Below are 71,822 nucleotides of genomic sequence, written 5' to 3' on the forward strand. Positions count from 1 at the left end.
AAAACACTGAAAAAAAGAATGAAGGGAAGAAATGAGTGCAAAAGCACCATTAGGAACAGTTCTATGTCCGCAACTGTTCCTGTCCGAAGTTCCATCATAACTGAGATGTTCTTTGAAGGATAAACTCTGCTGCAAATGATCTCCTGTCTCTGTGCTTCTCAGCCCCACAATGTCTTTGGCACTGATGCCACACAGTGTGCCAGTCAGCTGGACATTGCTGCATCCTTTGTGGAAAGGTTCTACCAGACCAGCCCCTTTGACCATAAGCCCATTAAACAGCTGTCAGCACACAACATCCTGTAGGGCAAGGACTCGATGGATCATGTGCTGTGGTTCCCTAAGCAAACTGCCCCGTACGTCTGGTGAAATGTCCCCGGGATGGCTGCTGCAGAAAGGAGATGGTTGCTGTGTGTGGATTTGTGATGAGGGTCTGGAGAATGATGCAAGGGTCCCTTCTCATGGTTCATCCTGATCAGCTCCGTCACAGAGGATTCACTGATTTACGGACTGTTCCCGGGGACACATCCAGAGACGGACATCAAGTGATGCTGGAAGGTCATCAACTCGGTGAGAGACTCTTTGGTCGGCACGAAACTTGTTAACCGCCCGGCACAGCAAGATGTCCGTCAAGGAATGTTCCCGACCTGCCCGCTCCAGACTGTGCAGGACTACGTGCTGAAGGAGCGCACTGAAGCTCGGTGCAGCCAACGCCAAGGCTCGGTGGTGGAGGACTACAGTCCAGGGTCCTTCCACTGCTGGACATTGAGGGGCAGAGTCCAGTGGAGACACTCCTCAAACAAGGGAAGGGATATCAACCCAGGGGCCCACATGAGTGGGAAGAGTGTTTTGTTTGAAGATAGGTGTGAAGACTACTGAGTCTAACAGGAATGAATGTGTAGGAAGGAACTGCAGATGTTGATTTAAACCGAAGATTGAAGAAGGGTCTCGACCCGAAACGTCACCCATTCCTTCTCTCCAAAGATGCTGCCTGTCCCGCTGAGTTACTCCAGCATTCTGTGCCTCCACATGAATGTGTATTGGTTGAGAATGTCTGAAGAGTTTTTGCATAGTTTGTTTCCACTTTTATTCTGAATAAAGTGTATTTTGGGGGGGAAAGGAGTGTTGGTATTCATGTGTGTATACATTTATATTATGGTATATGGACACACTGATCTGTTTTGTAGTAAATGCCTACTATGTTCTGTGTGCTGAATTTCATTGTCCTATACAGGGACACATGACAATAAACTCACTTGAACTTGAACTTGAGCTTGTACGGCCTTGTTTTGAGTGGACAAGCATTTGGCCTGTACTATTTTATTCCCTACCGGCATTCTCTACATTTCATTTGAATTCAACTTCAATCAATGACCTTTCATTAAGTTACAACTTTGTATTGTGTTTCAACTTCCGGTAGGCGGCGCGACTCTGGTCAGCAGCGGCCTCTGCAGCCTGTCCGCGTTTTTATTATTTTTTGTCTATGTTTATATGTAGTTTTTGTTATTTTATGTTGGGGTGTGTGTGTGGGGGGGTGGGGTGGGAGGGAGGTGGAAACTTTTAAATCTCTCCCTGCACTGGAGACCCGACCTTTTCTCGTCGGGTCTCAGTTGTCGTTGGGGCTGCAACGAGGAGCGGCCTCCAACAGAAGAAGCCGGGGACTCTGGTGCCGACTCACCTCACCGTCGCGGAGCTGGCCGAGACCGGAGCGGGTGGAGCGGTGGAGGAGCGCTGCTGCTGCTGCTGCTGCTGCTGCTGCTGCTGATGCGGAGGCTGCTACTGCGGGTCTGCGGACGGCGGCACCGGGAGCCCGCGGATCCCTGGAGGGAGACCGCTTTTCAGGGCTCCTGCAACGGCGACTTCTCCCGCCCGAGTTGCGGGGTTGAAGAGCTCCTGGAGCGGGGCCTACATCACTGCCCCGTGCGGCTTGGAATGGCCGCGGGACTCTGCGAGCGCACGCCGGGGTCTCTAACACCAAGACCCGGTGTGCGACCTCGCACCACCCGGCGTGGCTTTAATGGCCGCGGGACAATCGCCATCGCCAGCCGGGGGCTTTGACTTTGACTCTGTCATCGGGGGGGGGGGGAGAGTGCAGTGGAGAGATAAGTTTTTTTTTGGCCTTCCATCACAGCTATGTGATGGATGTTTATGTAAAATGTAAATTATGTTGTGTCTGGGGTCTATTTGTGTGTAATGTATGGCTGCAGAAACGGCATTTCGTTTGGACCTCCAGGGGTCCAAATGACAATTAAATAGACTATTGACTATTGACTATTGACATGCAATACATTTTTTTTGGCCAATTTCCTTCCTTTGGATAGCAACAGTTTCATTTTGTTACTTGTTCTAATGTCATCAAATGTAGCGTCTTTCAGGAAATATCATTGTGTTGGTCAATTGATCATCTTGATGCCTGGAATGGAAAATGAAAGGATTATTAGTATTTTGATGTGTTGTTGAAATGCTTTAAATCCAGCAACAGTCTGTTTGAGCATTAAGTGCAGGAATGAACTGCAGACGCTGGTTTAAGTCGAAGGCAGACACAAAATGCTGGAGTAACTCAGCGGGACAGGCAGCATCTCTGGAATGGGTGATGTTTCGGGTCGAGACCCTTCTTCTGAAGGGTCTCGACCCGAAACGTCACCCATTCCTTCTCTCCAGAGATGCTGTCTGTCCCACTGAGTTGCTCCAGCATTTTGTGTCTACCTTGTTTGAGCATTAATATCCCCCAAAGGCTGTTTGGAATGTATCCACTCTTTAGACTTTAGACATTAGAGATACAGCGTGGGAACTGTCCCTTCAGCCCGCCGAGTCCGCGCCGACCAGCGATCACCCCGTACGCTAGCGCTATCCTGGACACACACACCAGGGACAATTTACAGAATCCAATCAGCTTACAAACCCGCAAGTCTTTGGAGTGTGGGAAGAAACTGGCGAACGTACAAACTCCGTACAGGCAGCACCCGTAGTCAGGATGGAACCCGGGTCTCTGGCCCCGTGAGGCAGCAAATATCGCTGCGCCACCGTGCCGCTCATCTTGGTCACGCTAAAGTTGCAAATTGCCCCACCTCCACCTCTCTTTTCCAACTTTCTCCCCTTTACTCCATCAGTCAGAGGAAGGGTCCCAACCAAAGGCCCGTCTGCCCATTCCCTCCACAGATGCTGCCTGACCGGCTGAGTCTAGAAGGCAGGGAGCCGGAAGTGATGAAGTCAGTGTTGGTGCTTGGGATTAAGGCCTGGTGCTCGTCTGTGGGGTCATGGTCTAAGGATAAGTAGCAGAGTTGTCGCCTGACCTCAGACCGGTGGAGGTCAGCGCGCAAGAGTACCAGCGCACCTCCCTTGTCGGTGACTCTGGGCGGGCGGAGGAACCAGACTGTCCCCAACTCTGCTGCAGTTGATGGAGATGTTGCCGGGTTTTCGTCCCCGTGTGTATGCGCTGCCGACCCGCAGCCCGTGACATTGCAGCTACACAGGGGGAGGGTGGGTGGAGGGTTGCCGTGGCCGGACAGCGCTGTCCTCGGGGGGGGGGGGGGAGAGTGGGGGCTGTCCTGAGGGATGCGTTCCTTTGGCCGCTTACACCTTGGCGCTCGGGTTCAGAGCAAAGATACTGGAGCATTTGGTTCAGAGTGCTCAGTCACCTTCCACAATTATATACAGCGCAAAAATGGACCATTAACAGGTAAGAATGTAGGCGTTTTGTGTGTTAACAGTGTATTCCAGAGGCTGCCATGTCCTCCAGAAGGATTGCGCTGCTCCGTGAATCACGCTCTTTGACCCGATGACCTTACGTGCAACCCCCCCCCCCCCTATAGTGTGGGTGGGGGAGTAGCTGGGGCTACCTGGCTTGATGGGGAATGGGGAGATCCAGTGGAACCCCCACTAAGGTGCCCTGTAGAGGGGGGAGGAGAGCATTCGGACCCAGCACAGTCAGGCCCCGTGGTGTCGGAGTCTTCAAAGTGGAGACTGTGGGCCCAGTGCTGATCCTGGGTCGCAGGTAAAGCGATGGGTGCATCCGGCTGGTGGGCGGTGGAGTGGCTCAGGCCGGCAGAGTCACTTGCGGAGGTCCGCGGGGAGTGGAGTCGTGGAGGTCAGCGGACGAAGCGTGGGAAGAGCCAGTCAGCGGATGGCCGGGGAGGCAGCGAGGGGCGGCGGTCCCGATGAGGCGGTGAAGGTCGGCGGCAATGGCCACGGGGAGGCGGTGAAGGTCGGCGGCAATGGCCAGGCGGTGAAGGTCGATGGCGGCGGGTTCGGTGGTCCGGGCCTGAGATCAGCCAGGAAGGCGGTGAGTGTTGGTGCTGTTCGTCGTGGCAGCAATGGCGTTGCGGGACTGGGCCTGGTGGTGTTCGTGCGGGCAGGCGGCGCGCGGGCCAGCGGGAGGTCGAGTCGAGAAGTAAGTGGTACTTTTATGTTATTTCCATTGAGCTGAATGGTTTTGTTTTCTCTTTTTAAACTGTGTCACATTGTCCAGAAAATTCTGAACAATCACCAGTAAAAGTGACCACAAATCACCACAAAAAATCACCACATAAAATAGTAAACACTGCCCAGTCTATCATCGGGTCTGACCATCCTACCATCGAGGGGATTTATCGCAGTCGCTGCACCAAAAAGGCTGGCAGTATCATCAAAGACCCACACCATCCTGGCCACACACTCATCTCCCTGCTACCTTCAGGTAGAAGGTACAGGAGCCTGAAGACTGCAACAACCAGGTTCAGGAATAGCTACTTCCCCACAGCCATCAGGCTATTAAACCTGGCTCGGACAAAACTCTGATTATTAATAATCCATTTTCTGTTATTTGCACTTTATCAGTTTATTTATTCATGTGTGTATATATTTATATTATGGTATATGGACACACTTATCTATTTTGTAGTCAATGCCTACTATGTTCTGTGTGCTGAAGCAAAGCAAGAATTTCATTGTCCTATACAGGGACACATGACAATAAACTCACTTGAGCTTGAGAGGAAGAATTTGGTGCTTTTGTTCTGTGGTAGATGTGATTGTTTAGCTAACCACGAGCTATGCCCTGTCATGCAATATTACGCTCTATCATGCAATGTGGTGCTGCTGCAAGTAAGAATTTCATTGTTCTATCTGGGACACATGACAATAAAACACTCTTCATTCTTGGTGTTTTATTGTCATAGAATCTTCGAGTCCATTGAATCAAATAGCACAGAAACAGGCCCTTTGGCCCAGCTTGCCCATGCCGACCATTGTGCCCCATCTACACCAGTCCTACCTGCCTGCGTTTGACCCATTTCCCTCCAAACCTTTCCTCTCCATGCACCTGTCCAAATTTCTTACTAAATGTTGTTACAGTTTCTGCTTTACAACCGATCCACGGTGAAATTCTTTTTTTGCATACAGTTCAGTGACAATCTAACTAAACATTAGGCACAATCATACTTAAGTGTGTAAGAAAAAGTAGATGACACTGGGGCAGTGTACACAAGTCGCCTTGTTTTCAGCGGCATCTTTTACCCTTCAAGTTCAGAATTGTTAAACTTGGCCATAAAGGCCGGTTGTCCTGTGGTGGCACTGGGTTGGAGTTGGAGCGGTTGTAGTGCCGGAGTGCCGGAGAGAACACGTGCAAACTCCACACAGACAGCATTGGAGGTTGGAATTGACCCTGTGCTGCCCAGCTGACCCTGTGCTGACCCTGGTGCTGACCGATCCACACCAGGACAGTGGCCAGATGTCATTTGGGGTGACGTTAATGGCCCGTGAGTCAAGCCTGTGGAATTGGGAGGGGTGATCTGTTGAATCTCAATGTACATCCAATGGGATGTACATTGGCAGTATGTCCTGTTCCCATTTCTCTTTCCTTCCACACTCACTGATTACGCCCAATTTTTCATTGGTGAAGTTAGATATTCAGAATTGTGAAAGTAGGCAAAATGGGAACATACCCAAAAACATTAGCTAATAGCTTGTGTGAGAAGGAACTGCAGATGATGGTTTACACCGTAGATACAAAATGCTGGAGTAACTCAGTGAATTTTTTTGTAACAGTAACAGGCAGCCTCTCTGAAGAAAAGGAATAAATCTGATGTAAGGTCTCGATGAAGGGAGAAGGGTCCTTTTCTCCAGAGATGCTGCCTGACCCGCTGAGTTACTCCAGCATTTTGTGCCGAGCTGATAGATTGTGTTTGGTTTCAATGAAATGAAGGAAGGAGCGTTGGGTCAGCCACATTCGGCAGTCCTTGCGTAAGAGTCAATTATACTCGTCCTGAGCCTGCTGCATAGAGTTTGTACCGGGAGATCCAGTGTGACATTAGTGTGGGCACTTGGTGCAGTAGTAGAGTTGCTGCCTTACAGCACCGGAGACCCGGGTTCGATCCTGGTCACTGGTGCTTTCTGTATTGAGCGTTGTACATCTGAAGAAGGGTCTCGACCAGAAAGTCGCCCATTCCTTCTCTCCAGAGATGCCGCCTGTCCCGCTGAGTTACTCCAGCGTTTTGTATCTTGTGACTGAGTTGTGTTCATTTCGGATTCAAACCGCGCTTAATGGAGAAAAAATGTTTAAGGTGCTGTACATTGTCAACTGTCAAGTCAAGTCAAGTCAAGTCAAGTCAAGTTTATTTGTCACATACACATACGAGATGTGCAGTGAAATGAAAGTGGCAATGCTCGCGGATTTTTGTGCAAAAGACAAACAACAAAACAACCAAACAAATTATAAACACAATCATAACACACAAATTCTTTTACATAATAAATAATAGAGGCACATACTGCAAGAACGAGGTGGTGTCAAGTGCAGGATTGTTGTCACTGTGACCTTGCCTTCAGGAAAAAGGTCTTTTATAGTTTTGTAAACATTTGCAGTCTTGGGCTGCCTCGGTAAAACAGCGCTCTGGTGTGTATTTACCCAATGGCCCATTGCCAATGGATCTTCTGCACCTGCAAATACACTGTGGTGTCATTGGAAGCCCTGCGCTAAAATGCTCGCAAAGTATCAGATGCCCATATTGCTCGACATCAGAACATTTCAGATGTCCTGACACTAATTATTCATAATTACACTAAAACACAGCTTTGCCCAACCAAACATTACCCTTTGGCCCAACTTGTCCATTCCCCTTTGGCCCAACTTGTCCATTCCCCATCCAGGCTAATTCCTTTTGTCTGCATTTGTCCATTCCCCTCTAAACCTTCCCTATCCATGTACCTGTCTAAATGTCTTCAAGAGAGAGCTAGATGGGGCTCTAAAAATAGCAGAGTCAGGGGATATGGGGAGAAGGCAGGAACGGGGTACTGATTGGGGATGATCTGCCATGATCACATTGAATGGTGGTGCTGGCTCGAAGGGCCAAATAGCCTACACCTGCACCTATTGTCTATTGTCTTTTAAATGTTGTTATTGTACCCATCTCAACTACTTCTGCGCGCAGCTCGTTCCCTTGCTCCAAAATGCTGGAGTAACTCAGCGGGTCAGGCAGCATACTCACACCCGCACTTTTAAGAAGTTCTCCCTCGGTTTCCTGTTAAATCTTGCCCCCTTACCTTCTCATCAGCTAGAGTGTAGTCCTGATCGCTCATCTTCCTCACTGGAGACCTTTGAATTGTCTTTAATTGGACTTTAGACTTGTGACAATTATAAACTAAACTGATCTAAACCAAGCTGAACTAAGCTAGTTGTCCGTAGACACAAAATGCTGGAGTAACTCCCCACAGCTCTCAATTCCCTGATGCTTACTATTGGAATATTCTGCTGCTTCATATATGAATATTCCAAATGACCATCACCCTGTTTGTGGTGCACACTCTTCCCTTGTTAATAGCTCCCAGTAGCTAGATAACTACAGCTTGAGTCACAGTGTGGTCCATCAAGAGCTGCTTCCTGAGATCCTGGCAAAGAGTGCTAGGTAGGAGAGGTGTAGAGGAATATGGGCCAAACCTGGGTAAACCTGGAGACTCCCTCTTCTCCCATCTCCCATCGGGTAAAAGGTATACCTCCAGATTCAGGGACAGTTTCTTCCCAGCCGCTATCAGACAACTGAACCATCCTCCTGCAACTAGAGAGCAGTCCTGAACTACTATTCACTGCATTTGGAGGCCCTTGGGCTATCGTTAATGACTTTATCTTGCACTAAACGTTATTCCCTTTTCATGTGTCTGTACACTGTGAATGGCTTGGTTGTAATCATGTATTGCCTTTCCACTGACTGGTTAGCACGCAACAAAAGCAAATGCTTTTCACTGTACCTGTGACAATAAACTAAACTAAATTAAACTAAGCTTAGATGGGCAGCTTTGTTGGCATGGAGGTGTCGGGCCAAAGGACCTGTTTCCATGCTGTACCTCTCAACTAAACTAAGACAGACACAAAGAGCTGGAGTAACTTAAGGGGTCTGGCAGCATCTCTGGAGGACATGAGTAGGTAATGATTCAGATCAGGACCGTTCTTCAAACAAAGTGAAAACTGTGTGCTGAAATTGGAAAATATTCCCGATTCAGACTCACTTAAGAGGCCACGTGCCGACAATAAGCAATATCATTGACAAAGTTGTAGACTTTCAAAAGTTCAATTTTTTTATTATTAAAGAATTCAACAATTATTTATACATCACTTCATTGCATCGGTAAACTGTGTAATATATGCCTTATAGTAGATATCCACCAGGGCTTTATCTTAACAGACAATATAACCTATATGTTCTTCATGCTGCAAACCTGTTTCTGCACATCTTCATTACATGGTCTTTGTCTTAAAAGATTTTTGCCTTTGGTATCATGCTAAGATTGTCTAGAATTGTGCAATGTCCTGCATTAACAAAGTCAACAAAGTTCATTATGACACAAAAGAAAAACAAAGAAACCATAGCATTCAATAAAAGTTGCCATTTTGGATGAACCATGCTGTTTGTGAATATGAACCAGTGCACTTTCGAGACAGGGGGCAAAGCTAAGGGTATATTTGTGCTGAATAAATTCACTGAGGTTAGATTGGATGCAAACAAACTAACATGATTACAGAGTGGTTCAGCGAATGATTATTCCAAAAGTCTGAATCAAATCCTTTCTTCAGCTGTGTGAATATTGTCATTATGAATTAGCAAACAGAGGAATTCATATGGTAAACTCCATTAAAAATATATTTTAGAATTTCTTAACATTTATGAAATTATTTAGTGAAGTTTAGGTTATCGACCTATTATTCCAGTAGATACTTGCTCTACCTCTCAGAATGGAATAGATATTTTAAGGTAACATAAGCCATAGAGATGTTTTTATTTTAAAAGTGGAGGGATAAGGATGATGAGGATTATTTTGGATTTATTATTACCACGGGTGGTTTGTGGGTCACGCAACCTCGTGTACAGCAACTGGAAAAGATCAACATTTTCCACAGATAATCAACAACTCAGAAGGCTATCTGATTTTGCCTCCGTGCTAAAGAGGTTGAATATACAGTTTATGATAACATGGGACTCCTGCTATAGAAACAACAGAGAAAGTATAATGGATGAGGCAATTGGATTGCATGAACACGCCAATTCGATCAAACACACTGAATGAGTGAATATTAAGGAAAGACGGGAGGTGGCTGCATTTATGACATATATCTAGTATTCTAAATGGGAATAGAGTTGCAAAGGCCAACAAGGATAGGAATGCTGTCCCCTGTATTTATTTGTGCTGGGTTCAGTTTGGGACCCGAGACAGTGGGGGTGGGAGGATAATGTGAAGTTTCTATCATTGAGGAAATACAAGTTCCAATAAGACACAGTTTGACGCTGTACCGTGAGAGGAAAGCCCGGAGGTTGTTGGAAAAGTGTTTTTGGAATAGGTTGGTTGAGAGGCAGCTTTTTATTCCGTTTATAACCCTGGCACAGTGACGAGGAGCAGGAGCATACAGACAAACGCTAGCAGTGGCTTGGAGCTAATGCCTGGTGCAGAGTTTGGAGTCGTGGTTGCTGCTGCCGTGGTGTTGCCAGTTGCCTTACTCATGTACACGGTGGTTTTCATGGGTTTAGTCGTGATGACAGCTGTGAAAGACAAAATGATTCATTACATGATGAGTTTTTTTAGTTTGAATACATTTCAAATATAGCATTGTCCGCAATATATGCAAACATGATGGTAAATTCAAACTTGGAGTTCCTTGGGAAGCAACGGCACGGTGGTGCAGTGGTAGAGTTGCTGCCTCACAGTGCCAGAGACGCGTGTTTGATCCTGACTCTGGGTGCTGTCTGTGCGGAGTTTGCACGTTTTCCCTGTGCGTGCAAGAAAGATGCTGATGCAGATGCTGGTTTAAATCGATGATACAAAATGCTGGAGATGCTGGAAGGAATTAAATCTGAAGGTAGATACTAAAATGCATCCCAAAAGCTAATGACACTCAGAATTACTGCTTGGGGGACTGGTCAGGCAGCATGTCTGGAGACGAAGGAATGTAGTAAAAAATTTATTCCAATGTATATCATGGAAATGTTCTTTATACATTGGGAATAAGCTATTCTTCAACATCATTCAAGTTCTTGAATGCTACACAACACTAGCTGGAGTAATTCAATGGGACAGGCAGCATCTCTGGAGAGAAGGAATGGGTGACATGTTTTGGGTTGAGACCCTTCTTCAGACTGAAGACCAGGATTTCGTACTGTTTGTCACGGCAATTCTAGGCGTGTAACAAAGAGCGGAGGCTATGGAAAAACACATACAATGGCATGAAAGTACATGAACTTGCTGTGATCTTACCCCTTCGAGTGGTGGGTTTAGTGGTCCTGGTCGTAGTGGTCACTGTGTAAAGACAACACATTGTCACATAAACATTTAACTTTGAATGCATTTTAAATATAGAATTGCTTTTACCTTGCCTAATATATATATAAACATAACAAGAAATTCAACCTTAAGAATCCCTCAGTTGCAGATTTATTCATGTGTATACATCCAGTGATTTGTCCGCTAGGTTGGAATTGTGTAGGTGTGAATTGAACAAGCAAACATGCTGCTCATTGAACCACAGATCCATGAAAGGATTATAGGATAACTGGCTTTGGTAAAAAGTGTAAATTGTAAAATGTCCATAGTGTGTAGGATAATGTTAAGGGCCTGTCCCATGATACGAGTTTACCCAAGAGATCTCCCATGTTTAAAAAAAAAATCAAACACATGGTACTTCATCACGAGTATTTTTGTACTCTTGGAAATTTTTCACACTGTTGAAAAAACTGTGCAAAGACAACACATTGTCACATAAACATTTTACTTTGAATGCATTTTAAATATAGAATTGCTTTTACCTTGCCCAATATCTATCTAGGTTGGAATTGTGTAGGTGTGAATTGAACAAGCAAACATTCTTTTTATTGAACCACAGATCCTTGAAAGTATTGTAGGATATCTGGCTTTGGTAAAAATTGTAATGGTTCCTGTTGTGTAGGATAGTGTTCGTATATGGAGTGATCGCGGGACGGCATGGACTCGGCAGGCCGAAGGGTTTGTTTCGGTGCTGTATCGCTAAAGTCTGAAGATCTTGCCTAAACTGAACATTGGAGTGACTTTGTGGGCCCCTTTGTCCAGGATCAAGTGGCCAGGACACTTGTCACTTTTTAAGAGATTTGTTGTCTAAGTCAGCTGTAATGTTCCTCTGACCCATGTGAGATGGGATGGAAAAGGAAGGAGAATTATATGTTCATTAGTGTTCGGAGCAGAATTAGGCCTTTCAGCTCATCAAGTCTACTCTGCCATTCAATCATGGCTGATCTATTTCTCCCCACTAACCCTATTCTCCTGCCTTCTCCCCAAAACTAATGACACCCCTATTAATCAAGAATTACTGCTTGGGGCCACTGGTCAGAGTATAAACAGGAGGAATCCAGGGACCTTACTGTCACGTTTTTCTCTCATAAACAACAGAGATATGTAGTAAAAAGATTATTCCAATGTATATCATGGAAATGTTCTTTATACATTGGGAATAAGCTATTCTTCAACATCATTCAAGTTCTTGAATGCTACACAACACTAGCTGGAGTAATTCAATGGGACAGGCAGCATCTCTGGAGAGAAGGAATGCGTGACGTTTTGGGTTGAGACCCTTCTTCAGACTGAAGACAAGCATTTCTTACTGTTTGTCACAGCAATTCTTGGCGTGTAGCAATGAGCAGAGCTGCAGAAAAACACATATATTGGCATGAAGGTACTAGCACTTGCTGTGATCTTACCCATTGGAGTGTTGGCAGGAATAGTGGTCATAGTGGTCTCTGTGTAAAGACAACACATTGTCACATAAACATTTTATTTTGAATGCATTTTAAATGTAGAATTGCTTTTACCTTGCCCTATATATATATATATATATTTTTTTTAAAACAACCAGCGAATTCAATCTATGGATCTATGGATTAGGAAGCGTAGATCGGCCATTATTGGCTGACCCGATGGGCCGAATGGCCTAATTCTACTCTTATAACTTTTCAACGTGAACTTGCAAGTAAGAATTTCACTGTTTCGATTGTCAATATATACGACTATTAAACACTGTCCATCCACTGTTGAATGTTAACTTAAATCTGACCTGTTTGGGTAAGTTTTGCAGTTCAATAATACTAGAATAATAATATTAGAAACTTGATTTGATTAGGGCTTGGTGATCACTAAATTCCACTCAAGAGTTGAGAATCTCCAGTAATAATATATTGCTGGAATTCATTGGCATTTCTGAATCTATTTAGTGGAATTTATATTATTACTCTATTGGTCGAATATGCACCTGCTTTAATTTCGGAATGGAATAGGATTCTGAAAAAACAAAGTGCTAGAGAAACTCAGGGGGACAGGCAGCATCTGTGGATGGAATGTCCATCTGTCCATACAGAAATGCTAAACAAATTATTATAGATGAAATAATTGAATAACCAAAAACAACATCAAATTGACCATAATCACTGAATGAATTTTTAGGAATATTTGAGAACTTTTTCTACACTACAATGAGTAGGAATGATCTGTTTATACCAAAGATAGCCTCAAAAAGCTGGAGTAATTCAATGGGACAGGCAGCATCTCTGGAGAGAAGGAATGCATGACGTTTCGGGTCGAGTCCATTCTTTAGACTGAAGACAAGCATTTCTTACTGTTTGTAACAGCAATTCTTGGAGTGTAGCAATGAGCAGAGGCTACAGAAAAACACATATATTGGCATGGTAGTACCAGCACTTGCTGTGATCTTACCCAAAGTCGTGTCAGGAATAGTGGTCATGGTCATAGTGGTCTCTGTGTAAAAACAACACATTGTCACATAAATATTTTACTTTGAATGCATTTTAAATGTAAAATTGCTTTTACCTTGCACTATATATATATATATATATATATATATATATAAAACATGACAAGAAATTCAACCTAACGAGTCCCTCAGTTGCAGATTTATAAATGTATATAGAACAAATATAATGTATAGGAAGGAACTGTTTATAACGAAGATAGCCACAATAAGCTAGAGTAATTCAATGGGACAGGCAGCATCTCTGGAGAGAAGGAATGCATGACATTTCAGGTCAAGACCATTCTTCAGACTGAAGACAAGCATTTCTTACTGTTTGTAACAGCAATTCTTGGAGTGTAACAATGAGCAGAGGCTACAGAAAAACATATACAATGGAATGAAGGTATTAGCACTTGCTGTGATCTTACCCAATGTCGTGTCAGGAATAGTGGTCATGGTTGTAGTGGTCTCTGTGTAAAGCCAACACATTGTCACATAAACATTTTATTTTGAATGCTTTTTTAAATATAGAATTGCTTTTACCTTGCCCAATATGTATATATATATATATAAAAAAAAACATGACAAGAGATTCAACCTGAAGAGTCCCTCAGTTGCAGATTTATTAATGAGCATACATCCAGTGATTTGTCTGCTAGATTGGAATTGTGTAGGTGTGAATTGAACAAGCAAACATGCTGCTCATTTAACCACAGATCCATGAATGGATTGCAGGATAACTGGCTTTGGTAAAAATTGTAAATTGTAAATTGTCCCTATTGTGTAGGATAGTGTTAGTGTATCCTACACATGTGGTCCGCATGCACTCGGCAGGCCGAAGGGTCTGATTCCGTGCTGTATCTTGAAAATAAAGTAAAGTCTGAAGATCTTGCCCAAACTGACCTCCATTGTAGTGACTATGTGGGCCCCTTTGTCCAGGATCAAGTGGCCAGGCCAATTGCATCACTTTTTAAGAGATTTGTTGTCTAAGTCAGCTGCAACGTTCTTCTGACCCATGTGAGATGGGATAGAAAAGGAAGGAGAATTATACGTTCATAAGTTCATAAGTGGTAGGAGCAGAATTTGGCTCATCAAGTCTACTCTGCCATTTAATCATGGCTGATCTATCTCTCCCCTTTCTCCTGCCTTCTCCCCATAACTCATGACACCTGTACTAATCTGGAATTACTGCCTGTGGCCTCTGGTCTGGATATACCCTGGACGGAATACCCAGGGACCTTATTGTCACGTTTTTTGTCACATGAATGTACTAGCACTTGCTGTGATCTTACCCATTGGAGTGTTGGCAGCAGTGTCCGTGGACATAGTGGTCTCTGTGTAAAGACAACACATTGTCACATAAACATTTAACTTTGAATGCATTTTAAATATAGAATTGCTTTTTACCTTAAATATATATAACACACGACAAGAAATTCAACCTGAAGAGTCCCACATTTGCAGATTTATTAATGAGCATACATCCAGTGATTTGTCCGCTAGGTTGGAATTGTGTAGGTGTGAATTGAACAAGCAAACATGCTGCTCATTGAACCACAGATCCATGAATGGATTGTAGGATAACTGGCTTTGGTAAAAATAGTAAATTCTTAATTGTCCATAGTGTGTAGGATAGTGTTAGTGTATGGAGTGATCACTGGTCCGCATGGACTCAGCAGGCCGAAGGGTCTGATTCCGTGCTGTATCTCTAAAGTAAAGTGAAGATCTTGCCCAAACTGACCCCCATTGTAGTGGCTATGTGGGCCCCTTTGTCCAGGATCAAGTGGCCAGGCCAATTGCATCACTTTTTTTAAGAGATTTGTTGTCTAAGTCAGCTGCAACGTTCTTCTGACCCATGTGAGATGGGATGGAAAAGGAAGGAGAATTATACGTTCATAAGTTCATAAGTGATAGGAGCAGAATTTGGCTCATCAAGTCTACTCTGCCATTTAATCATGGCTGATCTATCTCTCCTCTTTCTCCTGCCTTCTCCCCATAACTCATGACACCTGTACTAATCTGGAATTACTGCCTGGGGCCTCTGTTCAGGGGATAAACAGGAGGGATCCAGGGACCTTATTGTCATGTTTTTCTCTCAAAAATAACAGAGATATGTAGTAAAACAATGATTCCAAGATATATCATGGAAATGTTCTTTATATATTGGGAAGAAAATATTCTTCAACCATTCAAGTTCTTGAATGCTACACAACACTAATCTCAATTGTGAACTATGGATAGTCTGTGTTTCTACTAGTATTGGGGTTATTAATTTATTGATGTTTATGTTCATTATATATTATCAATGTGTATTGTATTTACAGCCTAACAGGCTGCTGCATGAATGATTCCAGGAATGAGTGGGTTCACATATGATGAGCGTTTGACAGCACTGGGCCTCTACTCGCTGGAGTTTCGAAGGTTGAAGGGGACATTGAAACTTACAGAATAATGAAAGGCAAAGATAGAGTGGATGTGGAAAGGGTGTTTCCACTGGTGGGAGAGTCTAGGACCAGAAGTTGTAACCTCAGAATTAATGGGTGCTCTTAGAGATAGGACGTGAGGAGGAATTTCTTTAGTCAGAGGGTAGTTAGTCTGTGGAACTCATTGCCACAGAGGGCTGTGGAGGCCAAGTCAGATGATGTTTTTAAGGCAGAGATAGACAAATTCTTGATTAGAACGGGTGTAGAGGGTTATGGGGAGAAGGCAGGAAATGGGATTAGCAAGCATATATCTGCCATTATTGAATGACTCGATGGGCCGAATGGCCTAATTGTACTCTTATAACTTTTGAATGTGATTTACACTACAATTTGTAGGAATTAACTGTTTATACCGAAGATAGCCACAAAAAACTGGAGTAATTCAGAGGGACAGGCAGCACCTCTGGAGAGAAGGAATGCATGACGTTTCGGGTCGAGACCATTCTTCAGACTGAAGACAAGCATTTCTTACTGTTTGTAACAGCAATTCTTGGAGTGTAGCAATGAGCAGAGGCTACAGAAAAACACATATATTGGCATGGTAGTACCAGCACTTGCTGTGATCTTACCCAAAGTCGTGTCAGGAATAGTGGTCATGATCGTAGTGGCCTCTGTGTAAAGACAACACATTGTCACATAAACATTTTATTTTGAATGCATTTTAAATGTAGAATTGCTTTTACCTTGCCCTATATATATATATATATATATATATATATATATTTTTTTTTTGAAACAACCAGAGAATTCAATCAATGGATCTATGGATTAGGAAGCGTAGATCGGCCATTATTGACTGACTCGATGGGCCGAATGGCCTAATTCTACTCATAACTTTTCAACGTGAACTTGCAAGTAAGAATTTCACTGTTTCGATTGTCAATATATACGACTAGTAAACACTGTCCATCCACTGTTGAATGTTAACTTAAATCTGACCTGTTTGGGTAAGTTTTGCAGTTCAATAATACTAGAATAATAATATTAGAAACTTGATTTGATTAGGGCTTGGTGATTACTAAATTCCACTCAAGAGTTGAGAATCTCCAGTAATAATATATTGCTGGAATTCATTGGCATTTCTGAATCTATTTAGTGGAATTTATATTATTACTCTATTCTTGGAGTGTAGCAATGAGCAGAGGCTACAGAAAAACACATATATTGGCATGGTAGTACCAGCACTTGCTGTGATCTTACCCAATGTTGTGTCAGGAATAGTGGTCATGGTCGTAGTGGTCTCTGTGTAAAGACAATACATTGTCACATAAATATCCTTGAATGCTACACAACACTAATCTCAATTGTGAACTATGGATAGTCTGTGTTTCTACTAGTATTGGGGTTATTAATTTATTGATGTTTATGTTCATTATATATTATCAATGTGTATTGTATTTACAGCCTAACAGGCTGCTGCATGAATGATTCCAGGAATGAGTGGGTTCGCATATAATGAGCGTTTGACAGCACTGGGCCTCTACTCGCTGGAGTCTCGAAGGTTGAAGGGGACATTTAACCTTACAGAATAATGAAAGGCAAAGATAGAGTGGATGTGGAAAGGGTGTTTCCACTGGTGGGAGAGTCTAGGACCAGAAGTTGTAACCTCAGAATTAATGGGTGCTCTTAGAGATAGAACGTGAGGAGGAATTTCTTTAGTCAGAGGGTAGTTAGTCTGTGGAACTCATTGCCACAGAGGGCTGTGGAGGCCAAGTCAGATGATGTTTTTAAGGCAGAGATAGACAAATTCTTGATTAGAACGGGTGTAGAGGGTTATGGGGAGAAGGCAGTAAATGGGATTAGCAAGCATATATCTGCCATTATTGAATGACTCGATGGGCCGAATGGCCTAATTGTACTCTTATAACTTTTAAATGTGATCTACACTACAATTTGTAGGAATTAACTGTTTATACCGAAGATAGCCACAAAAAACTGGAGTAATTCAGTGGGACAGGCAGCACCTCTGGAGAGAAGGAATGCATGACGTTTCGGGTCGAGACCATTCTTCAGACTGAAGACAAGCATTTCTTACTGTTTGTAACAGCAATTCTTGGAGTGTAGCAATGAGCAGAGGCTACAGAAAAACACATATATTGGCATGGTAGTACCAGCACTTGCTGTGATCTTACCCAAAGTCGTGTCAGGAATAGTGGTCATGGTCGTAGTGGCCTCTGTGTAAAGACAACACATTGTCACATAAACATTTTATTTTGATGCATTTTAAATGTAGAATTGGTTTTACCTTGCCCTATATATATATATATATATATATATTTTTTTTTTTAAACAACCAGAGAATTCAATCAATGGATCTATGGATTAGGAAGCGTAGATCGGCCATTATTGACTGACCAGATGGGCCGAATGGCCTAATTCTACTCTTATAACTTTTCAACGTGAACTTGCAAGTAAGGATTTCACTGTTTCGATTGTCAATATATACGACTAGTAAACACTGTCCATCCACTGTTGAATGTTAACTTAAATCTGACCTGTTTGGGTAAGTTTTGCAGTTCAATAATACTAGAATAATAATATTAGAAACTTGATTTGATTAGGGCTTGGTGATCACTAAATTCCACTCAAGAGTTGAGAATCTCCAGTAATAATATATTGCTGGAATTCATTGGCATTTCTGAATCTATTTAGTGGAATTTATATTATTACTCTATTGGTCGAATATGCACCTGCTTTAATTTCGGAATGGAATAGGATTCTGAAAAAACAAAGTGCTAGAGAAACTCAGGGGGACAGGCAGCACCTGTGGATGGAATGTCCATCTGTCCATACAGAAATGCTAAACAAATTATTATAGGTGAAATAATTGAATAACCAAAAACAACATCAAATTGACCATAATCACTGAATGAATTTTTAGGAATATTTGAGAACTTTTTCTACACTACAATGAGTAGGAATGATCTGTTTATACCAAAGATAGCCTCAAAAAGCTGGAGTAATTCAATGGGACAGGCAGCATCTCTGGAGAGAAGGAATGCATGACGTTTCGGGTCGAGTCCATTCTTTAGACTGAAGACAAGCATTTCTTACTGTTTGTAACAGCAATTCTTGGAGTGTAGCAATGTGCAGAGGCTACAGAAAAACACATATATTGGCATGGTAGTACCAGCACTTGCTGTGATCTTACCCAAAGTCGTGTCAGGAATAGTGGTCATGGTCGTAGTGGTCTCTGTGTAAAGACAATACATTGTCACATAAATATTTTACTTTGAATGCATTTTAAATGTAAAATAGCTTTTACCTTGCACAATATATATATATATATATTAAAAAAACAACCAGAGAATTGAATCATTATTCGGTTATGCTAGTACGTTTTAGATTGGTATACATGAGTTAGTCATATTATTTTATCATTATATTTTAGTAATATAGATAGCATGAAAGTACTAGCAATTGCTGTGATCTTACCCATTGCAGTGCTGTCAGTAATGCGCATGGTCGCTGTGTAAAGACAACACATTGTCACATAAACATTTTACTTTGAGTGCATTTTAATTATAGAATTGCTTTTACCTTGTTATATATATATATACTAGACCAAGTGCAGACCCGTTGGGTCTGTTCCCTCAATGTGTGTGTGGTTGGGGGGGGGGGGGGGGGGGGGGGGGGGGGGGGGGGGCGGCATGCGGCGTCACACACATTAACCACCCCCACACACACACTAACAATTCCCCCCCCCACACACACTAACCCCAATACACACACACACACACACACTAATCACATGCTTATCACTTGAGCTCACTCACACGCATGCACGCAGACAAACAGACGTCCAAACAAGACAAGACTTTTAGTAATATATAGATAGATATAGATGGACAGATAGAAGATAGAAGATAGATAGTTAGTCTGATGGTTGTTGGGATAAAACTGCTGCAGAACCTGGATGTTACAGTTTTCAAGCTTTTATATCTTTGTCTCTACACCGGAGATGAAAATGTGGCAAATGGTAGTGAGATTAGGAGAGAAGAGGGAAATGTGAAGCCAGAGGAAGGATGTAGGTGGATGGGGAAGGTGGAGTGGGATGGGACTGTACCAGGGTGGGCCATAGGGATTAGTTTAGTCAGAGGACTCTGTGATTCTATTATAACCTAAACATTCACCAAATACTGTCTGACTTCACCGGCCTATAAACTTTAGACTTTCGAGGGACAGTGCCGAAACAGGCCCCTCGGCCCCCCCGAGTCTGTGCCGACCAGCAAACACCCCATACACTATCACTATCCTATCTTTATTGCCCATGTAATCCCCAACACAGCCAACACTTGATCACGCTTTTGTCTCCGTTTTCACCACCAGCCTTTGTCATGAATTCCACCCCTGCTAATCGACCCCACCCACACCTGTATTCCCCTATCGTTTGCCAGGCTTTCTCCCGCCCCACCTATCTTTCCCAAGCCTTCTCCCACCTCCTGCAATCAATCTGGAAGAAGGGTCTCGACCTGAAACGTGTTCAAGAGAGTGTCGGATGTACAGTAGCTCTTGGGGCTAAAGGAATCAAGGGATATGGGGAGAAAGCAGGAACGGAGGAACTGAGTTTGGATGATCAGCCATGATCATATTGAATGGGAATGCTGGCTCGACGGGCCGAATGGCCTACACCTGCACCTATTTTCTATGTTTCTATGAAACGTTGGCTGGCCATTCCCTCTTCGGATGCTTTCAGACCCATTGAATTACTCCTGCACTTTGTGCTTTTCCCTTGAACTCACTGTAATTCCTTTCCCAATACTACTTTCCTGCACTAGCCCTATTTCCTCTAATTCCCTCAACACCCAGCAATGAACTCTTGTTGATAATGGCCCCCTATCGGGAGGTATATTTTTCTATGAACCGATATATGAATTCTATAAACATCAGCCATTTCTCGTCTCCTGTCATATGTTTGAAAGTAGGTTCCCATTGTTCAACAGTAGTTCCCCAACAGTTTAAAAGAATCTTTAAAGGGAACATAATCAAAGGGAAACATTTACAACTTTGTCAAAAACAAAGACCGAGCATTGGGAAACTTCCCTGAGTAAATCTGAGTCAAGGAAGACAAAGAATATGCAATGGTTATAAACGCGTGACCATAAACTAAACTAAACTAAATTCCGTTCCCATTCCGAGTTCCTCTCCAACCTGAAGGATGGCCCTTATGCCCCTGTCCCACTTAGGAAACCTGAACGGAAACCTCTGGAGACTTTGCGCCCCACCCAAGGTTTCCGTGCGGTTCCCGGAGGTTTTTGTCAGTCTCCCTACCTGCAACCTCCGGCAACCACCTGCAACCTCTGGGAACCGCACGGAAACCTTGGGTGGGGCGCAAAGTCTCCAGAGGTTTCCGTTCAGGTTTCCTAAGTGGGACAGGGGCATTAGGTAGACAATGAAAGCACCTGGATTCTAGCTCATGGCAGAAGGGTCTCTGCCCAAAGATAGACACAAAATGCTGGAGTAACTCACAAGATGGGACTGGATCATTCATAATCACCAAGACTATGGTGCTCCATCATGCCAAGTCTTTCAACAACACTCATTAGAAAGAGAAAGGATGTAGAAACAAGGAACTGCAGGTGCTGGTTTTCACAAAAGGACACGAAATGCTGGAGTATCTCAGAAGGTCGGGCAGCATCCCTGGAGAACATGGCCAAGTGACGGTTCAGCTCGAGACCCTTCTTCAGAGAGAGAGTCAGGGGAGAGAGAACCGAGAGGGATCTCCATATATCCATCCCCATATGTACAAGCTGTGTTGCCAAACCTGCTGCGCCTCAGCTTCCAAACATTAATAAAGCTTCATGCAAAAGCAAAGTGGATTTGCCACCAAACCCAAAACACTTCCAACAACATTTCACAATCTTAAATGAAACCCTGCTGACTAAAATAATTTTAAAGCAATTCTGTAAACTTAAAACTAAAGGCTGTATAAAAGAACCGGTTGCGCCCGTGATGAGATTAAACATTGACTTACTTGACTGGGAATAGGTTGGTGCATATTGAATAAATAAGCCCAGGAGGAGTGCCGATAGAATTGGAGCCATTTCTCTGCGCTGGGAGCTCTCTGGTAGCAAGAAGACCTGAGGCATTGGTAGTGACGTTAGTTCTGAGAATCCTGTTTAATTTAAATGTAATCTAGGATGTACCTCCCACAAATTTGACAACATTTGAATATCAATGTCAATTGCTGATGGTAATTCTTTTGTTTTGCTGAAGGCATTTCTTGATTGTTCCGCTTTTTTCCCCTCTCCCTTTGGTTCCTGGTTGCCTACTTCGTCTTTCCTATGGCGTTGTGTTTGATATTTGTTTGTGCAAGCTCGGTTGTTGCCTCGGAGGCTTGGCCGTGGGCCAGTGGACGACATCGTCGGGAGCTCCCAGGTTGGTGACCTGTTTTTCCGGAGCTCCCGCAACTACAGCTAGGTCCGCTGGACTGGAGGGCGGCGGCTTCGGCAGCTTCGACCGCCCCGGGCCGCGGAGTTTGAACCGGCCCGTTTGCGAAGCTCGGATTCAGCCGCGGGACTTGCACACCATCACCCGGCGGGGTCGCAACATCGGAGGCCTGGATTGCCTCAGCGCAGAGGGAGAGCAAGGAGGGAAGAGACAATGACTTCGGGACTTTAAACTGTGTTGAGGTTTGTTATTTATTCTATGTTATGACTGCAGGCTAAACCATTTTGTTGCACTGAAAAGTGCAATGACAATAAAATTGAATCCAATCCAATCCAATTCACCTTTATCTGATTTAATCTTTAAAATCGTATGAACTTTTTCCCGTTTTTTCAATTGACTTGAAAATGTTCATGCGTTTATCACCAAATGGCATGCCCACCCTAAAGTTGTATAGCTTGTTGTGTTTTGGAAAAGACTAAATAATGTTCTTAATAAGTCAAATCAAAATATCAGCACTCAGATTCGGGTCAACAATGACATCATTCAGGACCCTGCTGTTATATCCAATGCTTTCAACCAGCACTTCTCCACTGCATGTAGCTCTACTGTATTTGACTCATCTATTATATGTGACTTTCCAGCTACCTCTACATGTAGAAGCTCTTTTTCTTTTCAAAAAATAAAACCTGTTGACGTTCAACATGCTATTAATGAATTAAAGGATGATTGTGGATCTGGACCAGCTGGTATTGAGACTAAATTCATTAAGTTAGGAGCTAATATTCTAATGTACCCACTATGCGACCTGTTTAATTTGTCCTTCTCAACTTGTACCCTCCCTTCCGCATGGAAGTGTGCCAATGTTACTCCACTGCATAAGGGAGGCGACCCACAAGATATTAACAATTACCGCCCCATCTCAATTATCAACTCGGTGGCTAAAATCCTCGAGAAACTAGTGTTCAACCAGCTATCACATTATGTCTCAACTTTCAACATTCTATCTCCATGCCAGTCTGGGTTCAGACCTAATCACTCCACAACTACAGCTCTGTTAAAACTCACCAGCGATGTGTTCACAGCTTCTGAGGATGGTAAACTCACCGGTGCCATTTTTCTTGATCTAACCAAGGCCTTTGATGTTGTTGACCACTACCTACTGCTTGATAAACTTTACTCTATTGGTCTTTCTCAAAACAATCTACAGTGGTTTAACTCATACCTTCATAACAGACGCCAATGTGTCACCTTTAATGGAAGTCAATCCATTTCCTTAATTGTTGAGAAGGGGGTCCCGCAAGGTTCGTCCTTGGGACCACTCCTTTTCTCTATTTTCATAAACGACCTCCCTAATATCTGTTCTGACTGTCAAACACAACTATATGCCGATGATGCAGTGGTGTGTACATCTAGTACTAACAAGTCTGAAATTGAAAGAACCCTTCAATCAGATCTTACTTCTGTTCAGAAATGGCTATTATTTAACAAATTAATTTTAAATAAAAATAAATCATGCCGTATGTTATTTGGTACCAGACAAGGCCTTGGTAATTCTGTAGATCTGACTATATATCATTTAATGAAGGATCACCATTAGAACAAGTATTGAACTTCAAATATTTTGGTGTTTGGCTCGACCCAACGCTTTCATTTACGCAGCATAGTGAGACGATTACTAAAAAACTCAGCTGTAATCTAGCTATTCTTTACCGCCATATAAATTGTTTCACCTTTCAGATGAGAAAAGGAATTGTCTCCCAACTCTACTACCAACACTGGATTATGCTGATATTGTCTATCAGAATACATTTGATACACATCTTTAAGCCCTTAATGTAGTTTATAATAGTCTTTGCAGATTTATTTTAAGGTGTCCATATATAACTCACCACTGTTCTATGTACGAAACTCTAAACTGGTTATCCCTCCCACGCTCGAAGATGCTACCACTGGTTCCAGTTCATCTTTAAATGCATCCATCTCAATTATCCTTCTTATTTAAAACAAGACCTTATTACCATACACACCCTCATATTCACTAAGACATGTTCAGCAACCCTTCTTTTTCATTCCAAGAACTAACAAAGAAATTGGGAGACGTGCATTTAAATTCAAAGCTCCTTCTGACTGGAACACTCTGCCTAGTACCATAAGAACTATTAGCTCATTTCGTTTATTTAAAAATACACTTTTACCCTTCCTTATTAAACCATGTACCTGTTTCTAGTATTAAAGTCTTCGAGCTCCTTTATCTAGCTTGCTCTGTGTGTGATCATTTGGCATAACTATTGTATATGCATGGCCATTACACTTATGTATTATTGTATTGCATAGTGTAACAAGGTCTTATATTGTATTATGTCACAATATCATGAAATAATATATCATGTAATAATGTTGATAGTATGTATTAACGTACGATGTATGATAGGTGGTATATGGTATTATGCATTAACATTATGCTGTAACACATAACTATTGTTATTATTGGATATGTAAAGCCAATTAACAATTGTTATAAACTATAACAAGTGGGGATGGAGGGGTTTTGGGATTGGTGTGTGGGTAGGTGGGTCAATGAAAGCCTCTATGTATGTTATGTCTTGTGCTGTATGTTCTATGTTGGACCCCCTCGAAAACGAGATGACTGTCCATCTCAAGGGGTTATTCATGAATAAACTTGTTTCAATTGCTGGTGGTGATTCTTTTGTTTTGCTGAAGGCATTTCTTGATTGTTCCGCTTTTTTTTTCCCCTCTCCCTTTGGTTCCTGGTTGCCTACTTCGTCTTGCCTATGGCATGCACACCCTAAAGTTGTAAATCAACTTGTTGTGTTTGATATTTGTTTGTGCAAGCTCGGTTGTTGCCATTCTGCGAACCACAGAATGGATCACATGAAGATTGCAATCTCACATCCCTTTCCAGGTTGCCAACTTCCTTGTGAACCAGGTGATGTGGACAATTTGTGGCGATGAGCTGATGTCAGTAAAAGTCAGTGGGTTCTCCAGTTTGGACTGCCCACTGCACTCATTGGAAATTCGGGAGTCAAGAATGTTTTATTGTCATATGTCCCAGATAGAACAATGAAACTCTTACTTGCGGCAGCACAACAGAATATGTAAACATATTAACAATATAATTAAGGAGAGAAAAAAGTTCAGTGTGTGTGTATATACACATACTCGCATATATACAGATCATATATATTTATACACATGCGTGCACACATGCGTACATATAAAAAAGAAACAAACTATAATAGTGCAATAATAACAATAATAGATTAATAACAATTCTGAAATCTAAGGAGCTGGAATGTGCACACTGCTCTCAAAATGTGCACAATGTTGTTGGTGCAGTCTGCAGCAAACCGTAAGGGTGGAGAGGCAACAGATCTCTGCTCTCATTGCTGATTCAGAAGCCTAGTGGCAGACTGGTGGTTGCAGGTGGAATGAAAATTGATCAAATTCCCTTGAAACTTGCAGTAAAGTCCCATTTGATAGTCAGTCAGGCATAGACTGGGGACGGTTCCAATCTTTCCAGACTGTTCCTCATTACCAAAGAACTTTTATTGAAAAAAAAATGCCTGAAAGAATGCAGAGATTTACAAGGATACTAGACTAAGTTTGTATCGAAATTGTAATAAACCAATTTGGTTCTTTCTCTGGATACAGAATAGATTGCATCGCATGACATTTTCTCTATCCTGCCATCTGGGAAGAGGTACAGGAGCATTAGCTGCAAAACCAGCAGGATGCTCCTCAGCTTCTTCCCACAGGCTATAAGACTGCTAAATGGACTTTGCCCCCTGCCAAGTATCGCGCACAAACCCCCCAACCTGGACACACTGCAGCAGAACCACTGTTGTGCCGCTGCCGATCGGAACACCTGTTGAATGTTTAGTAGAGTGTTAAATTTGTTCATGATATATGTATTTTTTATTTCTATTTATTTTTAATGCACACTGAATGGACACTGGTTGAGCAACGTTTTTTTTGTTTCCTCTGGGTATGTGAATACTCAGGAAATGACAATAAAGATATGCAATACAATACAATACAGATTGGAATGAAAGTGAAAGCATGCCAATAAAAGAACAAGACCCTTCTCAACTTCAACAATTTCCTTTCAGAATTGTCACTGAAAAGTTCAGATATCTTGGAATTTGCGTGACAAGAAAGTATTCCTCCGTTGACATGTCAATTTCCCACCATGAATCACTAAACTATGTGCCTACATTCAATTTTGGAAAACATTTCCTATCTCCCTTATTGGTAGATTAAATGTCATAAAGATAATCTTCCTCCTGCAAATTTTATATTTATTTCAATCAATACCGATATATCTCCATAAAAGCTTTTTTAAAAACAATTGATTCTATAACCATATGATATAACAATTACAGCACGGAAACAGGCCATCTCGACCCTTCTAGTCCGTGCCGAACACATAATCTCCCCTAGTCCCATATACCTGCGCTCAGACCATAACCCTCCATTCCCTTCCCATCCATATAACTATCCAATTTAAATTATGATCGTTAAAATTAATCATTAATATGATCAATTAATCGTTAATATGATCGTTAATATGATCAATTTAAATGACAATCTATTGTCACTAACTTTATTTGGGACTATAAACCCCATAGAATACTCAACAGATATTTGTGCAAATCTAAAGAAAATGGTGGATTAGCTGTATCTAAATTTCTTTTTTACTTCTGGGCAACTAATATTAAAAATATAACGTTCTGGTTGGACGATACATGTCAACATGTAAATTGGTTATAAATGGAGAGGGAATATTGTTTGCCTTTTAGTATAGGCTCGATCCTCCTATCTCCATCCAATACATTTGAATAAGTCAACGCATGAGCAAAATCCGATAATACATAGTACTATCTGTATCTGAAAACAGCTGAAATTCAGTCTTAAATTGGGAAACCTGTCTCTCCTGCTTCCTATTGCAAACAATCCCTCGTTTAAACCGTCTACTTTAGACATGGTGTTTGTTCAATGGAAGAACCTGGGAATCAATACTGTAAGAAGGGGACTCTCTCTTCTTTTCAAGAACTACAGGAGAAATATCACGTGAACGGCAACTATTTTTTTGTAAAATTGAGAGCAGTCGCCTTCTCCCTCCCTCAATCGCATATTCGCCTGCAATTAAAACTTGGTGAAAAGTCTCCACAAGTAGGATTTCTTGATGCAGGAATGTTCAACATCGGCATCAGGCGGAGGGGGCAGCGTCTTGTAGCCAGGGGAGGGGGGTGGCTTCAGGCGGGGGCTGTCGGTGGCTGGTGGGGGGGGGGGGGGGGGGGGGGGTGGCTTCAGGCGGGGGCTGTCAGGCGGGGACAGTGGAGGGGTGGAGGGGGTGGATGGTCCCACAGTTGGGGGAGGGGGACAGCTTCATGGGGGGTCTGTTGGGGGCCGGTGGTGGGGGAGGGGGTGGGCGTGGGTCCCACAGCAGGGGGAGGGGGACGGCTTCATGCGGGGACTGTTGGGGGCCGGTGGTGGGGGGGGAGCGCTCCCGTGGACTGCCACTGCCGCTCCCCACCGGATCAGGAGGGGCTGTTGGGGGGGGGGGGGGAGCTTCCTGCAGCCAGGGGATGCGGACGGCTTCAGGTGGGGGCCGATGGGGGAACCATCGTGCAGCTAGGGGAGGGCAAGGGCTTCAGGCAGGGGCCGGTGGAGGGGTGGGGGGGCTTTCTGGGGGGGCTAGTATGGGTGTTGTGGGCTGATGGGACTAGTTCCCAGAGGGCTAGTATGAACATTGTGGACTGTTATTGGGCTAGTACATGTGTTGTGGGCCGAGGGGACTGGTCTCCGGACTGTTTTTGGGCTAGTACGGGTGTTGTGGGCGAAAGGGACTGCAGCTGGGGATGGGGATGGCTTCAGGCGGGGGCCGGCCGGGAGCGTTCTGTAGCCGGGGGAGGGGGGAATGAACCGCCGGCCAATGAGTTTTGAGGCATTTGTTTGAACCTGAGCAGATAGGATGTGTCTATACACTTCAGAATTCATTATGTTACTACCATCAGCAGTTGTATCATCAATGAAGATGTGAGCCAGTACCTTCAGCAGCCATACATGCCCAGGCCATAACACCCCCACCACTGTGTTTCACTGATGAGGTGGTATGCTTTGGATCTTGGGCAGTTCCTTCTCTCCTCCATACTTTGCTCTTAGCATCACTCTGATAAGTTAATCTTCGTCTCATCTGTCCACAAGACCTTTTTCCAGAACTGTGGTTACTCTTTTAAGTACTTCTTGGCAAACTGTAACCTGGCCATCCTATTTTTGCGGCTAACCAGTGGTTTGCATCTTGCAGTGTAGCCTCTGTATTTCTGCTCATGAAGTCTTCTGCGGACAGTGGTCATTGACAAATCCACACCTGACTCCCGAAGAGTGTTTCTGATCTGTCGGACAGGTGTTTGGGGATTTTTCTTTATTATGGAGAGAATTCTTCTGTCATCAGCTGTGGAGGTCTTCCTTGGCCTGCCAGCCCCCTTGTGATTAGTAAGCTCACCAGTGCTCTCTTTCTTCTTAATGATGTTCCAAACAGTTGATTTTGGTAAGCCTAAGGTTTGGCTGATCTCTCTAACAGTTTTATTCTTGTTTTTCAGTCTCATAATGGCTTCTTTGACTTTCATTGGCACAACTTTGGTTCTCATGTTGATAAACAGCAATAAAAGTTTCCAGCGCTGTTAATCAATAATTGACTGCTATTTTTCTCCACAGAAGAAGTGAGTATGCTTACAAAGCATCTGCCTTTCACTGGAAAGTGGGTTGGGTTTCAGTGGCGCAGGAAGTCTTACAGAAAGTTTGGCTATTTTGTTTTTTTGTCAAATGAGTCAAAAATTGCTCACACAACAGAGGTATCATGGGGTGGGGACCAGTGGAACTGGATAGACTCGGCTTGTACTCGCTGGAATTTAGAAGATTGAGGGGGGATCTTATAGAAACTTACAAAATTCTTAAGGGGTTGGACAGGCTAGATGCAGGAAGATTGTTCCCGATGTTGGGGAAGTCCAGGACAAGGGGTCACAGCTTAAGGATGAAGGGGTAAGCTTTTAGGACTGAGATGAGAAAAACATTTTTTACACAGAGAGTGGTGAATCTGTGGAATTCTCTGCCACAGAATGTAGTTGAGGCCAGTTCATTGGCTATATTTAAGAAGGAGTTAGATGTGGCCCTTGTGGCTAAAGGGATCAGGGGGTATGGAGAGAAGGCAGGTACAGGATACTGAGTTGGATGATCAGCCATGATCATATTGAATGGCGGTGCAGGCTCGAAGGGCCGAATGGCCTACTCCTGCACCTATTTTCTATGTTCCTATGAGTGGCAAGATTCAAGTGTGGTCAAATTCCGATTTGGGGAAACTGCGTACGTATGTGAATGTCGGATGGAGTTTTTTGCGCGGCACATGGATTGTATATATTTATTACTTGAATTAAATGTATTTTAAAATTGAAAAAAAAACAGGGAGTGGGGCGGTGGGGTGAGGTGGGACAGATGCAATAGCTCCACTTAAGAGGTTTTTAGATAGGCGCGTGAGTATGCAGGGAGTGGTGGGATAAGGATCACGAGCTGGCAGTGGACAATGGTTTATCTTGGGATCATGTTACGTTCCTGTGCTGTACTGGTCTACGTGTAGGAAGGAATTCCAGATGTGGCTTTACACAAAATGATAGACACAAAATTCTGGAGTAACGCATCGTGTCAGACAGCTTCTCCGTAGAAAAGGAATAGGTGACATTTCGGATCGAGACCCTCCTTCAGACTTGAGAGTCAGGGGGGAAGGGAAACTAGAGATATGGAAACTTTCCAAGAGTCTTAAGTCTGAAGAAGGGTCTCGACCCGAAACATCACCCTATGGCGGATGCAAAGTGGACAACCAAGGTTTGCAAACTTATTTATTCAGACAATAGCTCCTTGGCTTACAGGTCTCCGCAAGCACATCTGACCACAACGGTGGTGCGAAAGCGAAACCGCAGCCCCTCCCGAGTCACGTGACTGCGGGTTCGATACCTGCGTGCGCCAGAAGGAGTCGCTACAACACATTCCTTCTCTCCAGAGTTGCTGCCTGACCCGCTGTGTTACTCCAGCATTTTGTGTGTCCCACTGCTCTGTTCTATGTTATATTTAAACAGTTCCAGGACTTTTATTACACATAAACAAGCAAAACAATCGACACCACATTCCCACGAACAAAGTCAGCATGGATTTACGAAAGGTAAATCATGTCTGACGAATCTTATAGACTTTTTCGAGGATGTAACTAGTAGCGTGGATAGGGGAGAACCAGTGGATGTGGTGTATCTGGACTTCCAGAAGGCTTTCGACAAGGTCCCACATAAGAGATTAGTATACAAACTTAAAGTACACGGCATTGGGGGTTCAGTATTGATGTGGATAGAGAACTGGCTGGCAAACAGGAAGCAAAGAGTAGGAGTAAACGGGTCCTTTTCACAATGGCAGGCAGTGACTAGTGGGATACCGCAAGGCTCAGTGCTGGGACCCCAGCTATTTACAATATATATTAATGATCTGGATGAGGGAATTGAAGGCAATATCTCCAAGTTTGCGGATGACACTAAGATGGGGGGCAGTGTTAGCTTTGAGGAGGATGCTAGGAGACTGCAAGGTGACTTGGATAGGCTGGGTGAGTGGGCAAATGTTTGGCAGATGCAGTATAATGTGGATAAATGTGAGGTTATCCATTTTGGTGGCAAAAACAGGAAAGCAGACTATTATCTAAATGGTGGCCGACTAGGAAAAGGGGAGATGCAGCGAGACCTGGGTGTCATGGTACACCAGTCATTGAAGGTAGGCATTCAGGTGCAGCAGGCAGTGAAGAAAGCGAATGGTATGTTAGCTTTCATAGCAAAAGGATTTGAGTATAGGAGCAGGGAGGTTCTATTGCAGTTGTACAGGGTCTTGGTGAGACCACACCTGGAGTATTGCGTACAGTTTTGGTCTCCAAATCTGAGGAAGGACATTATTGCCATAGAGGGAGTGCAGAGAAGGTTCACCAGACTGATTCCTGGGATGTCAGGACTGTCTTATGAAGAAAGACTGGATAGACGTGGTTTATACTCTCTAGAATTTAGGAGATTGAGAGGGGTCTTATAGAAACTTACAACATTTTTAAGGGGTTGGACAGGCTAGATGCAGGAAGATTGCTCCCGATGTTGGGGAAGTCCAGGACAAGGGGTCACAGCTTAAGGATAAGGGGGAAATCCTTTAAAACCGAGATGAGAAGAACTTTTTTTCACACAGAGAGTGGTGAATCTCTGGAACTCTCTGCCACAGAGGGTAGTCGAGGCCAGTTCATTGGCTATATTTAAGAGGGAGTTAGATGTGGCCCTTGTGGCTAAGGGGATCAGAGGGTATGGAGAGAAGGCAGGTACGGGATACTGAGTTGGATGATCAGCCATGATCATATTGAATGGCGGTGCAGGCTCGAAGGGCCGAATGGCCTACCCCTGCACTTAATTTCTATGTTTCTAAACAGGGAGTTTTGCAGGGAGATATTTATTTTTTTGCAGGGAGATATTTATTTTTTTGCAGGGAGATTTATTTTTTTGCAGGGAGATTTATTTTTTTGCCAGGAACACATTTCCTTCCCCCCCCCCCCCCCCCCCCACCCCCAGGGTAAAATGCTTCTCCTGCCATTGCTGAGATGCTGTGGTTTCTGTGGAACCGGTTCATCCTCTTCTTTAGGACCGCATTGTCTCCGCAGCCACTGAATTTTCATGGGTGGGTCTCTCTGAGGCACCTTGCGGCAGGTTAGCCTCTGTTATGTATGCAACGCTTTGTGTGAACACAGTCAACACTGTAAAAATACCGATCCTTTCCAGTTCCCAGTCACCTTCACACATCCCTGAGGGCAGTCACGATGTGCTCACGGAATTGTGTGACACAGACATGGCCTGGGTTCCATCGGGTGGAATCCCCAGTTAGTTCCATCATCTCTCTGTTTCCCCACAGTCCTTCAGATATTACACTCAGTTTTAATAAAGGCTGTCTAATAAAACTCCAGAAAATGTAATTGTGAGATCCTCAGGAAATAATATTTTGTGCAAAACATGTCACGTAAAACATGTCAGCATAAACAGGACATGCATTGAATATTCCAGGACATGCATTGAATATTCCAGGAAGGAATTTTATCACCTGATCTCCTAGCTGATTCTCTATCTCTCACTTGCAGTTCCTTCCTACACATCTCTTCCTCTCCCCCTCCCCCTTTCCCTTCCTCTCTCCCCCTTCCTCTCCCTCCCTCTCCCTCTCCTCTCCCCTCCCCCTCTCTCCCTCCCTCCCCCCCTCTCCCCCTCTCCCCCTCCCCCCCCCTCCCCTCTCCCCTCGCCTCTCCCTCTCCTCTCCCCCCCTCCCCCCCTCTTCCCCCCTCTCCCCCTCTTCCCCCTCCCCCCCTCTATCCCCCTCTCTCCCTCTCTCTCCCCCTCCCTCCTTTTCACACACACACACACATGATGCTACACTATCTCAGCGGGTCAGAAGCGTCTCTGGAGAACATGGAAAGGTGACGTTTTGGGGTAGAATCTGTGGAGAGTTGATGGCAATGTGGGAAGAACTAAATGGGGTTGGTGTCAATGGGTGTTTGATAGCCTGCATGGACTCAATGGGGCGAAGGGCCTGTTTCTGTGCTGTATCGCACTGGGACTCCATATCTGACGTGCAAAACAGTAAACAAAATTTTAATCCAACCAAAGGTAACACAGGAGATTATTTGTATGAAAATTGATATATCAATTAGATTGTTGTTTAATTAGACTAGACATTCTCACATTACTGTGACCCAGGATTGAGCGATATCCTGTAATATATTTGTGAATGGTTATTTGAATAACCAACTTCTATAGTGCACTAGACCAAGTGGGACCCGTTGGGTCCTCCCCTGTGTGCGCAGTTTGGGGGGGGGGGGGGGGGGGGGGGGGGGCGGTCGGGGGAGAGGGGGGCGGGGAAGGAGGGGAAGGGGGGGGGGTGAGGGGGAATGGGGTGAGGTGGGTATGAGGGGGGGAAGAAGGGCTCCAAGCAGTGGTTTTTAAATTCAAGGTTTTTTCAGAGTTTTGAACATTTGAACAATAACTCGAGAAATAAAGCCTGAAATTTTCAGATAAGGCGATTTTGGACTCCAAGGGAAAAATCTCTACAGGAATATGTACGAATGTTAGTGTTACCGCGTCATTTGTTTGCGAAGATGTGACAACATGCAAACAAATAAACACACACACACACAAACACACACCCAATATCAGCGTTTTATAAGTATAGAGATATAACAAAACATAGTTTCAATGGAAAAATACTTAACACCAAGCCACAAAAAAGACTTATTACGTCTGAAGACTTGTTTTGCCTCACAGCACCAGAGACTCGGGTTCGATCTTGACCTAGGGGCTCTCTGTGACCGTGTAGGTTTCCTCCAGGTCCCTCAGTTCCCTCCTACATCTCAAATACGTGCTTTATCGGGTTTGTAGGTTAATTGGCCCTCTGCAAATTTCTCCTAGTGTGCAGGGTGAGAATGTGGAAATGGGATAACATAAAACTTGTGCGAATGGGTCAGCGTGGACTTGGTGGGCCGAAGGGCCTGTTTTCATGCTGTATCTGGAAACATCTAAACCAGTAGCTAATTAATGGCTCAGATAAAGAGATGGAGAGGTGAAGAAGGGTTTCGGCCCGAAACGTTCCCTTTGCTCCATTTCCTCACCCGCTGAGTTTCTCCAGCACTTTTGTCTACCTTCGATTTTCCAGCATCTGCTGTTTCTTCTTGAGCAGTATATTCCCAAGTTTGATGGCTCAGGCAGCTGAAGCCATTGCTGCCAATGGTGTTAATAATAATACCATTGTTAATAGTTGAAGGAATAACAGTTGTTAATAAGACCAACAACACAAGGGGAGATTTAGGAAAAGAATGACGGTATTAAAAGTGAGGAGATGGAATTAGTTTTGCTTCTCTTTCTGCTTCAACATAATTTAATGATATTTTGAATCAGTCATGGTGTTGTGCATCTAAACTACTGCAAGTTTATTCTCAAAAGGAAAATGTAGAATAATCATCTTCAAATAGCCAGATTCTCAAATTTGATTATCAGATTAGTCATAGAATGACACAGCATGGAAATAGCCCTTTGGCCCAACTTGTCCATTCCCCATCCAGACTAATCCCATTTGCCCATTTCCCTCTAAACCTTCCCTATCCATGTATCTGTACAAATGTCTTTTAAATGTTGTTATTGTACCTGTCTCAACTACTTCTGTGGGCAGCTCATTCCATATACTCACACCAGCACTTTTTTAGAAGTTGTCCCTCGGTTTTCCATTGAATCTTGCCCCGTTACCTTCTCATCAGCTGGAGAATGGCCCTATCCTCTCATCTACCTCACTAGAGACCTTTTGATCAATCTTTCATTGGACCTTATCAGGCTTGTGACAATTATAAACCAAACCAAGAAGGGTTTTGGCCCGAAACGTTGCCTATTTCCTTCGCTCCATAGATGCTGCTGCACCCGCTGAGTTTCTCCAGCATTTTTGTGTACAAAACATTTCCCTCTCCCTGATTCTCGGTCTGAAGAAGGGTCTCGACCCAAAATGACATCTATTCCTTATCTCCAGAGATGCTGTCGGACCCGTTGAGTTACTCCAGCATTTTGTGTCTATCTTTGGTGTAAACCAGCATCTGCAGTTCCTTCCTACACACTAAGAAATGACTCTGTACATTCACAGAGATACAGGTTTCTCTTAAGAAGATTTCGAAACTGTTGCTTAAATGATTACTCAGATTCTGCTCCCTGGTTTTGGAGGCTAGGTTACTGGAGGTATTTAATGAAGAGGAGGACAGATATTTTGAAAGATTGGAGAATTGAGGGCTATGAGAATTGATGCAGAGGTGGAGTTGAGGCCTTTGGCTGATTAGCTGTGATCATATTGAATGGTGAGGGAGCTTTGAGCGGCCAGTGGTGTAATCCTTTTTTAGTTTAGTTTAGAGATACAGTTCGGCCCACTGAGTCCATGCCGACCTGCAATCCCCCTACACTAACTCTAGCCTACACACATGCACACGGGGCAACTTACAATCTTTACCAAAAACTACCAACCTGTATGTCTTTGGAGTGTGGGAGGAATTCGGAGAGAACCCATACGGTCACAGGGAGAACGTGCAAACTCAATACAGACAGCACCTATAGTCAGGATCGAACCAGGGTCTCTGGCGCTGTAAGGCAGCAACTCTACCGCTGCACCACCGTACCGCTCCCCGCCTACAGGATTTCAAGACAGTATTCTGTCGACACACCAAATATCCTCAGTCTTGTACTCAAGCACTTCAGTCTTCTCAGGAAGTAACCCGATTCCAGCTTTTGTTGAGTTTGTATGTTTTGTTGGCCTGAAAGATCCACTGGTGGAGGACTGGCAACCATTTGCATCGCCTGCAGCAACCGCATGTATTGCTAACTCTCCTGTTGAATGATCAAAGGTTCCGCAGCTATACCGGATCTAGGAACACATTCTCGCAAATAAACAATCAACTAGGAGAAGAAGTAGGTCACTCAAACTACCTCAAAATGGGCTTCATCACCCTGGCCACTCCCTCATCTCCCCTCTCTCATCGGGCAAAAGGTACAGAAGTGTGAAAACGCACAACTCCAGATTCAGGGACAGTTTCTTCCGATCGCAACTGCAGAAAGAACTGCAGATGCTGGTTTAAATCGAAGGTAGACACAAAATGCTGGAGTAACTCAGCGGGACAGGCAGCATATCTGGAGAGAAGGAATGGGTGACGTTTCGGGTCGAGACCCTTCTTCGGTTTCCTTCACAAGAGGTAGATATTTAACAACAGGAATTCTTTGCCTCTCCTACTTCCTATTTTCTATCTTCATTTTCAGTTGCTTCACCGATTATTTGTCTGCTGCCCTTCAACAAATGCACAGGACAGCACAGTGGCGCAGCTGGTAGAACCGTTGCCTCACGCCATCAGAGAACTAAGTTTGATGCTCACCTTGGGTGCTGTCTGTGCGGAGTTTGCACATTCTCCCTGTGACAGGGTGAGCTTCCTCCGGGTGCTCTGGTTTACTCCCACATCCCTAAAAACGGGTGGTTTGTGGGATAATTGGCCTTTATATAATTGCCCTTAGAGTGCAGGGAGTGGATGAGAGAGTGGGATAATACAAATCTATTGTGAACGGGTCAGTGATATTCGGCGCGGACTCGGTGGGCCAAAGGACCTGCTTCCATGCTGTATCTCTAAACTAAACTAAACTAAACTAAGGCAGACACAAAGAGCTGGAGTAACTCAAGGGGTCTGGGAGCATCTCTGGAGGACATGAGTAGGTAATGATTCAGATCAGGACCGTTCTTCAAACAAAGCTAAAACTATGTGCTGAAAGTGGAAAATAGTCCCGATTCAGACTCACTTAAGTGCCGACAATAAGCAATATCATTGACAAAATTGTAGACTTTCAAATGTTCAATTTTTTATTATTAAGGTGAATTCAACAATTATTTATACATCACTTCATTGCATCGGTAAACTGTGTAATATATGCATTATAGTAGATATCCACCAGTGCTTTATCTTAACAGACAATATAACCTATATGTTCTTCAGGCTGCAAACCTGTTTCTGCAAATCTTCATTACATGGTCTTTGTCTTAAAAGAGTTTTGCCTTTGGTATCATGCTAAGATTGTCTAGAATTGTGCAATGTCCTGCATTAACAAACATCAACAAAGTTCATTGTGACACAAAAGAAAAACAAAGAAACCATAGCATTCAATAAAAGTTGCCATTTTGGATGAACCATGCTGTTTGTGAATATGAACCAGTGCACTTTCGAGACAGGGGGCAAAGCGAAGGGTATATTTGTGCTGAATAACTTCACTGAGGTTAGATTGGATGCAAACCAACTAACATGATTACAGAGTGGTTCAGCGAATGATTATTCCAAAAGTCTGAATCAAATCCTTCATTTCTTTCCTTTCTTCAGCTGTGTTAATATTGTCAATATGAATTTGCAAACTGAGGAATTCATATGATAATATCACTTCTATGCTTACAACACTATGTTACATCAGGCATAAAACTAACTAGAACACAGATTAATATTAACAGGACATCATCTGCTGATTTAAGTCAGATTGCTACTGTGCTGCACCCCAAATCAAGGGAAGCAACACTTACCCATAAACTAAAAGACAATTGATCATTTGGTTGATAGGATTCCCTTAGAAAATACATCAACGATTCAATATAAATGTCATTGCCAAAAAAACAAAAGGTGACATTAACTTTTGATTTTGATAAGTTTTGCAGCATAATTATATGAGAAAATCAATAGTTTGGAGTTAGCTGTTATTAATTCCCACCTAAGTGCAGATTATTTAGTGAAGTGTAGGTTATTGACCTATTATTCCAGTAGATACTTGCTCTACCTCTCAGAATGGAATAGATATTTCAAAGTAACATAAGCCACAGAGATTTTTTTATTTTAAAAATGGAGGGATAAGGATGATGAGGATTATTTTGGATTTATTATTACCACGGGTGGTTTGTGGGTCACGCAACCTCGCGTACAGCAACTGGAAAAGATCAACATTTTCCACAGATAATCAACAACGCAGAAGGCTATCTGATTTTGCCTCCGTGTTGAAGAGGTTGAATATACAGTTATGATAACATGGGGCTCCTGCTATAGAAACGACAGAGAAAGTATAATGGATGAGGCAATCGAATTGCATGAACACGCCAATTTGATCAAACTCACTGAATGAGAGAATATTAAGGAAAGACGGGAGCTGGCTGCATTTATGACATTATTCTGGTATTCTAAAGGGGAATAGAGTTGCAAAGATCAACAAGGATAGGAATGCTGTCTCCTGTATTTATTTGTGCTGGGTTCAGTTTGGGACCCGAGACAGTGGGGGTGGGAGGATAATGTGAAGTTTCTATCATTGAGGAAATACAAGTTCCGATAAGACACAGTTTGATGCTGTACCGTGAGAGGAAAGCCCGGAGGTTGTTGGAAAAGTGTTTTTGGAATAGGTTGGTTGAGAGGCAGCTTTTTATTCCGTTTATAACCCTGGCACAGTGACGAGGAGCAGGAGCATACAGACAAACGCTAGCAGTGGCTTGGAGCTAATGCCTGGTGCAGAGTTTGGAGTCGTGGTTGCTGCTGTCGTGGTGGTGCCAGTTGCCTTACTCATGTACACGGTGGTTCCCATGGGTTTAGTCGTGATGACAACTGTGAAAGACAAAATGATTCATTACATGATGAGTTTTTTGAGTTTGAATACATTTCAAATATAGCATTGTCCGATTGGCCGCAATTTGTGCCTGATGGTAAGCGGGCGGCACGGTGGCACAGCGGTAGAGTTGCTGCCTCACAGCGCCAGAGACCCGGGTTCGATCCTGACTCTGGGTGCTGTCTGTGCGGAGTTTGTACGTCCTCCCTGTAACCATGCTGGTCTTCATTGGGTGCTCCAGTTTCCTCTCACACTCCAAAGACTTGCATGTTTGTAGGTTAATTGGCTTTGGTAAAAAAAAAATTAAATTGTCCCTAGTGTGGAGGGTAGTGTTTGTGTAGTGGGTAATCGCTGGTCAGTGAGGACTCAGGGGGGGGGGCTGTTTCCACACTGTATGTCTATAGACTAAAGTTCCCCCTTTGATAAAGCGATTACATCCAATGAGTTATCAGCCAGATTTGAATTCTGCAAGGATGGGATGGGATGGGATGGTTCTGTTGGGAGTTGGAAAGGTCCTGATGGGCTGAAAGATCTCCTTCAATGTCATAGTAGGAAACTATGCATGGAGACACAAGGAATTGCAAAGGGGCAGAAGGCAAGGGTTATTTGGAGAAATCAATATTCATACCGAAGTGAAATATGAGATGCTGCTCTTCCAATTTGCATTGGGCCTCACTCCGACAGTGGAGGAGGCCTAGGACAGAAAAGTCAGTGTGGGAATGGGAGGGGGGGTTGTAGTGTTTGTAAACTGGGAGATTGCGTAGGCCTAGGCGGACTGAACTGAGGTGTTCAGCAGTTAGTCTTATGGTTAGTCTCTGAGCTTTTGGAGCTGGGGTGATGGTAGTAAGCTGTGTAGGAAGGAACTGCAGATGCTGGTTTACACCGAAGAGGAACACAAAAAGCTGGAGTAACTCAGCGGGACAGGCGGCATCTCGGGAGAGAAGGAATGGGTGACATTTCGGGTCGAGACCCTTCTATACTAGAAACTTGATTTGATTAGGACTTGGCTATTACTAAATTCCACTCATCCGTTGAGAAACTCCAGTAATAATATATTGCTGGAATTCACTGGCATTTGTGAATCTATTTAGTGGAATTTATATTATTACACTATTGGTCGAATATGCACCATAATCGCTGAATGAATATTTAGGAATATTTGGGAACTTGTACTACACTACAATGTGTAGGAAGGAACTGTTTACACCAAAGATAGCCACATAGTGCTGGAGAAAAGCCGTATGAGTGGAGGGAATGGGTAGGCGTGCACTCATCTCTCCCACCATCCCACCCCACTTTCCCCTCCCCTTCATCCCCTTCCACCTACATCCCTTTGTCTGGCCTCACATCTCACTCCTCTTCTCTCCTAATCTCACAACTTGTGTCTCCATTTCATCTCTGGTCTTTGTCCACTTGTATCCACCTATCACTTGCTTGCCTTTGTCCCACCTCCACCTCTCTTCCAGCTTTCTCCCCCCTATCCCCCACAACTACCATCATTCTGAAACGTCACCTCTCCATACCTTCCAGAGATGCTGCTTGACCCACTGAGTTACTCCAGCATTTTGTGTTTTACTTACGAATATCTTATGCTTAGACGTGAGCCTTTTGGAAGTGGTAGTTTGCTAGTTTGCTAACAAAAATGTTTTGTACTGTTTATAACAGCATTTCTTGGAGAGTAACAAGGAGCAGAATCTACTGACAAAGGGGTCATGACCCGAAACGTCTCCCATTCCTTCTGTCCTGCCCCGCTAAGTTGTATCTATCTTCGGTGTAAACCAGCATCTGCAGTTCCTTCTTACACAAGAAAATCCATGCCATGCGATTACATGGTAAATGGTAGGGAATTGAAGAATGTAGGTGAACAGAGGGATCTGGGGATAACTGTGCACAGTTCCCTGAAAGTGGAATCTCATGTAGATAGGGTGGTAAAGAAAGCTTTTGGTGTGCTGGCCTTTATAAATCAGAGCATTGAGTATAGAAGTTGGGATGTAATGTTAAAATTGTACAAGGCATTGGTGAGGCCAATTCTGGAGTATGGTGTACAATTTTGGTCGCCTAATTATAGGAAGGATGTCAACAAAATAGAGAGAGTACAGAGGAGATTTACTAGAATGTTGCCTGGGTTTCAGCAACTAAGTTACAGAGAAAGGTTGAACAAGTTAGGGCTTTATTCTTTGGAGCGCAGAAGGTTAAGGGGGGGGACTTGATAGAGGTTTTTAAAATGATGAGAGGGATAGACAGAGTTGACGTGGAAAAGCTTTTCCCACTGAGAGTAGGGAAGATTCAAACAAGGGGACATGACATGAGAATTAAGGGACTGAAGTTTAGGGGTAACATGAGGGGGAACTTCTTTACTCAGCTGTGTGGAATGAGCTTCCAGTGAAGGTGGTGGAGGCAGGTTCGTTTTTATCATTTAAAAATAAATTGGATAGTTATGTGGATGGGAAGGGAATGGAGGGTTATGGTCTGAGCGCAGGTATATGGGGCTAGGGGAGATTATGTGTTCGGCACGGACTAGAAGGGTCGAGATGGCCTGTTTCCGTGCTGTAATTGTTATATGGTTATATGGTTATATGGCTTGTAGCTGCTTGCATTATCTGTGACCTTACCTTCAGTGGTGGTTGGAGTGGTGGTCGTAGGCACTGTGGAAAGACATCAAATTGTTACATAATCATTTTACTTTGAATACGTTTGAAACATAACATTTTTTTTTTTATGGAGCACAACAATATAAACACAATACTCAGCCCAACATTAGTGTCTCCCAATTCCCCATCGACAAAAGTGTTCATTTTCTTTTCGCTAGCGTTTAATTCAGTTTGTGAATGAACATTTGTGCTGCTTGTTGAACCAGAAATCCATGAACCATCATCGCTTCCAGGTGCAACAATGATCTCACTTTGTTACACTGATCCTCAATGTAACTTTGTTGGGGAATAATAGAGCAGGTTCCAATTATTATTGTCAGCAGTAGCACTGACATGCTTTCGGCATCTCAATTTCTATCGCGGGCGGCACGGTGGCGCCGTTGTGGAGTTGCCGCCTTACAGCGCCAGAGGACCGGGTTCGATCCTGACTTCAGGTGCTGTCTGTACGGAGTTTGTACGTTCTCCCTGTGACCACATAGGTTCTCTTTGGGAGCTCCGGTTTCCACCCACACTCCAAAGACATTATACAGGTTTGTTGGTTAATTGGATTTGGTTAAAAAAAATTGTAAATTTCCCCTAGTGTGTAGGATAGTGCGAGTGTACGGGGTGATTGCTGGTCGGCGCGGACTTGGTGGGCTTGTTTCCGCGCTGTATCTCTCAACGTGTTTGGAGTTTGCATGTTCTCCTTGTGACCACATGGGTTTCCTTTGGGTGCTCCAATCTCCTCCTCACATCCCAAAGACGCGAGGTTTTGTACATTGATTGGCCCCTTTAAATTGCCCTTAATGGGCAGGGAGCGGACATGGAAGTGGGATAACATAGAGCTAGTGTGAACTGGTGATCGATGGTCGCATGGAATCGTTGGGCTGAAGGGCCTGTTTCCATGCAGTATCTTTCTGGGGTGATGGTAGTAAGCTGTGTAGGAAGGAACTGCAGATGCTGGTTTACACCGAAGAGGAACACAAAAAGCTGGAGTAACTCAGCGGGACAGGCGGCATCTCGGGAGAGAAGGAATGGGTGACATTTCGGGTCGAGACCCTTCTATACTAGAAACTTGATTTGATTAGGACTTGGCTATTACTAAATTCCACTCATCCGTTGAGAAACTCCAGTAATAATATATTGCTGGAATTCACTGGCATTTGTGAATCTATTTAGTGGAATTTATATTATTACACTATTGGTCGAATATGCACCATAATCGCTGAATGAATATTTAGGAATATTTGGGAACTTGTACTACACTACAATGTGTAGGAAGGAACTGCTTACACCAAAGATAGCCACATAGTGCTGGAGAAAAGCTGTATGAGTGGAGGGAATGGGTAGGCGTGCACTCATCTCTCCCACCATCCCACCCCACTTTCCCCTCCCCTTCATCCCCTTCCACCTACATCCCTTTGTCTGGCCTCACATCTCACTCCTCTTCTCTCCTAATCTCACAACTTGTGTCTCCATTTCATCTCTGGTCTTTGTCCACTTGTATCCACCCATCATTTGCTTGCCTTTGTCCCACCTCCAACTCTCTTCCAGCTTTCTCCCCCCTACCCCCCACAACTACCATCATTCTGAAACGTCACCTCTCCATACCTTCCAGAGATGCTGCTTGACCCACTGAGTTACTCCAGCATTTTGTGTTTTACTTACGAATATCTTATGCTTAGACGTGAGCCTTTTGGAAGTGGTAGTTTGCTAGTTTGCTAACAAAAATGATTTGTACTGTTTATAACAGCATTTCTTGGAGAGTAACAAGGAGCAGAATCTACTGGCAAAGGGGTCATGACCCGAAACGTCTCCCATTCCTTCTGTCCTGCCCCGCTAAGTTGTATCTATCTTCGGTGTAAACCAGCATCTGCAGTTCCTTCTTACACAAGAAAATCCATGCCATGGCTTGTAGCTGCTTGCATTATCTGTGACCTTACCTTCAGTGGTGGTTGGAGTGGTGGTCATAGGCACTGTGGAAAGACATCAAATTGTTACATAATCATTTTACTTTGAATACGTATGAAACATAACTTTTTGTTTTTATGGAGCACAACAATATAAACACAATACTCAGCCCAACATTAGTGTCTCCCAATTCCCCATCGACAAAAGTGTTCATTTTCTTTTCGCTAGCGTTTAATTCAGTTTGTGAATGAACATTTGTGCTGCTTGTTGAACCAGAAATCCATGAACCATCATCGCTTCCAGGTGCAACAATGATCTCACTTTGTTACACTGATCCTCAATGTCTTTGTTGGGGAATAATAGAGCAGGTTCCAATTATTATTGTCAGCAGTTGCACTGACTTGCTTTCGGCATCTCAATTTCTATCGCGGGCGGCACGGTGGCGCCGCTGAGGAGTTGCCGCCTTACAGCGCCAGAGGACCGGGTTCGATCCTGACTTCAGGTGCTGTCTGTACGGAGTTTGTACATTCTCCCTGTGACCACATAGGTTCTCTTTGGGAGCTCCGGTTTCCTCCCACACTCCAAAGACATTATACAGGTTTGTTGGTTAATTGGATTTGGTTAAAAAAAATTGTAAATTTCCCCTAGTGTGTAGGATAGTGCGAGTGTACGGGGTGATCGCTGGTCAGCGCGGACTTGGTGGGCTTGTTTCCGCGCTGTATCTCTCAACGTGTTTGGAGTTTGCATGTTCTCCTTGTGACCACATGGGTTTCCTTTGGGTGCTCCAATCTCCTCCTCACATCCCAAAGATGCGAGGTTTTGTACATTGATTGGCCCCTTTAAATTGCCCTTAGTGGGCAGGGAGCGGACATGGAAGTGGGATAACATGGAGCTAGTGTGAACGGGTGATCGATGGTCGCATGGACTCGTTGGGCCGAAGGGCCCGTTTCCATGCTGTATCTTTCGATCAATCAATAAATCAATCATCGCGTGTTCCATATAAAGGAACCTTCAGCAAAACACAACATGGCAGATGGACTCGGTGGCTCAGGTAGCATCTGCGGAGGAAATGGACAGGTGAATGTTGGTGTCGGGGCCCTTCATCAGGTTGAAAGAGAAAGCGTTGTTCCTCTGAACTGCGTGACGTGGGACAGGAAAGGAAATGCATTTACTGCCTGAATTTTTCTGCCAGGGCAGGAGAGAGGGAGAAAGCTGGTAATTTCTATAATCTTATAATCCCTTAAATAAAAATAAGCAAGTGCGGTTCAAATAACGATAAAACATTGTTGATCATGCTGTAACGCTCAATTACTTGAGTGAAAATGAAAATAAATCCTACTTTGCTTGAGGGTTAAGCTCTTGACATAAGTTCCATTCATCGTGTACACGAATGCCCTGGACAAAGATAGAAACACATTAATGTTAAAAGTCCTTTCTCACAGTTTGTCCACACTCCCCGTGACCACCTGGGTTTTCTCAGAGATCTCAGGTCTCCTCCCACACTCCAAAGACATACAGGTCTGTAGGTTAATTGGCTTGGTATAGGTGTAAATTGTCCCTAGTGTGCCTAGGGTAGCGTTAGTGTGTGGGGATCACTGGTCGGCATGCACTTGGCGGGCCGAAGGGCCTGTTTCCGCGCCGTATCTCTAAAACTAAGCTAAACTAAATGCCTCTATTATATTTGACTACCACCGTTACATGAGAAGATTAGACAATACCTGATCTTAACATAATCGCCGATGACGAAAGGTGAAACCCATTGTTCCATTGCATACATGCTCCTATTCCCCTTGAATCCATCACAATCTGTTGCATTGTTTAGCCACATCCCCACGGCCGATCCGTTGAAGTAACTGGACAGTACAATCGTTGCGTTCTCGCCAAATCCCGAAACCGTGACTGGGAAAGTGAAAAGAAAAGTTAATATTTCCCACATGGGTGCAAGGCTGTGGAGTAGAAGCACATTGAATGTCAACAAGCGAGTTCGGTATTCCGAATGCGCATGCTCAGGTCATAGGTCATTCGCGATAAACATCTGCGTTTCATCCGTAGTCAGGAACTCAGCTCAACTCTGCTCCAACTCCCGAGGATCCTGTTCCCCGACGAGCCGGGGACCGTTAGCTGCATCTCTCGCCTTATCCAGTGGCCGTCGGAAGCCGAGCACCAGCCGTCCACGGGGATAGCCACAAAATGCTGCAGTAACTCAGCGGGCCAGGCAACATCTCTGGAGAAGGGTCTCGACACGAAACATCACCTATTCCTTCTCTCCAAAGATGCTGCCTGTCCCGCTGAGTTACTCCAGCACGTTGTGTCCAACAGGTGTAAACCAGCATCTGCAGTTCCTTCCTCCAGAGCAACGCCTGCCCGCGGGTAAAGGCGAGGCTGGGGCTGGGTCTGGGTCTGGGTCTGGGTCTGGGTCTGGGTCTGGGGCTGGGGCTGGGTCTGGGGGCAGCGTTGCCGCTCCGGGCCCGCGGGGAGGTAGAGGAGCGGGACACGGGGCAAGGGACTATGCCGCAGCCTCAGCCTCTCCCTCCCCCTCCCCCGGCACCAGGTCGCTCGGCCCGTCCCGTCCCGTCCTCCCCGCCTCAAGTACAGGCGCCTCATCGCCGACATGGTGGATAAAACGTGGCCGGAGGTGGTTTACATCGAGGTCCTGGGGAGGTGAGGAGGGAGAGTGGGGGGATTGAAGGAGAGGAGGGGGTATGGAGGGAGAGAGATGGGGGAGGTGAGGAGGGAGTGTGGGGGAGGATAGAGGGAGAGGCGATGGCCACGTCTATTTACACACGTTTTTGAGTATAGGGTGCTTTGACATTATCTTCACTTCACAAAGGTTACTATAGCGATGCAGGTCTTTATTGCCCATGTAATCCCCAACACAGCCAACACTTGATCACTCTTTTGTCTCAGTTTTCACATCCAGCCTTGGTCATGAACTCCCGTTGACAATGGCTGCACCATTTTTCCACCCTATCTGGATCTATATTTGTTATAAACTGATATGTGAATTCTTTAAACATCAGCCATTTCTTGTCTCCTATCATATGTTTAAAGGTAGTTCCCCAATGCTCATAAAAGTTTGAAGAAACCTTGAAAAGAAAAATAATCAAAGGAAAATATTTAAAACTTTGCCAAAGACACAGTTGAACATGGGGAGACTTCTCTGGGTAAATCTGAGTCAAGGAAGACAAATGAGATGTAATAATGTAGTGGGGGTCAAGGAAAGAGCGTTCACGTCGCGGCCCTGTCTCCACCAATCTTTCCACCACCACGCACAAGAAACGACAAGACAGACACCATTGCATGCAGATGCCGAGACGTGTGTTCAACTATGGCTGAACAACTTCTAATCTTGTGTGTGGACTCGGTAAGAAGAATCACTATAGTCATTTATTTTCTTTGCCATTAGTTCTCTCATCTTGCTACAAATGCTTTGGGCGGCACGGTGGCGCAGCGGTAGAGTTGCTGCCCAACACCGCTTGCAGCGCCAGAGACCCGGGTTCGATCCCGACTACGGGTGCTGTCTGTACGGAGTTTGTGCGTTCTTCACGTGACCCCCGTGGGTTTTCTCGGAGGTGCATAGATACATAGACAATAGGTGCAGGAGTAGGCCATTCGGCCCTTCGAGCCAGCACCGCCATTCAATGTGATCATGGCTGATCATCCACAATCAGTACCCCGTTCCTGCCTTCTCCCCATATCCCTTGATTCAGCTAGCCTAAACTAAACTAAACAAAAATCTGGGAAATGAGCAGATGAAGTTGTATATATGTATATATATTTATGTTTATACATACACACACTGAATTTTTTTTCTCGTTTATTATTTTGTTTACAGAGTGCTATGTTTACATATTCTGTTGTTCTTTCTGGGATATTTGACAATAAAATACTCTTGACTCTCTTGATGTTTTGGGGCCAAATTGTTAATCTGTGTGCTTGCGTGTTCCGTCCTTTCTTGATGGACTTTGGTTACCATCGCCCACAGGTTCTCAAGTTACAGGAGTAGAATTAGGGCCATTCGGCCCATCGAGTCCACTCCACCTTTCAATCATGGCTGACCTCTGCCTCCTAATCCTGTTCTCCTGCCTTCTCCCCATAACCCTTGACACCCGTTCTAATCAAGAATTTGTCTTAAAAATCTCTGCCTTAAAAATATCCACTGACTTGGCCTCCACAGCCCTCTGTGGCAATGAGTTCCACAGACTAACTACCCCCTGACTAAAGAAGTTCCTCCTCACCTCATTTCTAAAAGAGCGCCCTTTAATTCTGAGGCTGTGACCTCTGGTCCTAGACTCTCCCACCAGTGGAAACATCCTCTCCACATCCACTTTATCTATGCCTTTCATTATTCTGTAAGCAAAAAACAAACTGCTCATTCCACTACTCTTCTTAATATGTCATTACTTTTAACCTTTCTAATTCCCCCCCATCCCCCTCATTAGAAGCTGCAACCATATGCCTTTTGGCGTATATCTTTGTAGTCCTGTTCAGTTGCTTCACTAGCCATTCATCTCAGCCTGATTCAAGTCAAGGCATCCCATGAGAACAGCTCCACATTCTCTGGTACAGCTCACAAAATGAAACCTTTCCCTTCCTCACTGATCATCCTACCGCATAATTAACTCTCGGATCTTATTTACTGTATAGAAATTTGTACCTAGCTCGGGTAATAATTCAGAGCTTTAGTAGTTCTGCCTTTCAATTTGAATCTAATCCTTTGCCAGAACCTTTGTCCAAAGTCATTGTTTTCACATGGACTCAGATTACTGGACCTCCAACCCAGGCGACTATTCGCGTGCTATCTACAGAAGTATATCTACAATCACATGGTACATTCGCTACACACATTTAAATCTCTACACTGTAAATGGATCGATTGTAATCATGTATTGTAAATTGTCCCCAGTGTGTACGATAGTGCTCGGTGTGTGGGGATTGTTGGTCGGCATGGACTCGGTGGGCCGAAGGGCCAGTTTCTGCGCTGTGTCTCTAAACTAAACTAAAACCAGTTGTACAGTACTTAATCTAATGGGCGTTACTGCCTCTTCCCGGTAACTCCCCCTGTCCTTGCTGTATCATAGTGTCCCAAACATGGACTTCAGCTCATCTGAGCCAATGGTGTTTGTGCCACTGATGTGGCTGCTGTGACCCATTAGATTCCAGCAGCTCCTGCAAACGTCAGATGCATCACCTGGCCTGCTGCACCTCCTCCAATTTAATTTGATTATGTAATCCATTGAACTGTGCGTCGTGGCACTTGCCCCATCCAACGTATCTTCCAAACCTACACACTGTGTATGTGCACGCAGTACAATACACAGGCTTTTACTCTCCAGACCAGTGTAGTCCAGTAACCCTTGCTTTCCCTCTCTCTCCATCGCTCCCCCATCCTAGTTCTCCGACCAGTCTTACTGTCCTCCTGATTAAATGTTACATTGTGTGCCTCGTTGTCACCTTCCCCTAGCTAGCAATGATCCTTCCCGCCTGGTTATCCAACAACCCAGCTGCTGCTTGCTTACTACCTATTAATACCACAATGCCATGGCGATGGATATGTGTCTCATGAATTTGCGCTGAACAAAACATGTTCCCGCGACCAATCTCTGTCATAAATCGGGGGATTAGCTGTGGGTGGAGACTAGAAGAGGAAGAAAATCGTAAAGTAATTCTCTGCCTCAGAGGGCGGTGGAGGCAGGTTCTCTGGATGCTTTCAAGAGAGAACTAGATAGGGCTCTTAAAGATAGCGGAGTCAGGGGATATGGGGAGAAGGCAGGAACGGGGTACTGATTGTGGATGATCAGCCATGATCACATTGAATGGCGGTGCTGGCTCGAAGGGCCGAATGGCCTACTCCTGCACCCATTGTCTATTGTAATACTAACATAGCGAAATAAATATTGAAACCAGAATCATTCCTTTACATAGCAAAGTCCACACTATGAAAGCATTGTGTTTTGGACACGTCCCCTGTGCTAAAGTTCTTTGTGTTTTTGCATAACCCACAGGCTTACTCCTGCATGACTTCACACTGTTTAAATGTGTTGACTCTGTTGGACCATATTGTCGATCTCTCCCTTGTTAGACCAGTTCCCTACTCCGCCCATGGGTATCGCACTCTGAAGCTGACTTCTGATGGGTGAACCATTGAAACTGGAACCTCACCAGCCCCTGGTGACATCGTGGCCGCACAGGAATGGGTGACGTTTCGGGTCGAGACCCTTCTTCAGTCTCCCATTCCTTCTCTCCAGAGATGCTGCATGGCCCGCTGGGTTACTCCAGCATTTTGTGTCTGTCTGCTAGTTTACAGTTTAGTTCTCAGGAAGGCCGTCAGCACAGCACTCATAAAGACTCCTCACACCCTTGCAATAGTCTGTTCGGGCCAGCACCGCCATTCAATGTGATCATAGCTGATCATCCCCAATCAGGAACATCCCCAACAAGGAACTGTCAGGTGCTAGTTTGCAAAAGAAAGACACAAAGTGCTGGAGTAACTCAGCACGTCAGGCAGCATCTCTGGAGAACATGGATAGGTGACGTTCCGGGTTTGAAGAAGTGTTCTAACCCGAAATGTCTCCAGAGATGCTGCCTGACCTGCTGAGTTACTCCAGCAGTTTGTGTCCTTTCTTGTACAGATATGTTTATCAGCAAAGCCCCCTCCCCCTACTAGGGTCAAAACCGCTCCCTATTCCTGTGCTGTTAAATGTACAGATCAGCAGGAACAAAAGGAGGAGACCAAAATTGTTCTCTCACTCCCTTCCTAGAAGCCGGTTTGGAGTTTGGGGAAGGAGCTTAAGACATACTGAGCTAGTGATGAAGTCACTGACGTGGAACGAGGCCAATGGATTCGGTTCATCATGTTCATATCGCCTCACGGGAAGAGCAATACTATCAGTCCGAGACCCCGCCTCCTTTCCTTTCTGCACCTCTGCCACATGTTTATCCTCCTTCCCCGTCGAATCTTTCCGCCATTAAGGGGTGTTTCACCGTGGACAATTAACCTGCAAGGCCACCTTTGGGACGTGGGAATAACCCACCTGTGTGAAACCTGAACATTCACAGGGGAATTGTTCAAATTCCACATGGACACACCCTGCCTGGTCAGGATCGAACCAGGTCCCTGAGGTGTGGGAATGTCACACGAAACACGCAGCCCTTTAGACTTTTTTTGCTTCTACATTTATCACAAAATCATTGCCAACAATCTGGTCGTTAGTTTGCGACATTTCTACCCCTGGAAGAATTCAAGGAACTGCTGGAGTAACTCAGCGGGTCAGGCAGCATCTCTGGAGAACAAGAATAGGCGATGTTTCGGGTCTGAAGAAGGGCTCTATCGCCTAAGTATTTTCTCCAGAGATGCTGCCTGTGTCCTTTCATGTACAGATATGTTTATCAGTAAAGCCCCTTCCTTCCCTCTACTGGAGACTGAACTGCTCCCAATGCATGTGCTGTTAAATGCACAGATCACAAGGAACAGAGGGAAAGGTGACCAAAAACGGCAGCACATTTGAATATCTATGAAATATCTACAGCCTCGTGTGCTCTCTCTCTGTACAAAGGAAAGGTGGGGCAATTAACTGGTGTAATTACACTCCAGGCCAGGTACGCCCTTGGATCTGGCTAAGAGGTCAGTGACCAAGCATCGTTTGAATTCCGATTCTCACAACTTTTGAAATATCGGGAAGATTCCCTATTTAACGTAACAAGTTTGTGGCTGAACCAAATTTTGGAGTTCGCAGAGATGTATCCACCTCCAGAAGACAGACACAAAAAGCTGGAGTAACCCAGCGGGTCAGGCAGCAACTCTGGAGAAAAGGAAGAGGTGATGGTTTTTCCTCGAGTCCCTTCTTCAGGCTGAGAGTCAGGGGAGGCAAAACCGAGAGGGATCTCCATTTATCCATCCCCATATGTACAAGCTGTGTCGCCAAACCTATTGCGCCTCAGTCCCCAAACATTAATAAAGCTGCATGCAAAAGCAACGTGGATTTGCAACCAAACCCAAAACACTGCCAACAACATTTCGCAATTTTAAATGGCAACCCTGCTGAATAAAATCATTTTAAAGCAATTCTGCAAACTTAAAGTTAAAGACTGTATAAAAGACCAGGTTGCACCCGTGATGAGATTAAACATTGACTTACCATTGTAATGTATGTATACCTTGTAGTACATTGGATAGATAGTCAAATTGAAGTCGCCTCCCATCGTTGCATTTTCAATCTCGCAGGCTGGCAACTGGGAGTAGGTTGGTGCATATTGAATAAATAAGACCAGGAGGAGCGCAGGTAGAACTGAATCCATTTCTCTGTGCTGGGAGCTCTCAGGTAGCAAGAAGACACGACCTATTGGTAGTAGCTTTAGTTCTGAGAGTCCTGTGCAATTTAAAGGGATTCCAGGTACCACCCCCAAGAACAATTTGAAAAGATTTGAATATGACACCTGCTTGTTGCACCTCCCACTGTTTCCTGGTCAATTCTTCTGTGTTCTAGGTGACCATGAGCTGAAGTCCAGTTTGGACTCATTGGAAATGTGAGTGTTTTATTGTCATATATCCCAGATAGAACAATGAAACTCTTACTTGTAGCAGCACCAGAATATGTAAACATAGTACACTAAACAATATAATGAAGGAGAGATATGTCCAGTGTAGGTGTACATACTCACATATACACATATATACGGATCATATATATTTAACACACGTGTACACACATGCGTACACATAAAACACAAACACTATAATAGTGCAATAATAACAATAATAGAGTAATAACAATTCTGAAAGCTAAACACTGTCCCCTGCTTCTCGGGAGCTGGAATGTGAACACTGCTCCCAAAATGTGGAAAATGTTGTTGGTGCAGTCTGCAACAGATCCTGAGGGAGGAGTGGCAACAGATCTCGGCTCTCATTGCTGATTGAGTAGCCTAGTGGCAAACTGTGTTGGTTCCTGGCGGAATGAAAATTGAACAAACTCACTTGAAACTTGCGGTAAAGTTTCCATTTGATAGTCAGTCAGGCATAAACTGGGGACAGTTCCGAACTTTCCAGACTGTTCCTCATGACCAAGAAACTTTTATTGAAAAAAATGCCTGAAAGAATGTCAGAGATTTACGAGGATATTGCCAGGACAAGGAGCTAAGCTATGGTTCGGTTCAGTTTAGTTCATTGTCGCGTGTACCATGGTACAATGCTAACCAGACAGCGGAAAGACAATACATGATTACAATCAAGCTATTTACAGTGTGTGAATACACGATAAGGGAATAACGTTTAGTGCAAGGTAAAGCCAGTAAAGTCCGATCAAAGATAGTCCAAGGTAGAAAAAGATGCTGGAGGAACTTAGCGGGTGAGGCAGCATCTATGGCGAGAAGGAATAGGCAACGTTTCGGGTCGAGACCCTTCTTCAGATAGTCCAAGGGTCACCAATGAGGTAGATAGTAGCTTAGGACTGTTCTCTAGTTGGTTCAGTTGTCTGTTAACAGCTGGGAAGAAACTGTCCCTGAATATGGGTAGGTTGGGCAGGCTGGGAGTTTATTTCTTGGAGGGTGGGACACTGAGAGGTGATTTTACAGAGCGAAAAAACAGAATGTTGGAGGAACTCAACTGGTCAGACAGTATCTGCGGAGGGAAATTTACAGATCTCATTTGAGGATCCTTCTTCCATTTGAAGTCATTCTGTCCACATTTGATTCTGCCTGACCCGCTGAGTTCCTCCAGCATTTTGTTCTTTGCTCAGGACCCAGCATCTGTAATTTCTTGTGACCTTAAAGAGGTGTACAATCGCGAATGGCATTGATACGATGAATGCACAGACTTTTCCAAAGGCTGGGAATCACGAACTCAAGGGCATAGGGTTTAGGTGAGGGGGAAAGATTTAATAGGAACCTGAGGGGCAACTCTTTCACACAGAGGGTGGTGAGTATTTCGAACAAGCTATTTTCTGCAAATTTCCCTCCACAAACACTGCCTGACCCATCGAGTTCATAGAAACATAGAAAATAGGTGGAGGAGTAGGCCATTCGGCCCTTCGAGCCATTCAACATGATCATGGCTGATCATCCACAATCAGTACCTCGTTCCAACTTTTTCTCCCATATCCCTTTGCCCTAATGGGCCTGCCCCACTTAGGCGACTTTTTAGGTGACTGCAGGAGACTATGCAGTCGCCTTAATGGTCGCGAGGAGTTCCCGCATTCTGGGAACTAGTCGCGGTCTCATTATGGTTGCCATGAATTTTTCAACATGTTGAAAAATTAGCGGCGACTTGAATGAGCTGCCATGGAGAGTAGCGAGAATTCCCGTGCCGTAGGTGTGTCGCCGGGAGGTCCTAGTGGGTTGCCAGGAGGTCGAAGGTCCATTTCCTTCCACAGATGCTGCCCGACCCATTAGGTTCCTCCAGGACTTTGCTTTTTGCACTTGTGTGACCTGCCTGCTAATTCTGTTTGGGACTCCTAGACACCTCTGAACTTTTCATTTGCAGGCTCCCTGCATTTCGATAATCAGCCACCCTTTCAATCTTCTTATTGAAGTGCGGGACCTCATCATATTTCCCCACATTAAACTCCAGAAGGTGTAGGGGGTACTGCTCTGGCAGCAGCCATGTCAGCAGCGCGTCAGGTTTTTCAACCTTTTAAAAAAATTTTTTAGTATGTTTTAAAGTATGTATTTAATGTTCCTTCGTGTGTTTTGTGTGTGGGGGGTGGTGTGGGGGGGGGTAAGGGGGAAACCGCTTCGGTCGCCTCCTCCATGGAGAGGCGAGTTTTTCCAGGTCGCCTCCCCCGTGGCCTAACATCAAAGATCGGCGCGGCCTTTCCTGGAGACGCGCCCGGGGGCTTCAGCGGCGGGCGCAGCGTGGACTCTCGTTGTAGAGCGGGCGCGCCCTCGCTGGGGCTCGCTGGAGGGGAGCGCTCCGTTTCGCTGGCCCGGGGCTGCCGGCAGCCTGAAGCCGCGGTCTGCAGAGTTCCAGCTGGCGCGGCGTCTACAGCCCGGGATCCCTCGTGGGGGGCCCGGGGGAAGAAGAAGCCATCACTGCCGTCCCGCGGCCAACTTCTACCGCGGGGCCGGCATGGACTCACCATCACCCCTAGAGGGGAGCTTCGACCGCCGGCCCTGCAGTCTGCGGTGCTTCTGGCTGCGGCAGAGACTTTAAATCTCGACCGCCGGCCTGCGGCCTACAACAACTTAAAGCCGCGGTCTCCGGTGAGGAAGAGCCGATCCTGGACTGACTCTGACTCTGGTCCTGTCCTCGGGGGGGGGAAATGGAGGAGGACTGGCCAAATTATGTGCCTTCCACCACAGTGATGAATGCTGTGGTGGATGTTTGTGTTACAGTTTTATTGTGGTTGTGTGTTCTTTATTATTGTACTGCTGCTGACAACCCAAAGTCCACCGACCCTGGATGTGGGGCAATAAATGATATCTAATCTAATTTGCCTGGTTTTTATTCAGTCACCTAATCTCTTGCAGAATCTCAATGTCCTCATCACAACCAGTGTTTCCATTTACTTTGGTATCGTTAGCAAACTTGGAAACCTTACATTTTGTTCCCTTCTTTAGGTCATTAAAATAAATAGTAAATAATTGGATTAAACAAGTTTGTTTTCAGTGGCAGAGAAGGTGGAGGAGGGACGACGAGAATAAAAGGAATATAACATCGTATAAAAGGGTGGGGAAGGATCCAAATGGATTCACAAGGAACTGCAGATGCAGGAATCTTGAGCAACACGCAAAGTGCTGGAGGAACTCAATAGGTCAGGCAGCAACTATGGAGGCAAAGGTCAGTGATGTTTGGGAGCAGATGCAGTGGTGACAGAGATATTGGAGAAACTGCATATATCCGATAAACTGATGGTCGATGACAATATCAAAATTGGAGATTGAACACAAAAAGCTGGAGTAATGAAGGTACACAAAAAAGCCTGTCCCACTTAGGAAACCTGATCGGAAACCTCTGGAGACTTTGAGTCCCACCCAAGGTTTCCGTGCGGTTCCCGGAGGTTGCAGGTGGTTGCCGGAGGTTGCAGGTAGTGGAATCAGGTCGGGAGACTGACAAAAAAATGGGGGGAGACTAACAAAATAAGTTGGAACCCTGTCCCACGGAAACCTGATCGGATGGACTTTGCGCCCCACACCAGAGTTTCCGTGCGGTTCCCGGAGGTTGCCGTGGTTGCCGGAGGTTTCCTAAGCAGGTCGGGAGGGACAAAAACCTCCAGGAACCGCACGGAAACCTTGGGTGGGGCGCAAAGTCTCCAGAGGTTTCCATTCAGGTTTCCTAAGTGGGACAGGGGCATTACTCAGCAGGACAGGCAGCATCTCTGGAGAAAAGGAATGGGACATTTCGGGTCAAGATCCTTCTTCAGACTCAGTCTCGACCCGAAACGTCATGCATTCCTTGTCTCTAGAGATGCTGCCTGTCCCGCTGAGTTACTCCAACTTTTTGTGTCTATCTTCGGTTTAAACCTGCATCTGCAGTTCCTCCCTACACATAACAAAATTGGGTTGCATTGATTAAAGTGGACAACAGTTCCCAGCATGACCCAAAATCCTGGAGGAACTCTACAGGTCAGGCAGCATCTGTCGGGGGGTATGGAGAGACGGCATTTCAGGTTGGGAACCTTCTTCAACTATAGCAAACAATTCTGATGATGCAAAGCAAAGTGATTATGTTATCACTGAATCTCTGAGCATAACGTGGCCATTAGAAAAGTATTTCACTGCCCACCCTCCATTGTTCAAACGTGCATGTTAGCTTGCAGTAATGGACAGTATACAAGGACCTCCTTTGAATGTCAGCATTTCTCAATGTCTTTTTCTTTAAAAGGTATTCAAGGCATTTGTTAGTGCCACAGAACATAGTAATCCCCACATTTTCCACTCATCTACGCCTGTCAGTCTTACTGCAAAGTCACTCTGACTGTTGTACAGCTTCATTTTTAACCTTATAACCTAAATTGACAAAATGGAAATAAGGAAACAAAGGGTAAGCAGATCACTGGTCAGCAAAGTGGGTTGAACGGTCTGTTTCCATTCTGTATCTCCAAAGTAAACTAAACTACAATGAAAGGACAGAGAAAATTTGCCTCTGACTTTAAGAGATAGAATAGAAAAAAGAATCCAGATATAAGTCCCTCAAGCTACCCAAGCTGGCCGATTAGGAAAAGGGGAGATGCAACGAGACCTGGGTGTCATGGTACACCAGTCATTGAAAGTTGGCATGCAGGTGCAGCAGGCAGTGAAGAAAGCAAATGGTATGTTAGCATTCATAGCAAAAGGATTTGAGTATAAGAGCAGGGAGGTTCTACTGCAGTTGTACAGGGTCTTGGTGAGACCACACCTGGAGTATTGCGTACAGTTTTGGTCTCCTAATCTGAGGAAGGACATTATTGCCATAGAGGGAGTGCAGAGAAGGTTCACCAGACTGATTCCTGGGATGTCAGGACTTTTATATGAAGAAAGACTGGATAGACTTGGTTTATACTCTCTAGAATTTAGAAGATTGAGGGGAAGATAGAAACTTACAAAATTCTTAAGGGGTTGGACAGGCTAGATGCAGAGAAGTATTATTCCCCATGTTGGGGTACCAGTCATCAGGAACAAGGGGTCACAGTTTAAGGATAAGAGGGAAGTCTGGCTTTAGAACCGAGATGAGAAAATCATTTTTTACACCGAGGGTGGTGAATCTCTGGAACTCTCTGCCACAGAAGGTAGTTGAGGCCAGTTCATTGGCTATATTTAAGAGGGAGTTAGATGTGGCCCTTGTGGCTAACGGTGGGATCACAGGGGTATGGAGAGAAAGCTGGTGATGTTCAAGGTATGGGATACTGAGTTGTGATGATCAGCCATGATCATACCGCGAATGGCATGGTGCAGGCTCGAATGGGCCGAATGGCCTACTCCTGCACCTCAAATTTTCTATGTTTCTATGTACAAGCTGTGGAACAGAGAGAAAGCTTGTGTAAAAAATAAGAATAGATGGATAAAATATACTTTGATCGTTCAGGAAATAGCATGAGGGTCCAACTTACTAATTCAGTAAATTGACTCATGTGCATGTGCGTTTATGGGAATAGAAAATCTCCCCCAAAGAACTAGATTTACTGACTCCTACAGCATTATCCACCACTGAAAACATCTTCACAGAATTGTCACGTAACACAAGGGGTTGATGGAAGACTCGTACCTGTGATTATGCCCCACCTGTGTCAATTTCCTTAACCTTTCTATAATTGGTTTCAGAATTATTTTTATGCAAAACTTTGCCTTAAATCAAACCTTCCGTGACTGAAACTTGAATCTGAAACTGGAATCTCTAGGAAAAGGGTGTGGAGACCTGGGTGTCAACAAAAGTGAATGTTTAACATTCCTCTTTGTTAGCATATCTCAGGGAGGGTTCTACCCCCCCCCCCCCCCCCCCCCCCCATTCTTCCCCACCCCGGCCCCCATCTCTCGCCAAGGATTCAAAGGATCATGGAACTCATTCTTTCCTCTGTCAGACGGGACAGAGCAGTGAGTCTGGTTATGGCTATAATTAGCAACCATCAACATCAACTCACTGGCTTTTGCCTCCCATTTAAACCCATCAGTTATGCACCGTAAGCTCTTTGTAGCCGGAGGTAAGAGCATCAATGGGATGTTGCCCGGTGTCCTGTTTCCAGAAACCGAACGTCCTGTCACGTCAGGTGTTGATCATGCGGGTATCATGTGTCCACAGTTTGCTCTGTTCAGCACAGAATCGTCTTCAGTGTTAGAATAGCAAGGTCAACGGCTGCTGAAAGGTTGAACCCAACGACTCTAGTCTTCATGCTCAGGACTTCCCAGTCCTGCAAAAATGGTCAGGGAGTAAACAGATGAAGCATTCATTATCACGATGGACACCATGGATTAAAATGCGTTCTTAGAAGTAGGCAATTAATTCCATTTTGGAAGAGTGCCCAGCAGAGGAGGTCTTGATTAGTACGGGTGTCAGGGGTTATAGCGAGAAGGCTGGGGAATAGGGTTAGGAGGGGGGTGATAGATCAGCCATGATTGAATGGCGGAGTAGACTCGATGGGCCAAATGGCCTAATTATTCTCCTATCACTTATGAAGGTCAACTGAGATTCTGGGCTGATTGGCACAGCGGGTAGAGCCACTGCCTCACCACGTTAGTGACCCAGGTTTGAATCCTGTCCTCGGGTGCTGTCTGTGTGGAGTTTGCACGTTCTCCCTGAGAGTTTACAAATTCGGCTGAAGAAGGGTCCTGACCCGAAACATCATCCTATCCTTTTTTCGCTCCAGAGTTGCTGCCCAGTCCACAGAGTTACTCCTGCACTTGTGGGTTTGCAGGTTAGTTTGCCGTCTGCATCTTGCTCCTTGTGTGTGGGGAATTGGACGATAAAGTGGGATAACACAGAACTAAGGTGAACAATGTAAGTCCAGGCCGGGTTAGCAAGGACTTGATGGGCTGAAAGGGCTGTTTCTATGCCAAACACTTCCCATTCACACACTGACCTGGGACTCCTCCATTGTCAGAGTTGAGGCCCAGCGCAAATTGGAGGAACAGTATTTCCTTTGGGCAGCTTACAACCCAGTGGTATGAACATTGACTTCTCCAACTTGAAGAAATCCTTGCTTTCCCTCTCTCTCCATCTCTCCCTCTTCCCCAGTTCTCCCACCAGTCACCCTGTCCCTGGCCTCTGTTATCTCTGCCTTGTTGTTACCTCTCCTAGCTAACAACGATCTATTCTACATTTTCCTTCATCTCCACCTCCTTTGATGTCTCATTCTCACACCTCACACTATATCTCCCCCTCCCCTGACTCTCAGCCTGAAGAAGGGTCTCGACCCGAAACGTCACCCATTCCTTCTCTCCAGAGATGCATGCCTCCTGTCCCGCTGAGTTGCTCCAGCTTTTGGTGACAATCCTACAGCCCACTAATTTTCCTTCCAGCCCATCCCCTCCACATTCTCAACTAATTTTACCAACAGGAGTCATTTTCAGTGGCCATCTAACCTACCAACCCACGTGTGTTTCAGTCTGGTCAGAAAAACAGGCATGAACCCTAAAACCAAACCATTTCAGTAAATGGAACAAGGAACTGCAGATGCTGGTTTACAAAAGAAAAGACACAAAGTGCTGGAATAACTCATCGGGTTAGGAAGCATCTCTGGAGAACATCGATGGGTAGCGTTTTGGAATGGAACCCTTCTTCAGACTGATTCTGCGCTGACCAGAGATCACCCCGCACACTAGCACTATCCTACACACTTGGGACAATTTACAATCTTTACCGAAGGCAATTAACCTACAAACTTGTGGATTTTGGAGTGTGGGAGGAAACCGGAGCACCCGGAGAAAACCCACGCGGTCACAGGGAGAACGTACAAACTCCGTACAGACTAGCATGGAGTTCGTAGGTGGTCAGGTGAGATGGGAACGAGCACCTCCATGCCGCAGGGGAGGAAACATGCCACTTGCAGTAGAGTGTCAGGAATGGGTAACCCAGTGCAGAGCGATAGTAATATTAAACAGGAGGTTCAGCTGGTAACTAAGGCAGTTAGCAACATGAAAATGTGTTCTTTGTTTATAACCCTCAGGGCAATGCCATCTTAAGTGAGACTCACACCCAGTGCATTGCTCACTGTTGATCTGGCCCAGGAAAGGCTGGATTCAGTGTTCAGGAAAGTCAAGACAATCTTTGGATTTCATTACAATAAGTACATCAGGCACTTATGCCACAGTGAGTGCTTTTCTTCAAGGTTAAGGTGGGTTCCGTATAAACCATTATTTAGGTTTTTTTAGAGATACCGTGTGGGAACAGGCCCATCGGCCCAGCGAGTCCGCACCGACCAGCGATCCCCGCACGATACCACTACACGACACACATTCTCCCCACGCGGGTCACGGGGAGAATGTAGAAACTCCGTACAGACAGCACCCATAATCAGCATCAAACCCGGGTCTCTGGTGCTGTAAGGCAGTAGGTCTTCCACTGCGCCAACATGCCGCCCAGTTAGTGTGATGATGATGTCAGTCACTAACCTTAGTTCCATCTCAAGAAAGCTCTGGTTCTTTAAGTTCGTTACTTGTGTCCTTTAGGGATCATAAAATGGCACCTTGTACCCAGTCTTTGTTTCTCACTGCCCGCAAACTTGCACTGTCTAACTTTGTGTCTTCCCCCAAAACGGCACGTATCCATGTTCTCCAGAGATACTGTCTGACCCGCTGGGTTACACAAGCTTTTTGTGTCTATCTTCGGAGATATATGCAGATGTCTGAGGAATGCTCCTTTTTTTTGCTTTTTGCTTTTTTTGTTTTCACAAGACTATTTTACTTTGACAATAGACAATAGGTGCAGGAGTAGGCCATTCGGCCCTTAGAGCCAGCATGTAATCATGGCTGATCATCCCCAATCAGTAACCCGTTCCTGCCTTCTAACCATATCTCCTGACTCCACTATCTTTAAGAGCCCTATCTAGCTCTCTCATGAAAGTATCCAGAGAACCGGCCTACACCGCCCTCTGAGGCAGAGAATTCCACAGATTCACAACTCTCTGTGAGAAAAAATGTTTCCTCGTCTCCGTTCTAAATGGCTTACCCCTTATTCTTAAACTGTGGCCCCTGGTTCTGGACTCCCCCAACATCGGGAACATGTTTCCTGCCTCTAGCGTGTCCAAACCCTTAATAATCTTGTATGTTTCAATAAGATACCCTCTCATCCTTCTAAATTCCAGAGTGTACAAGCCCAGCCGCTCCATTCCCTCAGCATATGACAGTCCCGCCATCCCGGGAATTAACCTTGTAAACCTATGCTGTACTTCCTCAATAGCAAGAATGTCCTTCCTCAAATTAGGGGACCAAAACTGCACACAATACTCCAGGTGCAGTCTCACTAGGTGTTTAAGAAGGAACTGCAGATGCTGGAAAATCGAAGGTACACAAAAACGCTGGAGAAACTCAGCGAGTGCAGCAGCATCTATGGAGCGAAGGAAATAGGCAACGTTTCGGGCCAAAACCCTTCTTCAGACTGATCAAGAAGGGTTTCGGCTCGAAATGTTGCCTGTTTCCTTCGCTCCATAGATGCTGCTGCACCCGCTGAGTTTCTCCAGCACTTTTGTCTACCTTCAATTCTCCAGCATCTGCAGTTCCTTCTTGAACAAGTTCATAGGTTAGGTTACACAAAAACGCTGGAGAAACTCAGCGGGTGCAGCAGCATCTATGGAGCGAAGGAAATAGGCAACTTTTCGGGCCGAAACCCTTCTTCAGACTGATCGGGGGCGGGGACAAGAAAGGAAAAAGGAGGTGGAGCCCGAAGGCTGGGGATGGGAGGAGACAGCAGGGGGACTGAGGAAGGGGAGGAGATAGCAAGGACTAACAAAATTGGGAGAATTCGATGTTCATGCCCCCAGGATGCAGACTCCCCAAACGGAATATGAGGTGCTGTTCCTCCAATTTCCGGTGCTGCTCGCTGTGGCCATGGAGGAGACCCAGGACAGAGAGGTCGGAGATGGAGTGGGAGGGGGAGTTGAAGTGCTGAGCCACCGGGAGGTCAGCTTGGTTATTGCGGACCGAGCGGAGGTGTTCGGCGAAACGATCGCCCAACCTCCGCTTGGTCTCACCGATATAGATCTGCTGACATCTAGAGCAGCGGACGCAATAGATGAGGTTGGAAGAGATGCAGGTAAACCTCTGTCGCACCTGGAACGATTGCTTGGGTCAATGGGAAATGGGAATGGGAAATGGGAAATGGGAAATGGTTCATAGGTTAATTGGCTTCTGTAAATTATCGCAGGTGTGTAGGATAGAACAAGTATACGGGATGATCGCTGGTCGGTGTGGTCTCAGTGGGCTGAAGTGCCTGTTTTATGTTGTATCTCTACGTATTCACATTTAGCTAAGACAACTTGAGCTTCCTCCTGGTTGAACCTTTGCCTGATATTTTTTGTCACATTTGCGGATGTTGTGCGGAGGATTAATAAACAAAGCTGTTAGGACATTGGAGGAAATGACATTCTCCACACTAGTTACTCCACCACAATGACTAAGCAGGTTGGAACATAGTTTTCATACTTTCCACTGGGTTGCAACATTTGTTTTTCCAAAGCCGATTTGGTTATTACAAATTATCAACTAACATTCTCCACGTGACTCCAATTCCACATCAGTCACGAGCGGGTTATGTGTTCCACCATCATCTCTGGCAGCATGTTCCAGAAGTTAGCTACATCCTGTTATGGAGTCATAGATAGAGTGAGACATTGTGGAAACAGGCTCTTCTGCCCAACTTGCCCACAATGGCCATCATATCCCAGCTACACTAGTCCCACCGGCCCGCCCTCCAAACCTGTCCTATCCAAGAACTAGTTTAACTGTTTCTTAAATGTTGGGATAGTCCCTGCCTCAACTACCTCCTCTGGCAGCTTGTTCCACACACCCACCACCCTTTGTGTGAAAAGGTTAACCCTCAGATTCCTATTAAATCTCTTCCCCTTCACCTTAACCTTACACACCTGTGTGTAAAATAAAATTTATTTTAAAGCTCCTTCCTCTCACGTTAAACCTGACCCCCTACAATTTTTTATCCCCTGACCATCTATTATCTATGCCTTACATATTTATTTATCTCCAGGTCTGCCGACTATCGACAATACCGACAGCGGGCTGGCTACCGAAGCTGAAGGGAGGAATATGCACACATTCTCGCTGTCCGAGCACGACGTGAGGTGGGCACTGACACGGGTGAACACAAGAAAAGCTGCAGGCCCCGATGGCATCTCGGGGCGAGTACTCAAGTCCTGTGCTACGCAGTTAGCTCCAGTGCTCACTACATTATTCAACCTCTCCCTGGACAAGTCCGTGGTCCCTGCCTGCTTCAAAAAATCCATCATTGTACCGGTACCAAAAAATGCCTCCCCAGCCTGCCTGAATGACTACCGTCCGGTGGCCCTTACCTCGGTAGTCATGAAATGCTTTGAGAGGCTGGTGAAGAATCACATCTGCGCCTTCCTCCCTCGGAACATGGACCCGTTGCAGTTTGCATACCGTCCGAACAGGTCCACGGACGATGCGGTCTCCCAGGTCTTGCACACCGCTCTCTCCCATCTGGACAGCCAGAAGGGGGGCTACGTGAGGATGCTGTTCATAGACTACAGTTCAGCCTTCAACACGATAGTCCCCACCAGACTGGCCGGGAAGCTAATGGAATTGGGGCTCAACACCTCCCTGTGTGCCTGGGTCCTGGACTTTCTCACCGCCAGGCCCCAGGTAGTCAAGATGGGAGGGAATACATCAAAGTCCCTCACCCTGAGCACAGGATCGCCCCAGGGTTGCGTCCTCAGCCCCCTATTGTACTCCCTGTACACACATGACTGTGTGGCTAGGTTCAGCTCCAATTCAATAATTAAGTTTGCTGATGACACTGTGGTGGTGGGCCTGATCTCAGACAATGATGAGAGGGCCTACCGGGAGGAGGTGGCTGATCTAGCACTCTGGTGCCAGGAGAACAGCCTCCTCTTGAACATCAAAAAAACGAAGGAGCTGATCATGGACTTTAGGAGGGCACATCATCCGAGGACGTACACTCCATTGAGTATAAATGGGGATCCTGTGGATAGGGTGAACTGTTTTAAATATCTGGGAGTCCACATCTCTGAGGATATGACATGGTCATCACACGCCTCAGCACTGGTGAGTAAGGCAAGGCAGCGCCTTTACCACCTCAGGCAATTGAGGAAATTCAGAGTGTCTCCGAGGATCCTCCAGTGCTTCTACACAGCGGCGGTGGAAAGCATCTTGTCCGGGAACATTACCATCTGGTTCGGGAATTGCTCTGCCAAGGACAAGAAGGCTCTGCAGAGAGTAGTGCGTTCGGCCGAACGCACTATGGGAACTTCACTCACCCCCCTGCAGGAACTATACAACAGGAGGTGCAACTCCAGAGCAAACAAAATCATGAGAGACCTCTTCCACCCCTGCAACGGACTGTTCCAGCCACTACGGTCAGGCAAACGCCTCCGTTGCCATGCCGTGAGAACGGAGAGGTTGAGAAGGAGTTTCTTCCCAGAGGCAATTCGGACTGTAAACGCCTTTCTCACCAGGGACTAACTGTACAGAACGTTTTTCCTTCTATTATTTATTATGTAAAATAATATGTGTGTTATGATTGTGTTTATAATTTGTTTGGTTGTTTTGTTGTTCCGTGAGCATTGCCACTTTCATTTCACTGCATATCTCGTATGTGTATGTGACAAATAAACTTGACTTGACTTGACTTGATCTCTAACAGTTCACCCTCAGCCTCCAGGGGAAACAAGCCTAGCCTACACTCTGTATAGGAAAGAACTGCAAATGCTGGTTTAAGATAGACACAAAGAGCTGGAGTAACTCAACGGGACAGGCAGCATCTCTGGAGAGATGGATTCTCCCCCAACCTTCGGCATTCCAGAGAAAACAATGCAAGTCTGTCTAACCTCTCCTTGTAGCTAATACTCTTTAATCCAGACATCATTCTGGTAAAAAAATCGACACAAATCGCAACACTTTGTCCCTTTATCTTTCAGCGATTGGATGTCTTATTACAATTGCCCAAGGATTCAGTGTAGGGAGTGGAGGGAATATTCACCAGACTGACCCCGGAGATTAATCATTTAGGTCTGTACCCGATTCCGATTCCGATTCCGATTCCGATTCCGATTCAACTTTATTGTCATTGTGCAGTGTACAGTACAGAGACAACGAAATGCAGTTAGCATCTCCCTAGAAGAGCGACATAAATATGAGCAATAAATAAATATATTTACGTGCATACAGTCATAGTATTTTTTTTTCCTGGTGGGAGGAGTGTCCGGGGGGGGTGATTGGCTAGGGTTCAACAGAGCTTCTTCCCCGCGGTTATCAAACTACTGAACGGTTCTCCCATGAAGTAAGGTGCAATCCTGATCATTGTGGATCTTGCACTTTTTAAAAATCTGGCCTTTCTTTGTATCTTTAACACTCTAATGCTGTAAACATTATATTCTGCTCTCTGGTACCCATCTCTTTGCCTACCTGGTCTATTTTAGTTTTAGAGATATAGCATGGCAACAGTCCATTTGGCCCACTGAGTCCATGCAGACCATCGATCACTAATACACTCTTGGGAACTCCACACAGACAGCAACCGTAGTCAGGATCGAACCTGGGTCTCTGGTGCTGTGAGGCAGCAGCTCTACCGCTGCGCCACTGTGTCACCCTTGCACCACTGTACTCATGTATAGTATGATATGACTAGATAGCAGGCAAATGCACTTTGTTCCTCCGTATTGTACACCTGACGATAATAAACCAAAGTCCATTCCAGTACCAAAGGTGAGAGGGAATCTGATGAAAGGGCACGGTGGCGCAGCGGTAGTGTTGCTGCCTTACAGCGCCAGAGACCCAGGGTCGATGCTGACCACGAGTGCTGTCTGTACGAAGACCTGCGTGGGCTTTCTGAGATCTTCCCACACTACAAATACACGCAGGTTTGTAGGTTAATTGTTTAAGAAGGAACTGCAGATGCTGGAAAATCGAACGTACACACAAAATGCTGGAGAAACTCAGCGGGTGCAGCAGCATCTATGGAGCGAAGGAAATAGGCAACGTTTCGGGCTGAAACCCTTCTTCAAGGCTTCTTGTAACAAACCAAGAAAAAAAATACTTACTCTTGGAGATCTCACAGTAGAATCTCCAAACTCAAAGTACATCAAATTTAGTTTTAGAAACATAGAAACGTAGAAAATAGGTGCAGGGGTAGGCCATTTGGCCCTTCGAGCCTGCACCGCCATTCAATATGATCATTTCTGATCATCCAACTCAGTATCCTGTACCTGCCTTCTCTCCATACCCCCTGATTCCTTTAGCCACAAGGGCCACATCCCTCTTAAATATAGCCAAATGAACTGGCCTCAACTACCTTCTGTGGCAGAGAGTTCCAGAGATTCACCACTCTCTGTGTGAAAAATGTTTTTCTCATCTCGGTCCTAAAGGATTTCCCCTTTATCCTTAAACTGTGACCCCTTGTTCTGGACTTCCCCAACATCGGGAACAATCTTTGTGCATCTAGCCTGTCCAACCCCTTAAGAATTTTATAAGTTTCTATAAGATCCCCCCTCAATCTTCTAAATTCTCTCGAGTACAAGCCGAGATACAACATGTTTAGTGATACAGCATAGAAACAGGCCCTTCAGCCCAATGATTCCACACTGACCATTGATCACTCGTTCATGCTGGTTCTATGTTATCCCAACTTCCCATCCACTCCAGGCACACTAGGGGCAATTTACAGAGGCCAATTAATCTGCAATGGACCAGGTAGACCCACAGAGTCTCTTACTCCGATTAGGGGAATCAAGAACCAGAGGACATACGTTTAAGGTGAGGGGGGAAAGATTTAATAGGAACGTGAGGGGTAACTTTTCACACAGAGGGTGGTGGGTGTATGGAATGAGCTGCCGGAGGAGGTAGTTGAGGCAGGTACTATCGCAACGTTTAAGAAACATTTGGATGGGTACATGGATAGGACAGGTTTCTAGGGATATGAGCCAGGTGGGCCTAGTGTAGATGGGACATGTTGGTCGGTGTGGGCAAGTTGGGCCGTAGGGCCTGTTTCCACGCTGTATGACTATGACTTTACAAACCCGCCGTCTTTGGGATGTGGGAGGAAATTCGGAGCATCCGGAAGAAATCCATGCGGCCATAGGGAGTACGTGCAAATTCCACACAGCCAGTATTCAAGGTCACAATTAAACCTGGATCTCTGGTGCGGTGAGGAAGCAACTCTATCAGCTGCGTCACCGTGCTGCCCAGTTTTTAACCTACGTTTTTAAACGGAAAGTCAACCATAAAAATAGTCAACAAGTTTTGATAGCTATAATTTTCTACTAAGCTTTAAGTTTACAGGTAACTTCAGAATGGGAGTACACAGTAGTTGCCAGGACACTGCCGAATGATTGCTGGGACAAACTAGTTCACCGGGACAGTCGACATGCTTCAAACTCATCCAAACTATGCTTCCTTTGTTACTGTGTTGAAGTAAGTCTCCCTGGATACACAAACAGCAGAATATTACTTTTAGTTTAGAGATACAGCACGGAAACAGGCCCTATGGCCCACCTGGTCCGCGCCGGGCCGAAACGTTGCCTATTTCCTTCGCTCCATAGATGCTGCTGCACCCGCTGAGTTTCTCCAGCATTTTTGTCTACCTTCTTATTATATTTTTCACCTCTCACCTTCAACCTACGCCCTCTGGTTCTCAATCCTCCTACTCTGGGAAAAAGGCTCTGTGCGTGCACCCTGTCTATTCCCCTCGTGACGTTACCCTTCATTTGTACACCCCTATACGATCACCCCTCAGCCTTCTGTGCTCCAAGGAATAAGGTCCTAACCTGCCCAACCTCCCTCCATGGCTCATCCTCATGAAGTTCAAGTTCAAGTGAGTTTATTGTCATGTGTCCCTGATAGGACAATGAACTTCTTGCTTTGCTTCAGCACACAGAACATAGTAGGCATTGACTATAAAACACATGAATAAATAAACTGATAACGTGCAAATAACAAATAATGGGTTATTAATGTTCAGAGTTTTGTCCGAGCCAGGTTTAATAGCCTGATGGCTGTGGGGAAGTAGCTATTCCTGAACCTGGTCGTTGCAGTCTTCAGGCTCCTGTACCTTCTACCTGAAGGTAGCAGGGAGATGAGTGTGTGACCAGGATTGTGTGGGTCTTTGATGATGCTGCCGGCCTTTTTGAGGCAGCGACTGCGATAAATCCCCTCGACGGAAGGAAGGTCAGAGCTGATGATGGACTGGGCAGTGTTTACTACTTTTTGTAGTCTCTTCCTCTCCAAGGCGCTCAAGTTGCCGAACCAAGTCACGATGCAACCGGTCAGCATGCTTTCCCTCCAGAGATGCTGCCTGACCCGCTGAGTCAGCTACCCCAGCATATTGTGCGTTAACTGTCCATGCTGACGTTATTTAGCTTAACTTAGTTTTGTTTGGAGATGCAGCATGGAAACCCGAGTCCACACCGACCACCGATCATCTATTCACACGATTTCTTCGTTACCCCTCTTTCACATTAACGGTAATTCCCTATGTTTTGGGGTCAATTTATAGAAGCAAAATTAACCTGCAAACCTGAGCAGCCAGAGGAAACCCACGCGGTCACAGGGGGAGCATGCAAACTCCACACGGACAGCGTTCGTGGTCAGGATTGTCGACCCGGGTCTCTGGCGCTGTGAGGCAGCAGCTCTACTAGCTGCGCCATCGGCGTGGAGAGTTCAAACCACTTGGGCAGCGGTAAGGGAGAGACAGAGGATGTACGGTTGGAGAAAGGAAGGTGCAGTCATAGATCAAAGTCATTCCAGTTGGCAGAACAAATGTGGGTGTGGTAAGGTGCGCAAGAGGAACCCAAGGCTAATAACAACTATCTTATGACACAGACTCAGGCTAGGGAGGTAGAAGAATTAATGGCATTGAGTACACTGGAATATACGTTGTAAAGGGCGTGGTCTATCCTGGGCTTGGCTTTCTCCATCAAATACCAGTTTTTACTGACTGATTCCTTTCACTTCCTCATTAACTGTAGACCTGCATTCCTCCTGTAGGCTTTCTGTGCCTTCTTCCATAAATGCAGTCAAAGCATACTTGTACAATTTTACTGTCATTTCCTTATTCCCAAATAGAACTTCTCTTGTCTTAGTGTGTAGAAAAGAACTGCAGATGCTGGTTTAAATCTCCACCTCTTCCATTCTTCTCTCTCCCCCCCCCCCCCCCCCCAACCCTCCACCCCCACATCAGCCTGAAGAAGGGTCACGACCCGAAACGTCACCTATTCCTTCACTCCATAGATGCTGCCTCGCCCACTGAGTTTCTCCAGCATTTTTGTCTACATTTGATTTTTCCAGCATCTGCAGTTCTTTCTTAAAGATAGTCCGAGGGTCACCAATGAGGTAGATGATAGCTCCACACTGCTCTCCGCTTGTGGCGGGATGATTCTGTTGCCTGATAACAGCTGGGAAGAAACTGTCCCTGAATCTGGAAGTGTGCATTTTCACACTTTTGTAGAATTTTGACCGATGGGAGAGGGGAGAAGAGGGAGTGGGAAGGAGCACGACTGGTCCTTGATTATGCTGCTGACCTTGCCGAGGCAGCGTGAAGTGTAGATGGAGTGAATGGAAGGGAGGTTGGTTTGTGTGCCTGCTATTGTCTACCCCCCAGTGTGTTCTGTCTGGGTAAGTCTAGCATAGATGTTGGGAGATCATGTTACAGATATATAAGACGTTTGTGAGGCCCCATTTAGAGTATGGTGTCAAGTTTCTGAAAGATGTTGTCAAGCTACAAAGGGTTCGGAAAAGATTTGCCGGGATGTTGCCTGGACTCGAGGGTCTACGCTTCAGGGAGAGGGTGTGCAGGCTGGGACTGTATTCCTTGGAGCGCAAGAGGATGAGGGGTGATTTTACAGAGGTGTACAAAATCATGAGAGGAATAGATTGGGTAAACACACTTTTGAACAGAGGCGGGGAATTGAGAACCAGAGGGTCAAAAGCAGGCAGGTGGGACTAGTGTAGATGGGGCATGTTGGTCAGCTTGGACAATTTTCCTGTTTCCATGTTGTAAGACTCTATGCCCAGGGCTCACTAACAGGGGGGTGCAAAGATCTTTGGGGGGGTGGCCTAATGCAGTCTTTTCTCCAGGGAACCAGCCCATCAACATCTCATCAAAAAAAAGTCTGAATGCGCCATGGATTTCAGGGATTCCTCGGGAAAGAACATCGAGGGAGTGCAGAGAACGATGTGGCTGGTATAGATTTAGTTTAGTTTAGTTTAAAGGTACGGTATGGAAAATGGCCCTTCGTCCCAGCGAGTCTGTACCGACCAGCGATCCCCGCACACTAACACTATCCCACACACACTAGGGGCAATTTACATTCATATCAAGTCATGGATAGGACAGCTTTGGAGGGATATGGATATGGATATTGGCAGGTGGAACCAGTGTCACTGGGACATGTTGGCTGGTGTGGGCAAGTTGGACCGAAGGGCCTGTTTCCACACGGTATCACCTTATGACTTATTCTTATTTATTCTTAGAATAAAGGGGAGGCCATTTAAGACTGAGATAAGAAAATATTTTTTCACCCAGAGAGTTGTGAAATTGTGGAATTCCTTGCCACAGAGGGCAGTGGAGGCCAAATCACTGGATGGATTTATGAGAGTTAAATAGAGCTCTAGGGGCTAGTGGAATCAAGGGATATGGGGGGAAGGCAGGCACGGGTTATTGATTGGGGACGATCAGCCATGATCGCAATGAATGGCGGTGCAGGCTCAAAGGGCCAAATGGCCTCCTCCTGCACCTATTTTCTATGTTTCTATGACTCTTAAGTCAATTAACCTACAAACCTATACATCTTTGGAGTGTGGGAGGAAACTAAAGATCTCGGAGAAAATCCACGCAGGTCAGGGGGAGACAGGCAGCTCCCGTAGTCGGGATCAAACCTAGGTCCCAGATTCAGATTCAGATTCAGATTCAATTTTAATTGTCATTGTCAGTGTACAGTACAGAGACAACGAAATGCATTTAGCATCTCTCTTGAAGAGCGACATAGCAAACGATTTGAATAAAAAAAAGAATAAGTGTCCGGGGGTGGGTATCTCTAAACTAAACTAAATTACTTCTGTACCTGGGGGGGGGGGGAAGGGGGGGGTGAGGGGATCCTTGAAAACGTTGCCTAGGAACTGCAGTCGCTCCATAGATAGGTGCCTCACCCGCTGAGTTTCTCAGCGGTGCAGCAGCATCTATGGAGCGAAGGAAATAGGCAACGCGCTCCATAGATACTGCCTCACTCCAGCACTTTTGTCTACCTTGATAATGCTGACTTTGTTGGCCAAAGTTTGTAGTCACAGCATTTGGTTATGTGTTGTCTGTTATTTGGGTGCTGTGTTACTAATGTTTCTAAAGTGACGTCTGGTGTTTAGAAGCACACATACATTTGCAAGAACGCTTACGGCAATTGCTCCATCGGAAAGAATGCAGCTGATAATCTTCTGACAATGTTGCTGAACTGGAAACCTGTGGTCTAATTAAGGCTGAGTCTTAGCATAATCCGAATGGACACACCCAGTAGCAGAAAGGAATGAAAAACCTCACAGAATCATTTCTTATTTCCTTTAGTTACCGACTGATTTCCTTAGTTCAGTTTTATTTATTGCCATGTGTATCGAGGTACAGTGAAAAGGTTTCCTTGCATGCTAACCAGTTAGCGGAAAGTGGAAATGATTACAAACAAGACATCCAGAGTGTACAGATACATCCAAGAGCGGAACTCACTATCAAAACATGGAGGGGACGGGGGACACAATTTTTTGGTGGCCGCGCGCGCATGCACGCACTCACACACACGCGCGCGAGGCTTCGGAGGCTCAATCCAGCGCTAAATGCAGCTCAACTGTGCCTGTCTCACCGGGTTAACTAACAGCCCTGTCTGGACTGACGGGATACCAGCGCTGCTTCTCCGTGCTGGCCGTATTTCCCGCAAGCCCTGGCAGGTTAACCTGGTGGGGATGTCACCCACCTCACAAAACATGGGGGGGACGTGTCCCCTCTGGCCCCCCTGGGTTTTCCGCCCCTGGATACATCATAAAGGGAATTGAATTGAATGTACTTTATTGCCACAAGTGACAAGTCACAGTGAAATTCCTTGCTTGCATACCAAAGGTCATCATCATCGGCGATCACTCAAAACGAGTATGGCCGTCCGCTCCTCTCCATAGGGTCGTCTACTTGTGGGTCTGTGGATGGCTGTAAAGGCCGATCCGTGAGCCACACATGTTGGCGCAACGTGGGCAGTGGAGACTGGTGGTGGTCAGTGGTCGTTGAGCCCCCTTCTCTCTCTCCGCACGGTGCTGTCGCTTTGTCTCTACCCAAGGT

At 45.1% G+C, this 71,822-nt stretch overlaps 2 protein-coding genes across 9 annotated transcripts; both read right to left on the reverse strand.

The window, feature by feature from the left end:
* Nucleotides 1-8,518: 8,518 nt before the first annotated feature.
* On the reverse strand, nucleotides 8,519-51,283 carry LOC129712313 (uncharacterized). Of its 5 annotated transcripts, none has more exons than XM_055660628.1 (6): nucleotides 51,043-51,283; nucleotides 44,623-44,803; nucleotides 44,244-44,299; nucleotides 42,937-42,969; nucleotides 40,976-41,008; nucleotides 8,519-10,001 (listed from the first exon to the last, which is right to left on the reverse strand). In XM_055660628.1, the coding sequence occupies exons 1-6, from the start codon at nucleotides 51,200-51,202 to the stop codon at nucleotides 9,832-9,834; spliced, it is 633 nt and encodes a 210-aa protein (XP_055516603.1). In that variant the 5' UTR covers nucleotides 51,203-51,283; the 3' UTR covers nucleotides 8,519-9,831. The 5 variants fall into 5 exon arrangements, with proteins under 5 accessions (XP_055516603.1, XP_055516607.1, XP_055516602.1 ...); XM_055660627.1 differs by lacking the exon at nucleotides 8,519-10,001 and adding an exon at nucleotides 36,572-38,362 and having other exon boundaries at nucleotides 51,043-51,280; XM_055660632.1 differs by lacking the exon at nucleotides 42,937-42,969.
* Nucleotides 10,500-22,227, reverse strand: LOC129712314 (integumentary mucin A.1-like). 4 transcript variants are annotated; one of them, XM_055660633.1, is made up of 11 exons: nucleotides 21,689-22,224; nucleotides 19,150-19,182; nucleotides 18,866-18,907; nucleotides 17,847-17,888; nucleotides 16,915-16,956; nucleotides 16,284-16,325; nucleotides 14,524-14,565; nucleotides 13,660-13,701; nucleotides 13,195-13,236; nucleotides 12,186-12,224; nucleotides 10,504-10,755 (listed from the first exon to the last, which is right to left on the reverse strand). In XM_055660633.1, the coding sequence occupies exons 1-11, from the start codon at nucleotides 21,801-21,803 to the stop codon at nucleotides 10,634-10,636; spliced, it is 603 nt and encodes a 200-aa protein (XP_055516608.1). In that variant the 5' UTR covers nucleotides 21,804-22,224; the 3' UTR covers nucleotides 10,504-10,633. The 4 variants fall into 4 exon arrangements, with proteins under 4 accessions (XP_055516609.1, XP_055516610.1, XP_055516608.1 ...); XM_055660634.1 differs by lacking the exon at nucleotides 13,660-13,701 and having other exon boundaries at nucleotides 10,500-10,755; nucleotides 21,689-22,227; XM_055660635.1 differs by lacking the exon at nucleotides 14,524-14,565 and having other exon boundaries at nucleotides 10,501-10,755; nucleotides 21,689-22,227.
* Nucleotides 51,284-71,822: the final 20,539 nt, after the last annotated feature.

Source organism: Leucoraja erinacea, chromosome 32, assembly GCF_028641065.1.
Source record: "Leucoraja erinacea ecotype New England chromosome 32, Leri_hhj_1, whole genome shotgun sequence".
Taxonomy (NCBI): Eukaryota; Metazoa; Chordata; class Chondrichthyes; order Rajiformes; family Rajidae; genus Leucoraja; species Leucoraja erinaceus.

Excerpts from the sequence above, each read along its gene's own strand:
- LOC129712314 (XM_055660633.1), bottom strand. The coding sequence starts at position 21,803 with ATGCCTCAGGTCTTCTTGCTACCAGAGAGCTCCCAGCGCAGAGAAATG. Across the intron at positions 16,326-16,914 it reads TATTCCTGACACAACATTGG|AGGCCACTACGATCATGACC; the intron begins GTAAGATCACAG and ends GTCTTTACACAG. Across the intron at positions 12,225-13,194 it reads TATTCCTGACACGACTTTGG|AGACCACTATGACCACTATT; the intron begins GTAAGATCACAG and ends GTCTTTACACAG.
- LOC129712313 (XM_055660628.1), bottom strand. The coding sequence starts at position 51,202 with ATGGATTCAGTTCTACCTGCGCTCCTCCTGGTCTTATTTATTCAATAT. Across the intron at positions 41,009-42,936 it reads CACTCCAACCACCACTGAAG|TGCCTACGACCACCACTCCA; the intron begins GTAAGGTCACAG and ends GTCTTTCCACAG. Across the intron at positions 10,002-40,975 it reads CACTCCAACCACCACTGAAG|CTGTCATCACGACTAAACCC; the intron begins GTAAGGTCACAG and ends TGTCTTTCACAG.